We start from the raw sequence: 71,497 nt of genomic DNA, 5'->3' as shown, positions 1-71,497 counted from the left end.
TGCCGCTGCTGTCCGTCAGGGATCGGGTTCTCTTCCCTCATCCAAAGCCGCCACCCACCTGCTGCTAGCTCACGTCACGTAGCTAGCTTTCTTCCTCCTGCCACTCCCGGCCCCGGTCCAACAAGATCCATCTAGCTCAAGAAACCAGGCTGAGCGAGCCATGTGCTGCAGCGAGTGCGGCTGCTACGACGCATTCTGCGACCGCTGCTGCCCCTGCGTCTCCTACGACGCGCGCGAGGCCATCCTCTGCTGCGCCGCCTGCCTCGCCGTCCTCGCCGGCGCCGTCCTCCTGGCCGTGCTCCTCGCCGCCTACGGCTTCATCCGCCACGCCGAAGTCATCGTCCGGGACGCCTCCCTCACGCGCCTCGCGCTCGCCGTCTCCCCGGCCACCGCGTTCGCCTACAACCTCTCGCTCACGCTCACCGTCCGGAACAAGAACTGGGCCATGAGCGTCAAGAACACCAAGCAGCTCGAGGCCCGCTACAGCTTCGACGGCCAGCTCTTCGAGCGGATCAGGCTCGCCGAGGCGGGGTCCACGCAGCACGCCGGCGACACCCAGGTGTACCACCTCGTCTCCGGCGACGACGGCGGCTACGTCGCGCTCGGCAACGCCGGCGTGGCCGAGTTCAAGGCGGAGAACGCGACGGGGATGTTCAAGGTGGAGGTGGCGGTGTCGGGCGAGGTCAGGTACCAGGCGCACTACACCAAGTGCAAGTTCGAGGCCAAATGCCCGCTGGTGCTGCAGCTCGCGCCGCCGGGCACGCCGGCCGTCGTGTTCCAGGAGGTCAAGTGCAAGCCCGTCACAGCCGACAAGAACTGCTAGTGAATTTAGGAGTGACTGATTGATTGATTGCTTCGTCGTTTTCAGTAGTAAAAAGAGTTACTGTATTTCGCTTTTTTGTTTCGAAATGTTTCGTAGATTGTCCCCACTTTGTGCGTGCTTTTCCACTTAGATCATTAGGGGGTTGCTTTTCACTGTCGCATAAACTTTATTATCTACATATAGTTGTGGATGACAAATTTCTACTATTAAAGGAGAGTTGGTGTATCACGTCCGCCTTCTCGTTGACTTTTTCCTTCCCATGCCCCTTCATTCTTTGATTTATTTGTTATTTTTCTAGTAATCTCACCCGATGGTGCAAAAAATAATAATACAAATAGAGTAACTTGGAATAATCTAAATCAAATTGGTACTTCCCCAAAACCATGCCATGCATTGACTCAATGAAATCAAATCTTATCAAAATCTCAGTCAAATCGAAAAGCTCTTGCCTTTCACTACCCATACCCAAATCAAATCAAATCTCACCAAAAACTCAACTGAATCAAAACTTTTTTGACTTCTCCTATCCATGCTCAATAAAATTAAATCTTACCCAAATCCATAATGTGGTGGATGTCTATATTATTAAATCTATATTGTCTTTACTAAAAGGCGTGGCCGGCCCTCCAATCAAGCATGGTAGGGGCCTTAGTAAAGTGGGCCCCCCTCTCTCCCCTTCTATTCGTCATTGCAATAGATCCCCTTCAACATCTTCTTGACTTGGAAACTATAAGGGGGCCTTCTCCGCAAGATTCGATGTCGTGGTACCTTGATTCGAACCTCCCTATACGTGGACGGTGTGGCGGTTTTCATGGCACCCATCAAGTGTGATATTAACAACCTCTCCGGTATCCTATAATGTTTCGGCGATACCACGAGCCTCGCTACCAACTTTCAAAGAGCTCGGTCGTCCCAATTTGTTGTGGCTACCTCAATCTTGGGTGAATCCTTCAAAATCTTCCTGCCGCAAAGAACCTCCTTCCCGATGAGACACTTAGGGCTTCCCCTCTCGGTTTGGCTTTCAGTACCTTGAAGACAAAGTGGCATCCAAGCTCATTCCTTGGGATGGGGGCAACATCACCACCATTGGGTGTGTCACCTTACTACATCACCCACCCTCATCATCCATCTGAGTACCCTCCACAATAATAACAAGATCGAGCGTGCGTTCCTTTGGTCCAGTTCGAACAAAACCACCAGGGCGAAATGCAAAGTGAATTGGGGCTTGGTATACCGTCCTTTTGAAAGAACGGAACTAGGAGTGCCGAACACCGGAAAATTCGCACGCCCCCTAAGGTTGTGATGAGGAAGGCCTTGATCTCTTATATGCCTCCACCATAATCACCGTACGCAGTGGTGCTAGGACACCCATTTGGGAGGCGCCATGGGTGCACGACCAGAAGCCCAAAGAGACCGCCCCTCTCATCTACGAGGCATCCACTAGGAGATGCTAGAGGGAAAAACGGAAAGTGGGTGGGGGGCTATCCATGGAGATGCTTGGGTATCAAAAATAAGATCGGGGCCAACTTCTCCAAAGATCACATGCAACAAATTATTGATCATTGGACACTCCTATGAGATTTCCAGTTTGATGAGCATGCGGAGGATGACATAGTTTGGAAGCAAACGGAAATTGGGCTATACTTGGCGCCTTCCGCTTATTTGGCGCAATACATGGGAAATTTCTACTTGCCTATAGAGCAGACGGTTTTGGAAGGCTTATGCCCCTCACAAGGTCAAGCTTTTTGCTTGGTTGGCTATCCAGGATAGGATTTGGACCGCCGATCAGTTGGTCAAGCGAGGTTGGCCAAATTGTAGTCTTTGCCGCCTTTGCAAAAGAGAACAATAATCCGGGATGCATCTTTTCTTCAAGTGCCACTTTACCCTTTGCCTTTGAAACTTTGCAAATGAGACTACACCTTGGGAACATTGACATTGTTGGGGAACGTAGTAATTTCAAAAAAATTCCTACGCACACGCAAGATCATGGTGATGCATAGCAACGAGAGGGGAGAGTGTTGTCCACGTACCCTCGTAGACCGAAAGCGGAAGCGTTAGCACAACGCGGTTGATGTAGTCGTATGTCTTCACGATCCGACCGATCAAGTACCGAACGCACGGCACCTCCGAGTTCAGCACACGTTCAGCCCGATGACGTCCCTCGAACTCCGATCCAGCCGAGTGTTGAGGGAGAGTTTCGTCAGCACGACGGCGTGGTGACGATGATGATGTTCTACCGACGCAGGGCTTCGCCTAAGCACCGCTACAGTATTATCGAGCTGGACTATGGTGGAGGGGGCACCGCACACGGCTAAAAGATCAAATCAATTGTTGTGTCTTTGGGGTGCCCCTTGCCCCCGTATATAAAGGAGCAAGGGGGGAGGTGCGGCCGGCCAGGAGGAGTCCTACTCCCACCGGGAGTAGGACTCCCTCCCTTTTCCTTGTTGGGTTAGGAGAGGAGAGGGAAGGAAAGAGGGGGAAAGGAAAGGGGGGGCGCCGCCTCCCTTCCTTGTCCAATTCGGACTTGGGGGGGGAGGGGCGCACGGCTGCCCCTTGGCCGCCTCTCCTCTTCCACCAATTGGGCCCATGAGGCCCAATAGCCTCCGGGGGGGTTCCGGTAACCCCACGGTACTCCCGTATATATCCGATAACCCTCGGAACCATTCCGGTGTCCGGATATAGTCAACCAATATATCAATCTTCATGTCTCGACCATTTCGAGACTCCTCGTTATGTCCGTGATCACATCCGGGACTCCAAACAACCTTCGGTACATCAAAACTCATAAACTCATAATATAACTGTCATCGAAACTTTAAGCGTGCGGACCCTACGGGTTCGAGAACTATGTAGACATGACCGAGACACGTCTCCGGTCAATAACCAATAGCGGAACCTGGATGCTCATATTGGCTCCCACATATTCTACGAAGATCTTTATCGGTCAGACCGCATAACAACAAACGTTGTTCCTTTTGTCATCAGTATGTTACTTGCCCGAGATTCGATCGTCGGTATCTCAATACCTAGTTCAATCTCGTTACCGGCAAGTCTCTTTACTCGTTCCGTAATACATCATCCCGCAACTATCTCATTAGTTGCAATTCTTGCAAGGCTTAAGTGATGTGCATTACCGAGTGGACCCAGAGATACCTCTCCGACAATCGGAGTGACAAATCCTAATCTCGAAATACGCCAACCCAACAAGTACCTTCGGAGACACTTGTAGAGCACCTTTATAATCACCCAGTTACGTTGTGACATTTGGTAGCACACAAAGTGTTCCTCCGGTAAACGGGAGTTGCATAATCGCATAGTCATAGGAACATGTATAAGTCATGAAGAAAGCAATAGCAACATACTAAACGATCGAGTGCTAAGCTAACGGAATGGGTCAAGTCAATCACATCATTCTCCTAATGACGTGATCCCGTTAATCAAATGACAACTCATGTCTATGGCTAGGAAACATAACCATCTTTGATCAACGAGCTAGTCAAGTAGAGGCATACTAGTGACACTTTGTTTGTCTATGTATTCACACAAGTATTATGTTTCCGGTTAATACAATTCTAGCATGAATAATAAACATTTATCATGATATAAGGAAATAAATAATAACTTTATTATTGCCTCTAGGGCATATTTCCTTCAGTCTCCCACTTGCACTAGAGTCAATAATCTAGACTACACAGTAATGATTCTAACACCCATGGAGCCTTGGTGCTGATCATGTTTTGCTCGTGGAAGAGGCTTAGTCAACGGGTCTGCAACATTCAGATCCGTATGTATCTTGCAAATTTCTATGTCTCCCACCTGGACTAAATCCGGGATGGAATTGAAGCGTCTCTTGATGTGCTTGGTTCTCTTGTGAAATCTGGATTCCTTCGCCAAGGCAATTGCACCAGTATTGTCACAAAAGATTTTCATTGGACCCGATGCACTAGGTATGACACCTAGATCGGATATGAACTCCTTCATCCAGACTCCTTCATTTGCTGCTTCCGAAGCAGCTATGTACTCCGCTTCACACGTAGATCCTGCCACGACGATTTGTTTAGAACTGCACCAACTGACAGCTCCACCGTTCAATGTAAACACGTATCCGGTTTGCGATTTAGAATCGTCCGGATCAGTGTCAAAGCTTGCATCGACGTAACCATTTACGACTAGCTCTTTGTCACCCCCATAAACGAGAAACATATCCTTAGTCCTTTTCAGGTATTTCAGGATGTTCTTGACCGCTGTCCAGTGATCCACTCCTGGATTACTTTGGTACCTCCCTGCCGAACTTATAGCAAGGCACATATCAGGTCTGGTACACAGCATTGCATACATGATAGAGCCTATGGCTGAAGCATAGGGAACATCTTTCATCTTCTCTCTATCTTCTGCAGTGGTCGGGCATTGAGTCTTACTCAACTTCACACCTTGTAGCACAGGCAAGAACCCTTTCTTTGCTTGATCCATTTTGAACTTCTTCAAAACTTTGTCAAGGTATGTGCTTTGTGAAAGTCCAATTAAGCGTCTTGATCTATCTCTATAGATCTTGATGCCTAATATATAAGCAGCTTCACCGAGGTCTTTCATTGAAAAACTCTTATTCAAGTATCCCTTTATGCTATCCAGAAATTCTATATCATTTCCAATTAACAATATGTCATCCACATATAATATCAGAAATGCTACAGAGCTCCCACTCACTTTCTTGTAAATACAGACTTCTCCAAAAGTCTGTACAAAACCAAATGCTTTGATCACACTATCAAAGTGTTTATTCACACTATCAAAGTGTTTATTCCAACTCCGAGAGGCTTGCACCAGTCCATAAATGGATCGCTGGAGCTTGCACACTTTGTTAGCTCCCTTTGGATCGACAAAACCTTCCGGTTGCATCATATACAACTCTTCTTCCAGAAATCCATTCAGGAATGCAGTTTTTACATCCATTTGCCAAATTTCATAATCATAAAATGCGGCAATTGCTAACATGATTTGGACAGACTTAAGCATCGCTACGGGTGAGAAGGTCTCATCGTAGTCAATCCCTTGAACTTGTCGAAAACCTTTCGCAACAAGTCGAGCTTTATAGACAATAACATTACCGTCAGCGTCAGTCTTCTTCTTGAAGATCCATTTATTCTCAATGGCTTGCCGATCATCGGGCAAGTCAATCAAAGTCCACACTTTGTTCTCATAAATGGATCCCATCTCAGATTTCATGGCCTCAAGCCATTTTGCGGAATCTAGGCTCACCATCGCTTCTTCATAGTTCGTAGGTTCGTCATGGTCAAGTAACATAACCTCCAGAACAGGATTACCATACCACTCTGGTGCAGATCTTACTCTGGTTGGCCTGCGAGGTTCAGTAACAACTTGATCTGAAGTTTCATGATCATCATCATTAACTTCCTCATTATTTGGTGTAGGCGTCACAGGAACCGGTTTCTGTGATGAACTACTTTCCAATAAGGGAGCAGGTACAGTTACCTCATCAAGTTCCACTTTCCTCCCACTCACTTCTTTCGAGAGAAACTCCTTCTCTAGAAAGGATCCATTCTTAGCAACGAATGTCTTGCCTTCGGATCTGTGATAGAAGGTGTACCCAACAGTCTCCTTTGAGTATCCTATGAAGACACATTTCTCTGATTTGGTTTCGAGCTTATCAGGTTGAAGCTTTTTCACATAAGCATCGCAGCCCCAAACTTTAAGAAACGACAACTTTGGTTTCTTGCCAAACCACAGTTCATAAGGCGTCGTCTCAACGGATTTTGATGGTGCCCTATTTAACGTGAATGCAGCCGTCTCTAAAGCATAACCCCAAAATGATAGCGGTAAATCAGTAAGAGACATCATAGATCGCACCATATCTAGTAAAGTACGATTACGACGTTCGGACACACCATTACGCTGTGGTGTTCCGGGTGGCGTGAGTTGCGAAACTATTCCGCATTGTTTCAAATGTAGACCAAACTCGTAACTCAAATATTCTCCTCCACGATCAGATCGCAGAAACTTTATTTTCTTGTTACGATGATTTTCAACTTCACTCTGAAATTCTTTGAACTTTTCAAATGTTTCAGACTTATGTTTCATTAAGTAGATATACCCATATCTGCTTAAATCATCTGTGAAGGTGAGAAAATAACGATACCCGCCGCGAGCCTCAACATTCATCGGACCACATACATCTATATGTATGATTTCCAACAAATCTGTTGCTCGCTCCATAGTTCTGGAGAACGGCGTTTTAGTCATCTTGCCCATGAGGCGCGGTCCGCAAGTACCAAGTGATTCATAATCAAGTGGTTCCAAAAGTCCATCAGTATGGAGTTTCTTCATGCGCTTTACACCGATATGACCTAAATGGCAGTGCCACAAATAAGTTGCACTATCATTATCAACTCGAGATTCATCAAAAATAGACCACTCTTTAAGGGTGCATGACCATAAAAGATATTACTCATATAAATAGAACAACCATTATTCTCTGATTTAAATGAATAACCGTCTCGCATCAAACAAGATCCAGATATAATGTTCATGCTCAACGTTGGCACCAAATAACAATTATTTAGGTCTAATACTAATCCCGAAGGTAGATGTAGAGGTAGCGTGCCGACGGCGATCACATCGACTTTGGAACCGTTTCCCACGCGCATCGTCACCTCGTCCTTGGCCAGTGTTCGCTTAATCCGTAGTCCCTGTTTTGAGTTGCAAATATTAGCAACAGAACCAATATCAAATACCCAGGTGCTACTGCGAGCTCTGGTAAGGTACACATCAACAACATGTATATCACATATACCTTTGTTCACCTTGCCATCCTTCTTATCCGCCAAATACTTGGGGCAGTTCCGCTTCCAGTGACCAGTCTGCTTGCAGTAGAAGCACTCAGTCTCAGGCTTAGGTCCAGACTTGGGTTTCTTCTCTTGAGCAGCAACTTGCTTGCTGTTCTTCTTGAAGTTCCCCTTCTTCTTCCCTTTGCCCTTTTTCTTGAAACTGGTGGTCTTGTTAACCATCAACACTTGATGCTCCTTCTTGATTTCTACCTCCGCAGCTTTTAGCATTGCGAAGAGCTCGGGAATCGTCTTATCCATCCCTTGCATCTTATAGTTCATCACGAAGCTCTTGTAGCTTGGTGGCAGTGATTGAAGAATTTTGTCAATGACGCTATCATCCGGAAGATTAACTCCCAGTTGAATCAAGTGATTGTTATACCCAGACATTCTGAGTATATGCTCACTGACAGAACTATTCTCCTCCATCTTGCAGCTGTAGAACTTATTGGAGACTTCATATCTCTCAATCCGGGCATTTGCTTGAAATATTAACTTCAACTCCTGGAACATCCCATATGCTCCATGACGTTCAAAACGTCGTTGAAGTCCCGGTTCTAAGCCGTAAAGCATGGCACACTGAACTATCGAGTAGTCATCAGCTTTGCTCTGCCAGACGTTCATAACATCTGGTGTTGCTCCTGCAGCAGGTTTGGCACCTAGCGGTGCTTCCAGGACGTAATTCTTCTGTGCAGCAATGAGGAGACTCCTCAAGTTACGGACCCAGTCTGTGTAATTGCTACCATCATCTTCCAACTTTGCTTTCTCAAGGAACGCATTAAAATTCAATGGAACAACAGCATGGGCCATCTATCTACAATCAACATAGACAAGCAAGATACTATCAGGTACTAAGTTCATGATAAATTTAAGTTCAATTAATCATATTACTTAAGAACTCCCGCTTAGATAGACATCCCTCTAATCCTCTAAGTGATCACGTGATCCATATCAACTAAACCATAACCGATCATCACGTGAAATGGAGTAACTTTCAATGGTGAACATCATTATGTTGATCATATCTACTATATGATTCACGCTCGACCTTTCGGTCTCAGTGTTCCGAGGCCATATCTGCATATGCTAGGCTCGTCAAGTTTAACCTGAGTATTCTGCGTGTGCAAAACTGGCTTGCACCCGTTGTAGATGGACGTAGAGCTTATCACACCCGATCATCACGTGGTGTCTGGGAACGACGAACTTTGGCAACGGTGCATACTCAGGGAGAATACTTTTATCTTGAAATTTAGTGAGAGCTCATCTTATAATGCTACCGTCAATCAAAGCAAGATAAGATGCATAAAAGATAAACATCACATGCAATCAATATAAGTGATATGATATGGCCATCATCATCTTGTGCTTGTGATCTCCATCTCCGAAGCACCGTCATGATCACCATCGTCGCGCGACACCTTGATCTCCATCGTAGCATCGTTGTCGTCTTGCCAATCTTATGCTTCTACGACTATCGCTACCGCTTAGTGATAAAGTAAAGCATTACAGGGCGATTGCATTGCATACAATAAAGCGACAACCATATGGCTCCTGCCAGTTGCCGATAACTCGGTTACAAAACATGATCATCTCATACAATAAAATTTAGCATCATGCTTTGACCATATCACATCACAACATGCCCTGCAAAAACAAGTTAAACGTCCTCTACTTTGTTGTTGCAAGTTTTACGTGGCTGCTACAGGCTGAGCAAGAACCGTTCTTACCTACGCATCAAAATCTTACCTACGCATCAAAACCACAACAATAGTTTGTCAAGTTGGTGCTGTTTTAACCTTCGCAAGGACCGGGCGTAGCCACACTCGGTTCAACTAAAGTTGGAGAAACTGACACCCGCCAGCCACCTGTGTGCAAAGCACGTCGGTAGAACCAGTCTCGCGTAAGCGTACGCGTAATGTCGGTCCGGGCCACTTCATCCAACAATACCGCCGAACCAAAGTATGACATGCTGGTAAGCAGTATGACTTATATCGCCCACAACTCACTTGTGTTCTACTCGTGCATATGACATGTATGCATAAAACCTGGCTCGGATGCCACTGTTGGGGAACGTAGTAATTTCAAAAAAATTCCTACGCACACGCAAGATCATGGTGATGCATAGCAACGAGAGGGGAGAGTGTTGTCCACATACCCTCGTAGACCGAAAGCGGAAGCGTTAGCACAACGCGGTTGATGTAGTCGTATGTCTTCACGATCCGACCGATCAAGTACCGAACGCACGGCACCTCTGAGTTCAGCACACGTTCAGCCCGATGACGTCCCTCGAACTCCGATCTAGCCGAGTGTTGAGGGAGAGTTTCGTCAGCACGACGGCGTGGTGACGATGATGATGTTCTACCGACGCAGGGCTTCGCCTAAGCACCTTTACAGTATTATCGAGGTGGACTATGGTGGAGGGGGGCACCGCACACGGCTAAAAGATCAAATCAATTGGTGTGTCTTTGGGGTGCCCCCCTGCCCCCGTATATAAAGGAGCAAGGGGGGAGGTGCGGCCAGCCAGGAGCAGGCGCGCCAGGAGGAGTCCTACTCCCACCGGGAGTAGGACTCCCTCCCTTTTCCTTGTTGGATTAGGAGAGGAGAGGGAAAGAGAGAGGGGGAAAGGAAAGGGGGGGCGCCGCCCCCCCCCCCTCCTTGTCCAATTCGGACTTGGGGGGAGGGGCGCGCGGCTGCCCCTTGGCCGCCTCTCCTCTTCCACTAACTGGGCCCATGAGGCCCAATAGCCTCCGGGGGGTTCCGGTAACCCCCGGTACTCCGGTATAAATCCGATAACCCCCGGAACCATTCCGGTGTCCGAATATAGTCATCCAATATATCAATCTTCATGTCTCGATCATTTCGAGACTCCTGGTTATGTCCGTGATCACATCCGGGACTCCGAACAACCTTCGGTACATCAAAACTCATAAACTCATAATATAACTGTCATCGAAACTTTAAGCGTGCGGACCCTACGGGTTCGAGAACTATGTAGACATGACCGAGAAACGTCTCCGGTCAATAACCAATAGCGGAGCTTGGATGCTCATATTGGCTCCCACATATTCTACGAAGATCTTTATCGGTCAGACCGCATAATGATACGTCTCCAACGTATCTATAATTTTTGATTGTTCCATGCTATTATATTATCCATCTTGGATGTTTTATGGGCTTTAATATGCACTTTTATAATATTTTTGGGACTAACCTATTGACCCAGAGCCCAGTGCCAGTTCCTGTTTTTCCCTTGTTTCAGTGTTTCGAAGAAAAGGAATATCAAACGGAGTCGAAACGGAATGAAATCTTCTGAAGAAGTTATTTTTGGAAGGAAAGCAACCCGGGAGACTTGGAGTCCACGTCAAGAAAGCAACGAGGGAGGCACGAGGCAGGGGGCGCGCCCACCCCCCTGGGCGCGCCCTCCACCCTCGTGGGCCCCTCGTGGCTCCTCTGACGTACTTCTTTCACCTATATATACCCATATACCCTAAAACGATCGGGGAACAGAATAGATCGGGAGTTCCGCCGCCGCAAGCCTCTGTAGCCACCAAAAACCAATCGGGACCCTGTTTCGGCACCCTGCCGGAGGGGGGAACCCTCACCGGTGGCCATCTTCATCATCCCGGCGCTCTCCATGACGAGGAGGGAGTAGTTCACCCTCGGGGCTGAGGGTATGTACCAGTAGCTATGTGTTTGATCTCTCTCTCTCGTGTTCTTGATTTGGCACGATCTTGATGTATCGCGAGCTTTGCTATTATAGTTGGATCTTATGATGTTTCTCCCCCTCTACTCTCTTGTAATGGGTTGAGTTTTCCCTTTGAATTTATCTTATCGGATTGAGTCTTTAAGGATTTGAGAACACTTGATGTATGTCTTGCCGTGCTTATCTGTGGTGACAATGGGATATCACGTGATCCACTTGATGTATGTTTTGGTGATCAACTTGCGGGTTTCGCCCATGAACCTATGCATAGGGGTTGGCACACATTTTCATCTTGACTCTCCGGTAGAAACTTTGGGGCACTCTTTGAAGTTCTTTGTGTTGGTTGAATAGATGAATCTGAGATTGTGTGATGCATATCGTATAATCATGCCCGCGCATACTTGAGGTGACATTGGAGTATCTAGGTGACATTAGGGTTTTGGTTGATTTGTATCTTAAGGTGTTGTTCTATTATGAACTCTATGATAGATCGAACAGAAAGAATAGCTTCGTGTTATTTTACTACGGACTCTTGAATCGATTAGAAAGGATAACTTTGAGGTGGTTTCATACCCTACAATAATCTCTTCGTTTGTTCTCCACTATTAGTGACTTTGGAGTGACTCTTTGTTGCATGTTGAGGGATAGTTATATGATCCAGTTATGTTATTATTGTTGAGAGAACTTGCACTAGTGAAAGTATGAACCCTAGGCCTTGTTTCCTAGCATTGCAATACCGTTTACGCTCACTTTTATCGCTTGCTACCTTGCTGTTTTTATATTTTCAGATTACAAAAACCTATATCTACCATCCATATTGCACTTGTATCACCATCTCTTCGCCGAACTAGTGCACCTATACAATTTACCATTGTATTGGGTGTGTTGGGGACACAAGAGACTCTTTGTTATTTGGTTGCAGGGTTGCTTGAGAGAGACCATCTTCAACCTACGCCTCTCACGGATTGATAACCCTTAGGTCATCCACTTGAGGGAAATTTGCTACTGTCCTACAAACCTCTGCACTTGGAGGCCGAACAACGTCTACAAGAAGAATACAGTAGGTTTAACACCAATATAAATAAAGAATCTATGGCTAGTAAAATATTTTTAACACCAATATAGTAAAATAGTTTAACACCAATATTCTATGTGTTGTTTGCTTATTTTGATGAATCTATGGCTAGTAAAATAGTTTATAAACCATAGAGAAGTTGGAATACAGTAGGTTTAACACCAATATAAATAAAGAATGAGTTCAGTACAGTGCCTTGAAGTGGTGTTTTGTTTTCTTTCGCTAACGGAGCTTACGAGTTTTCTGTTAAGTTTTGTGTTGTGAAGTTTTCAAGTTTTGGGTAAAGATTCGATGGACTACGGAATAAGGAGTGGCAAGAGGCTAAGCTTGGGGATGCCCAAGGCACCCCAAGGTAATATTCAAGGATAACCAAGAGCCTAAGCTTGGGGATGCCCCGGATGGCATCCCCTCTTTCGTCTCCGTTCATCGGTAACTTTACTTGGAGCTATATTTTTATTCACCACATGATATGTGTTTTGCTTGGAGCGTCATTTTATTTTCTTTTGTTTTGCTTGCTGTTTGAATAAAATACCAAGACCTGAGATTCTTAAATGTTAGAGAGTCTTTACATAGTTGCATAATTATTCGACTACTCATTGATCTTCACTTATATCTTTCAAAGTAGTTTGTTGTTTGCTCTAGTGCTTCACTTATATCTTTTAGAGCACGGTGGTGGTTTTGTTTTATAGAAACTATTATTCTCTCATGCTTCACTTATATTATTTTGAGAGTCTTAAACAACATGGTAATGTGCTTAATCCTAATATGCTAGGTATTCAAGACTAGTAAAAACTTTCTTATGAGTGTGTTGAATACTAAGAGAAGTTTGATGCTTGATGATTGTTTTGAGATATGGAGGTAGTGATATTAAAGTTGTGCTAGTTGAGTAGTTGTGAATTTGAGAAATACTTGTGTTGAAGTTTGCAAGTCCCGTAGCATGCACGTATGGTAAACGTTATGTAACAAAATTGAAACATGAGGTGTTCTTTGATTGTCCTCCTTATGAGTGGCGGTCGGGGACGAGCGATGGTCTTTTCCTACCAATCTATCCCCCTAGGAGCATGCGCGTAGTGCTTGGTTTTTGATGACTTGTAGATTTTTGCAATAAGTATGTGAGTTCTTTATGACTAATGTTGAGTCCATGGATTATACGCACTCTTGCCCTTCCATCATTGCTAGCCTCTTCGGTACCGTGCATTACCCTTTCTCACATTGAGAGTTGGTGCAAACTTCGCCGGTGCATCCAAACCCCGTGATATGATACGCTCTTTCACACATAAACCTCCTTATATCTTCCTCAAAACAGCCACCATACCTACCTATTATGGCATTTCCATAGCCATTCCGAGATATATTGCCATGCAACTTTCCACCATCCCGTTTATCATGACACGTTCATCATTGTCATATTGCTTTACATGATCATGTAGTTGACATAGTATTTGTGGCAAAGCTACCGATCATAATTCTTTCATACATGTCACTCTTGATTCATTGCACATCCCGGTACACCGCCGGAGGCATTCATATAGAGTCATATTTTGTTCTAAGAATCGAGTTGTAAGTAAATAAAAGTGTGATGATCATCATTATTAGAGCATTGTCCCAGTGAGGAAAGGATGATGGAGACTATGATTCCCCCACAAGTCGGGATGAGACTCCGGACTATTAAAAAAAAGAGGCCATAAAAAAAAGAGAAAAGGCCCAGATAAAAAAATAAAAAAATGAGAGAAAAAGAGAGAAGGGACAATGTTACTATCCTTTTACCACACTTGTGCTTCAAAGTAGCACCATGATCTTCATGATAGAGAGTCTCTCATTTTCTCACTTTCATATACTAGTGGGAATTTTTCATTATAGAACTTGGCTTGTATATTCCAATGATGGGCTTCCTCAAAATGCCCTAGGTCTTCCTGAGCAAGCGAGTTGGATGCACACCCACTTAGTTTCTTTTGTTGAGCTTTCATATACTTATAGCTCTAGTGCATCCGTTGCATGGCAATCCCTACTCACTCACATTGATATCTATTGATGGGAATCTCCATAGCCCGTTGATACGCCTAGTTGATGTGAGACTATCTTCTCCCTTTTTGTCTTCTCCACAACCACCATTCTATTCCACGGATAGTGCTATGTCCATGGCTCACGCTCATGTATTGCGTGAAGATTGAAAAAGTTTGAGAATGTCAAAAGTATGAAACAATTGCTTGGCTTGTCATCGGGGTTGTGCATGATTTAAATATTTTGTGTGGTGAAGACAGAGCATAGCCAGACTATATGATTTTGTAGGGATAACTTTCTTTGGCCATGTTATTTTGAGAAGACATGATTGCTTTGTTAGTATGCTTGAAGTATTATTATTTTTATGTCAATATTAAACTTTTGTCTTGAATCTTTTGTATCTGAATATTCATACCACAATTAAGAAGAATTACATTAAAATTATGCCAAGTAGCATCCCACATCAAAAAATTTGTTTTTATCATTTACCTACTCGAGGACGAGCAGGAATTAAGCTTGGGGATGCTGATACGTCTCCAACGTATCTATAATTTTTGATTGTTCCATGCTATTATATTATCCATCTTGGATGTTTTATGGGCTTTACTATGCACTTTTATAATATTTTTGGGACTAACCTATTGACCCAGAGCCCAGTGCCAGTTCCTGTTTTTTTCCTTGTTTCGGTGTTTCGAAGAAAAGGAATATCAAACGGAGTCGAAACGGAATGAAATCTTCTGGAGAAGTTATTTTTGGAAGGAAGGCAACCCGGGAGACTTGGAGTCCACGTCAAGAAAGCAACGAGGGAGGCACGAGGCAGGGGGGCGCGCCCACCCCCCCTGGGCGCGCCCTCCACCCTCGTGGCTCCTCTGACGTACTTCTTTCACCTATATATACCCATATACCCTAAAACGATCGGGGAACAGAATAGATCGGGAGTTCCGCCGCCGCAAGCCTCTGTAGCCACCAAAAACCAATCGGGACCCTGTTCCGGCACCCTGCCGGAGAGGGGAACCCTCACCAGTGGCCATCTTCATCATCCCGGCGCTCTCCATGACGAGGAGGGAGTAGTTCACCATCGGGGCTGAGGGTATGTACCAGTAGCTATGTGTTTGATCTCTCTCTCTCTCTCTCGTGTTCTTGATTTAGCACGATCTTGATGTGTCGCGAGCGTTGCTATTATAGTTGGATCTTATGATGTTTCTCCCCCTCTACTCTCTTGTAATGGATTGAGTTTTCCCTTTGAAGTTATCTTATCGGATTGAGTCTTTAAGGATTTGAGAACACTTGATGTATGTCTTGCCGTGCTTATCTGTGGTGACAATGGGATATCACGTGATCCACTTGATGTATGTTTTGGTGATCAACTTGCGGGTTCCGCCCATGAACCTATGCATAGGGGTTGGCACACGTTTTCGTCTTGACTCTCTGGTAGAAACTTTGGGGCACTCTTTGAAGTTCTTTGTGTTGGTTGAATAGATGAATCTGAGATTGTGTGATGCATATCGTATAATCATGCCCGCGCATACTTGAGGTGACATTGGAGTATCTAGGTGGCATTAGGGTTTTGGTTGATTTGTATCTTAAGGTGTTGTTCTAGTATGAACTCTATGATAGATCGAACGGAAAGAATAGCTTCGTGTTATTTTACTATGGACTCTTGAATAGATCGATTAGAAAGGATAACTTTGAGGTGGTTTCGTACCCTACAATAATCTCTTCGTTTGTTCTCCACTATTAGTGACTTTGGAGTGACTCTTTGTTGCATGTTGAGGGATAGTTATATGATCCAGTTATGTTATTATTGTTGAGAGAACTTGCACTAGTGAAAGTATGAACCCTAGGCCTTGTTTCCTAGCATTGCAATACCGTTTACGCTCACTTTTATCGCTTGCAACCTTGCTGTTTTTATATTTTCAGATTACAAAAACCTATATCTACCATCCATATTGCACTTGTATCACCATCTCTTCGCCGAACGAGTGCACCTAGACAATTTACCATTGTATTGGGTGTGTTGGGGACACAAGAGACTCTTTGTTATTTGGTTGCAGGGTTGCTTGAGAGAGACCATCTTCAACCTACGCCTCTCACGGATTGATAAACCTTAGGTCATCCACTTGAGGGAAATTTGCTACTGTCCTACAAACCTCTACACTTGGAGGCCCAACAACGTCTACAAGAAGAAGGTTGCGTAGTAGACATCACATAACAACATACGTTGTTCCCTTTGTCGTCGGTATGTTACTTGCCCGAGATTCGAACGTCGGTATCTCAATACCTAGTTCAATCTCGTTACCGGCAAGTCTCTTTACTCGTTCCGTAATACATCATCCCGCAACTAACTCATTAGTTGCAATGCTTGCAAGGCTTAAGTGATGTGCATTACCGAGTGGGCCCAGAGATACCTCTCCGACAATCAGAGTGACAAATCCTAATCTCGAAATACGCCAACCCAACAAGTACCTTCGGAGACACCTGTAGAGCATCTTTATAATCACCCAGTTACGTCGTGACGTTTGGTAGCACACAAAGTGTTCCTCCGGTAAACGGGAGTTGCATAATCGCATAGTCATAGGAACATGTATAAGTCATGAAGAAAGCAATAGCAACATACTAAACGATCGAGTGCTAAGCTAACGAAATGGGTCAAGTCAATCACATCATTCTCCTAATGATGTGATCCCGTTAATCAAATGACAACTCATGTCTATGGCTAGGAAACATAACCATCTTTGATCAACGAGCTAGTCAAGTAGAGGTATACTAGTGACACTCTGTTTGTCTATGTATTCACACAAGTATTATGTTTCCGGTTAATACAATTCTAGCATGAATAATAAACATTTATCATGATATAAGGAAATAAATAATAACTTTATTATTGTCTCTAGGGCATATTTCCTTCAGACACATCTTCTTGGCACTCCGGGCTATCTTATAGAAGATGTTGGACCAACCTATCCGACAAATGTGTCCCGAATAGGAAAGCTATGACCTCTCTCAACACTGCTTATTAGCTGGACTAATTGGAATGAAAGAAATGCATGTGTCTTCCGACACAACTGCGCTCCGCCGCCAATCCTACTGAATTAAATCAAATGTGAGGCTAAGCTTTGGGTTACCACAGGTTCAAAGAAGTTGGAGTTGATAATACCGGGAGAGCGATCCTTTATGTATTGAGGGCTTATGAGCCTTGTAAAACAAACTCTATTTTCTTCTTAATTCATAGATGAGGCAAATTTTTTGTCTCCATTTAAAAAAAACACAGAAAGAAGCTCATAACGACATGAATGCACACTGGCTTTGGAAAGAATCCTTGCCTGCTTTTTTTAGATGAAAGGCATCAGCCCGACTTTATAAATAAAATCACCAGGTTGTGTTCAGCGGATAAGCAAACGAGTAGCCATAACACAAAGGGAGTACGAGAATAGCATCAGTAACGGTACATGGCTCCCAAGCCAATACATAACACGCAGCCAGAAAAAGAAAAGCACACCAACACTGAGGACCGCCAAGTTCCACTAGCCTCCGGGTTGATGTTGCAAGATAGAAGAAGCAGTAGCCCGAATCTTTGAGGTCATCAGATCAAAAGCCTCACGGTCTATCTCCTTAGTCAATGATCTCCACTGCTGCAAGAACAAGCAAGTTTTAAATAAGCAGCCAGCAGTGTTGAGTATAATGTTTATTAGGAGGTATAGGATAGACTAGGATTTGCTCCTACCTTGACTTGTACTCCAAGATGAGCATGTACTCCTATATATATGCCTACAACGCTCAAGCAATATAACGAACGATTCCACCAATCCTCTCTCTCCCTTCTAACATGGTATCATCCTTATCTCGATCCTAAACCCTAGCGCACCCGCACCCCCCCCCCCCCCCCCCGGGGCGGTCGGCCTCCATGACCGCCGCCAGGGGCCACGCTGTTGGCGCCGCCTCCTCGCAGCGCCTTCTTCTTCTTCTTGGCTGTCTCTCACAGCTCAACCTTCTCTCTTGTGGTTTCTCTCAAACACACACCATGGAAGAAATTCTCAGAAAACACACACACACCCACGCATGGACCAAGGAAGAAGGAGGCAATAGCTTTGCCAAGAGACACCTTCCTCTTGGTCAGCCGTGGCTACATCTTTTTCTCAGCCCTCACGGCTTCGCTTTCTCATTGACTCAAAGTAGCACATATATACAGGAGATCAGCCTCATGCCCGCACTAACTAGCCGGACCTCTCGGCCACTAACACCACGACTCTAACTAGCCATTAACTCAAGCACGCCCATGCACAGCGTGTGCACCTATCCCTCAACGGCCACACACGACTTGGCCACCAGCTAGCATGCAGCTAATAACAAACCGATGCATGCACTAACTAACTCGCCCAATTCTCTTGGTCATCCAGCCGGCCGTTTCTAGCTTCTTGTGCGCCTCGCCGCATCGCACGACGATGCCGTATCACACGGCGCCAGCATCACGCCTACCACATCGCATCTCACGGTCATCGGGCATCTCGCTTCCTTGCACGCTACAGCTAAGACTTCGCCGGAGTACAACTCGCTAAGCTAAGCTACATGCAGAACGAAAATAACACATGCAGATACATGAATCAAGATTAAACCTAACACACGCCGCCCATACCTAGTGTTCATCTGCCGGTCGTGTTGACCGGCTGCCCTAGAGAGTGTTTTTCCCGATCCTTGATCCGAATTTTTTCTCTCAGGCCGGTCGTCTTAATCGGCGCTTTTTTTTTATTCTCCGATCTATAGATCAGCTTGCGTCGTCCGTCGCCGTCCGTGGTCAAAAACCTGCGTGTACTTCATCATTGGCGTCAACTCCGCCGACTTCTTCGTCATGGCTGCTACGGCTGCTCGCGTTGTCCTGTGTTGGCCAGTACTGTGCCGCGTGGCCCGAGGACACTCATGGCGTCCCATGCGGGCATTGTTTGCTCGCCCATGCGCTGCGCTGGTGCTGCCGGTTGCTCACGCGGGTTCATCAACGTAATGCCCGTGAGTGCATCCGGTGCCGGCGTGCTTGCATGCTTGTACGTCCATATGCACGGTGCGTACGTGTTTCCGTCCGGCCGCACGAATTTTCGAAGGTCGTCTCTGATTACAACACGCCCCTCCGATCGAGCAATGGGCCACACCTGCGTCGTTCTTCGGATCGCAGCGTCACGCCCCGTGGTTTTTCCATGGCTGAACCGTGTGCTGCCGCTGTGTCGCCCCTTGAGACCGTAATGCCACGGCCAACGGTCAAACACTGTTCCGAGACCGTCCGCTCCAGTCCGTCTTCGTGGCTGCACCAATCCTCGCGCTGCCGCTGCGTCGCCCCGTTGGGCCGTACCGAGCGTGGCACGCGGTCCCTGTCGCCGCCCGCCGTGGCTTACCCTGTGGTTGCACCGATCCGCGCGTTGCCGCTGCGTCGCCCCTTCAGACCGTAGTGTCGCGGCCCGCGGTCCATCGCTGCCCCGAGGGCGTCCGCTCCAGGCCGTCCCCGTGGCTGCACCGACCCTCGCGCTGCCTCTGCGTCACCCATCGGGTCGTAGCGAGCGTGGCACGCGGTCCGTGCCGCCGCCCTGAGGTCTTCCCCGCCGTCGCTCTGATCAACGCGTTGTTGCTGCGTCGCCCCTTCGGGCCGTAGCACCGCGGCACGCCATCCACTTCGCCGTCCACGCGCGTCGACTTTTATGTGGTATGCGCCGCGCCGCCTTCCTAGGCACGGGAATGCCACCGTCCGCGCCGGTCTTCGTCATGCTGTCAGGTTCTTCCTCGTCTACTTCGAGCACCGGCGTCGCGTTCTTGACCTAGCCGCCGCCGCCTCCTCAGGCCGCCGCCGCTCTTCTTCCTAGTCCACGGCGACTACATCGACACCGGCCACCCCGACTCGACCTCGACCACGGTGTCCATTGCACAGCTACCTCGACCACGGCTACACCATCCTACGCTCTCGGCTACATCAACATCGGCACAAAGGGCTACCGCCTTGCTTGAGCAACCTCGACGGTTTCACTCCAGCCACGACTTCCGCGATGCATCGACCGTTATGACTGTGTGTTTTTGTGTGTGTGTGCGTGGGGGGGGGGGGGGTCCGTCGGTTTGCCTTCGGATTCTTCTCCAGTCTCACCGTCTGCGTCGCTACCGTTGTGACTGCAGGGGGATGTTGAGTATAATGTTTATTAGGAAGTATAGGATAGACTAGGATTTGCTCCTATCTTGACTTGTACTTCAAGATGAGCATGTACTCCTATATATATGCCCACGAACGATTCCACCAATCCTTTCTCTCCCTTCTAACAAGCAGGTTTAGCCGGGAAGGAGTGTTCAATAGTAAACTTGTTTCTAGTATTCCAGAACGACCAGCAAATGGCAGCAAACCCCACTCAGAAAACCCGTCTAGAGGTCCCAGATAAACCATTGGGGCTCTGCTTGCTGCTTGATGTTGTCCATACTTCAGCCCCGTCACAAAAGCTCTGCAGTAAATACCAGCGACGAATCCATCACTGTATATCATAACTTGGACTAAGTATATCAGCAAATTACAAACTACAGACTATGACAACTGGGCCGCGACCTTTGCAAGTTCACAACTTCACATCGTACTATGCGGTGGCCAAATTACCAACTGTATGTCCATCTCAGCAACTTTATAAGATTGAAGAAAGTCAGAACCAAGGAACGCTGCATGTCCGCAGCTTCGTGCGACACAAAAACCATGCCCTTAGAGTGACTCCGTGCAGTATGATATCTGCCCTCTATCGAACAGAAATCTGCATGAACTGAGGTGAAAAAGAAATGAGTCAAAACTGCATAAATTTGGTGTGAGTGTGATACGATCAGATGAACCGTATGCTCAGGTCATGTGAATGAGGCGTGGTTGTTCCCTCCAGGAGTCCTGGTTATATAAGACCAGGCAAACTGCCCTAGTTTTACAGCCCTGGTCAGCCGAGCCATCTTCCGAGACAAGTGAGATGTGCCTGTACATCATACTATTGTCTGTGGGTTGAGATACTGGAGTAAACCAAGCGGCCGTAGGAACAGTTCTATTTCAGTTATTTACAAACAAATTTGTACATTCCATGGGTACATGGACTATTTCTTAGGCTGCGTTTTTTTATATGCCCCATTCACTTCCATCCATTTGCTTCTTCCAAGTTACTGCTTCATCTTCTTTGCCCATATAGAACAACCGTCCATTTGCTTCTTCCAAGTTACTGCTTCATCTTCTTTGCCCTTATAAAACAACTCTTTGGATGCTTTGCTGACATAGCACAAAGGAGAAGCAATTTTGTTACATATTCTAAATATTGAGTAAGAATAATTCCGCTGTTTATTAATTAATTAATTACTTTTTCTTATGCTGTCCATCAGTCGTGGAATTCTCTTTGTATTCACCGGCTTTATCTGTTTGGGGAGGTGACTGAAAAAACTGTAAGAACACAAGGTCAGATAGTATGAAGAGAACATAAAACAAGCCAAAACCAGGGTATAGTGGTCTGCGCTTGTCAGAAACCCCTCTTGCATTCCTGCGGTTACATTCTGTAACATAGATGAAGCAAACATCAGATAGAAGTACTAGGGCCAGATAACCCATGGCTAACTTACTTATCTACAACCCCATATCTCATTATACTCGACATAACAAAAAGTTGATGCTGAAGAAATATATACTGGCATTCTGAAGAAAGAATCCATGGTTACTCCTACGGTTATAGTAGAAGATAAGTAATTACCTTTCGGCTCAGAAGGTGATGCCCCCTTTTCACCTCCCACATTAGCAGGAACACCGACAACGGGCAGTGGTGGTGGTGCGCCGGTAACTTGCTTTTCTACTTTAACTACTGGCAGTGGCAAACTGGCAATGAATCTACACTAGGGAAGTCTTCATCTGACATCTGAGGAGATATGCTGATCTACAAATTTTGAGTTAGCTACTACAGAAATTTGAGAAAAACGAGAAAAAGGATAAGCATGCTGCAAAAAAAAGAGATAAATAGGTTTGTAGCTTTAAATGACCTGGATGAGTCAAAACCAATGAATATGGATGGATATTTTCAGTATTGTAGTATGTTCCTTCCTCCCATTTCCAGAGAATTCTAAATATGCCAAACCCAGCTAGGATTCTTTTTCTGGGGTTTTTGAGTTTTTTTGACAGCCAAAACCTGGTCAATCAGGGTGCAACACGATAATTAGTGGGGATCTGGGAGGGTATGTTTTTTGGTGGATCTAGCCATTCCGTAGGAGATATGCAACACTCTTTTTTTTACTTTAACTACTTGAAGTGGCAAACTAGCAATGAATCTACACTTGGGAAGTCTTCATATGACATCTGAGGACATATGCTGATCTACAAACTTTGAGTTAGCTACAGAAATTTGAGAAAGATGAGAAAAAAGATAAGCATGTTGTGAAAAAAGAAGATAAATAGGTCTATAGGCTTAAAATGACCTGGATGTCAAAACCAATGAATCTCGATGGATATTTTCGGTATTGTACTCCCTCTGTTCCATAATGTAGCGCATATAGATTTTTAAAAAAGTCAAACCTCACAAATTTTGACTAAGTCTGTGGATAAAAACATTTGCATCTCAAATGCCAAACATGTGTTGTTAAATTCATCATAAGATGTAGTTTCATATTTTATATATTTGGTATTGTAGACATAAATAGTTTTCTCTACAACCTTGAGTTTGATTTTTCAAAATATCTATAAGCACTACATTATGAAACGAAGGGAGTAGTATGTTCCTACCTCCCATTTCCAGATAATAAACAACATGAAGAAAGCAAGAAGGACGAGTTTAAGCTCCTTGCACTACAGTAGATTTATGCTCCTCAATCTCATCCTTTATTGGTGTTTAGGAACAATCCATGTTTAATTAGGATAGCTTATGATTGTAGAAACCTGCTGCCACTTAAGAAAAGAGGTAAAATTAACATCTACGGCATCAATTATAATACATATCTCATCCTAAAATAAGTGTCGTGGCTTTAGTACAAATTTAATATCCTGAGACTCGGTCAAACTTAATGAAGTCTTGATCAAACTTAGTGAAGTTTGATTAAGGATAATCCCAGAACTTCAATTATTTTGAAACGGATGGAATGAGAAGTTTCAACTGTTCCTTTTTTATTCCATTTCCTTGTAAGAAGTTTCATTTATGTTTGTTTTCATTTTCATATCTCCCTTTTGTCTCCGGATTTTTCACAGCAATCCAGAGTTTTTTCGCTCCGTTTTTTAACATGTTAATAGGAGAACTGCCAAATCCATTGAATAGAGAAGGGTATTACCAGAACACCTTCAAAGGAAGAATGCATCGCATAAGACGAGTGCCCAAAACGAAGAAATGTAAAATGGCCGCTCGGTTTATTGAGGAAAACCGAACAAAAAACTACACATCACTTAGCTAGACTAGGCCTAAAGCACCACAATACATACAAAACGCCAAAAGACCAACACCCCACAACACACCCGGTCAAAAACTCAAGTGCCTTCACCTCTACCAGAATGCACACCGGAAACCATTGTGTTAGTCCGAATTGCCACGAGCATATTCCACAAAACCTCGAAGGCACCAGAGAGGAAGGATACGTCCGATAGAGCGATCCTATGCCACTTTGATCCCACGATGCATATCCACGAAACCTCGAAGACACTAGAGAGGAACGACACATTCGATAGAGCGATCCTATGCCACTCTGATCCTAGGAGGATGACTGACATAACTCACCTGATGCACCTTAGGTGCTCCTGGTACTCACCACCGTTGACCAAGCGACCAGACCTGAACAGATGCATCACCAACGACTCCATGCTCCCAAATTGCTGCCCGCTACTGATCACCCACACCGCCAATGACCCCTTGCTCCTAACACAAGTCTTAGACTCCAAGGCCATCCTTCAAACAAAGTAATGACAACAATACTCCAAATGTAAGGGCATCTTCAAAGTCGACCCTCAAACTGACGTGTTGTGCCATCCAACGCGGCCCTGTATCGGTCCGCCAACTGGTTTGGACGCACTTTTTTCAGCAAACCCGAGACAAACTAGGGGGCTTTGCAGGAGTCCGGATAGTAGACACGTAGGACTCCGACATCCCCAGCCCATTCAAAACCTCTCCTGGTCCCCGCGCCTCCATTTTCTATTCTTCCCTTTTTCTGTCACGCCTTCATCGCCGCTCCGCCGCCTTGGCCGCCTCGGCACACCCCTGTCGGTACTCAACGAGTCCCTCACGTCCAATGGTACACACGGATCCAAGCCGGTTCTCCTCCGCCACCATTCCACACCTCTCCTCCGACCGCCGCGCAGGTACCATCAGCTCCTACATTACTCACCATGCCCGACAACTGTTCGGTGAAATGCTTGTGCTACATTTTTTTGTCCCTTCTTCTTTGAAGCAATGAAAATTTGGATATGGAGTACATATATGAGCACTATGTTGAGTTGTCGACCAGCTCATCCGACAAAGAGGACTACACGGATGAGACGACGATGATGCAGGTGGTCCTTGCAGACGTGGAGCGTGTGAAAGAGCATGTTCTCATTTCAATGGATCGATCAAGGCTCATTGAGTGCTCATCCACAACAGGGCACGTGGCCATTTGACACTGATGTCCGACTACTTTGCCCCCGATGGCCTCTTCGCTAACAATTTTCGGTGGCGGTTTCAGATGCGCAAAATGTGTTCGATCGTCTCGACCATGGGGGTCCGGTCCTTTGATGACTACTTCATCTTGAAGAAGGACGTCGTGAGAAGGATTGGGTTCTCTAGGTTACCAGAAGTGGACGGCCACACTGCAGATGCTTGCACATGGCACGGATATCTGAGAGCACGCGCGGAGATGCCATGGTCAAGTTTGCAACTGTCGTGGTTTCCATGTTTGGACCTCAATACCTGACATAACTGTGGCAGACACCGAGAGGCTCTTGGAAATCTCGGAAGCAAGAGGGTGGCCAGGTTTGCTCGAATCACTTGACTGCATGCATTGGAAATGGAAGAACTGCCCAAAAGCTTTGGAAAAGCAATATCAGGGTCATGTTAAGAAGCCCACCGTCATTCTTGATGTAGTTGCATCACATGATCTTTGGATTTCACACGTTTTTTGTATGCCCGGGCCTCACAATGACATCAATGTGTTGCAGCAATTATCATTGTTTGCTAAGCTGACTGAACGGAAAGCTCTTCCTTGCCACTATACTGTCAATGGACATGAGTATAACATGAGTTACTATCTGATTGACGATATCTATCCTCCGTGGGCTACCTTTGTCAACACCATCTCTAACCCAGTTGTCCAGAAAATGTCTCACTTTGCCCAAAGACAAGAAACATCTAGGCGTTGTTTGGATAGTGAAGATTAGCGATAGAATTATAGAAAATGAGTTTTTAGCCGATTTCTAGGAAAACCCGTTTTACGTCAGTTTTTACGAATAACCAGTTTATAAATAACTACGTTTGGTATGGAAATTTGGAAAACTGGTCGGCCCAGTTCCTTGTTTGGATGCCCACGGCTACTAGCTGCTCCTATTCCTATTCTCCTCCCGTGAGTGACTCACTTTCCCCAAATCGCACACCATGGCCTCATCCATCCAAGCTCGTTGAGCTGCTGCTGCCCTCCGATTCCTCCTCCGCTCGCTCACACCGCTGCTCCCTCGTCTCGCCCGTGGAAGAATCCGCGCGCGGACGCCGGGTACGGCGCGCCTCCGCCGTCCTGGACACCGGTTGCTGCTGGACTCCTAGGTCGCCAGGTACACGCCGCCACGCGCGGACGCCTACTACTGCGCGCCTCCGTCCCCAGGCGTACTCCGTTTCGTCGGCCGTCGACCCCGCACAAGCTGTACCTAGCGAGCGGTCCTGCTTCAGGTCAACGCACAGGCCTGCCTCCCCTCAACGCCGGCCGTGCAGGCTGCACCGACATCAGCCTGTATCGGCGGCGCCGGGGGCAGCAGGCAGCTGTAGCGGATGGGGATTCCAAGCTAGCGGATGGGGATTCAGAGGAGCAGGTATGTTTGATTATTATTTTCAAGTTTTGTACTAGTAAATTAACATGAACTACATCATGCACTTGACGAGAGAAGCTACAGTTATCTCCCTTTTTGGTTTCTTAGCATGTTTTCATGGTCTACATCACGCACTTGCGGAGAGTATACTACTTCATAACTGACAGGACTTAGCAATTAGCTACATATCTACTTGGTCCATTGAAGAACCTGGTGCGTAGGTACAAGGGGAACACTTGAATGTCACATAAAAATGCACCAATTTGAAGTAGTTTATTGGTTGCTTTACTTGCTGAAAAGATTGGTAGACAATAACATTTCATCTTGTAGCTCCAGATAGAGAGGGAGAGGCAGAGGGTGAGAGAGATAGAGAGATAGAGCATATAAGCCTATAAAAGAATGGGAAGTTCATGTCCATATAAAGAATTAAAAGTTGCAACAATAATTATGCAGATATATCTGCAATTGAAGATGGAAAACAAATATTACAGTATTTAATCATCTTCTGGTTGAGCACTACGTTGTTGATGTTTAGTCCACAACTCTCGGGCAATGGCAGCACGAACTCTCTCACCAGCAACTCTATCATCTTCTCTTGCTTGCCCATGAACTTGTTGATCACCATGGTCAGTATTTTGTTCTGTTTCCCCATGCTCATAAAGCTCGAATAACTCATCAGGATGATTAACCTTCCTTATGAAGTTGTGGATAATGCAACAAGCCATAACAATTTTCACTTGAGTTCTGTATGGATAAGGAATTCCTCCTTTCCTACTTAGAATTGGAAAACGAGCTTTTAGAACACCAAAAGTTCGTTCAACAACATTCCGCAACTGTGCATGTAGATGGTTGAACAAGTCCTTCTCACTAGTATATCGCCGATTACTTCCACGAAAAGAAGCAATATGATAGCGATCTCCACGATACGGGGCAATAAATCTTGGAGTATTTGCGTAGCTGAATCAACAAGGTAAAATTTACCTGCACATTAATTTCATATCAAACTCAGCATCTTTATATATATTGTAGATACACAAATAATTGTACTTTACCTTCAGGAACAACTAAACCCCCACTAGTCACAGCCCATCTTAGAACAGCTTGATCCTCTGCAGAACCCTCCCATCCAGCAGCGACATAAGTGAATGTCATGTCAAATGACACTACTGCCATTACATTTTGAGACGGATAACCATGTCTGTTTCTATAAGGAGTTTGCTTATCAAGCCTGACTTTTGCCTCAATGTGTCCCATCAATTGCTCCTAGGCAGTTCTGTTGGGATTTTTTGTTAGTCAAAAAATAAAGTTTAAATGGTGTCGACCTTCTATTTATGAAAATCATATGTAAAAGAGTATCTGCTTCTAATAGCAAACATACCTTGAAATATGGGTAGAATCTTGCGTCACCCAATATTTTTTATGGGACTTGATTGCTTGAATCTGTTATGCAAACATCACGCAAACCATTTATGGCGTCTAAAACTTTCTTGAAGTGTCGGCTGATTGGTTCGCCAGAATGCTGATATCTATCTTGGATGACACGGTTTCTAACATTGTGACCAATTGTATGTAGAAACATGAGTAGTTATTCGTCCACTGTCATTCGATTTGTATCCTTAAGTAACTTCCTCTGGCACAAAGCATCCCGCAACAAGTAGAATGTGTGCTTCTCAAGACGAAATTGTTCATAAAATCTAACTGGATGTCCCTCTAAAAACTCTATTGTTTTCTGAGCACCAGTTAATATAGAAGTGTTACGGGGCGTTCTGAATAACCTTGTGAACAACACATCGCGAAACAAGGACACTGCAGAAATGTTATTAATAAGCACTTGCTCGGAATCAGAAAGTTCATCATCTGGCACATCCGAAATGTTCATAGATCCCTGCACGATTTGCACAGTTGACCATATCATCTCTGGATAATTGTTTTAAAATGTAATAGTGCTGAACCGAACAATGAACAATACCAAACTGAAAACAATATTTATTACTTCACACAAACTGACAAAATATAAGTGAAATTGTTTTCTGAATCTTGTAAAGTGCGACAACGACTGAAATAAAATACTATGCTCAAAGGTGTATTACAAAAATTCTAAGGATCAAGAATCCAGAGCTTCCGCGTCTCTTCATCCATCTCAATGAAAATGGCCCGTTTATCACCATCTGTAAATGCCTTTACCGCTTTTAGTTTCTCATTGGGATCTAGATTACTCATACTATTTAGTATTGCCATACAAGATTTAACCGAGTAAGCTTCAGTTTGTTGTGCTACTGTTTTCTTTGCTTCAGCAATGCTAAGTGATGCATCTGCAAGGCGATCAATTGCTATTATGGCATCATCGGCTGTCCGTTTTTGTCCTCTTTCAGTTTCCTTGGATCCACTTCCAGGGGACTTCTTTTTTTCTGGCTCAATGGTAGTTGACTTCTTGGTGAAGACACCAGGGGAAGCATTGATATCATCAGAATCGATGTCATGTACTTCAACTTCCGTATTGAGATCAATTTGTGAAGATTTGGTCGTACATGCACCATCTTTTCCTTTGCTAGATACAGCACCAGCTCCAGATGCTTTTGAACTAGCACATATGGCTTGAAGATCTATCCAACTAGGCCACACCTTATCTCGATATTCTTGGATAGCCTTATCCTTCTGCAAGTTGTTTAATGTTTTTGTTAATAATAGGATATGGAAACTTTATATGAATTCTACTTGAACAAACTTACCTTAATTAGTTCTTCCCAAATATCTTCTGGAGCTTTTATCATTTTGTCATCGTCATCCCAACCAAATCCCGTGAGTTTTAGAAGTCTCTCCATGGTGCTGTAGCAACTCCTGTAGTACTTATGACGATTTTTCAGTTGTTGTAATTCAAGTTTTTCTACCCTTGAATCATTGAATTGTTCTAAGATATCACGCCATGCTTTCTTTGTGTAACCTGTTCCTTCTTTTCCTCCATGTAGGCTTTGATCTTTTAATATATTCAGCAGTATTTTGTCCTCTGAAGATTTCCATACATGGCGCTTAGCTTTATCTGTGTTTTCCTTCTTAATTTTTTTTCCTTCTCATCATCCATATTTTTCTACAGAGGGGATACAAGAAGCAATAATGGAAGATGAGTCATTTGGTTCAAAAGGAATAAATCTACGAAGTGGAAGAAAATGAGCATGCCACTAATCTTTTGTTCATGCTATGACTGGACACTTGAATTTTTGTCGCTTGTCTGTCTAACGGGATGTTCACATCCCTTATCAGTTATTTTCCTAGGTTGCTGCCAAGATCTTTAATTTGCTATTAAATCTGGTCTCGCTTGCCCCAAGTACTGCTATCAACATCAGATGACATCACAAGATATTCTAATCTTCATCTGCTTACTGCTTAGCTCTTACTGCACACTATATATTCTGGATAAATATGATTGATACTTATGGGAAATTATCCTTACAGTGTGCTTTAAACTGCATCCTTGTCATGAAAAATTAACTACTGCACTTGATATATATAGTCATCGATAATCTAATTGTGGTTCGGTGTTAGATCATTTTAGTATTTATATAGGCATTCATAGTGCAATCTGATTCTCTTATGTGCCACATGTTCATATTTACGATACTCCCTAATCAGAGTTGCCTCTAATTTTTCCTTCAACAGTACGTGTTATCATTTAGATTAACAGATTACCAGGTTGTTGGATCTACTATGTCCTAGGAATTGCCCATATGAAATTATCAGAGGTTTTATTCAAAATAGGGTTCAGTACCAAATAGATTAATTCAATCAACAGTACCATCAAAATATTTACAAATACAAATTCGTACTGCTGTGTAGGATGGTGAAGGCATGGAACCTGATTGAAGATGGGAAGACTGATTGAAGGTGGGAAGACGATGCACGGAAAGCCTGAAGGAGATGTGGAGCCTTATTGAGGATGACCAACTTCAGATCCAAGGTCAACGTCTCCCATCCAGTGCCTGTCACGGGGATCACAGCCAGCCCTTTGCGATCTGGGTGTATAACATGCGGGAAACAAAGTCTGTCTTTTATAGGCAGTGAAAAGGGCGCGAGGTGAGACGCAAAAAGCAGAATTGGCGCCATCTGAGGTTGTTGAGGAATAGGCGGGGGCGGAGAAAGGCAGTTGCATCTGTATATGCTAATCGCGTTTGTGGAAAAACGAGTAATACTAGTTTTCCCACAAACCCGGAATTATGGGTTTTTGGGAAACGAGTTTCCCCTATCCACGGGGTTGTTGGACGAGCCAAACAAGATTTTTTACGGTTAGGCAGACGTAGATTGCGTTCTCTATATTCCTCTTATCCAAACAACGCCCTAGAAAGGATGTTGAAAGGGCATTTGGAGTTCTGCAGACACGTTTTGCCGTTGTCAGTGGACCATCTAAACAATGGGTTGTGGAGACCTTGTGGGAGGTGATGACCTGTTGTGTGCTCATTCACAACATGATCGTGGAGGATGAGGTGATGATGTTGCCGCATGTCTTGAATTTGGGAACATTGTGATCCTATCGAACTTCCTGATCAGAATCCGGCCATATTTAAAGAGTTTATTCAAATGCATTAACAAATTCGACATCGAGCAACTCACGAACAACCGAAGAAAGATCTGATTGAGCATATGTGGACGGTTAAAGGGAACAACAATATTTCAGTGTAATATTTGAACTTATTTTATTTAAACTACTGTTGCATTTAAACATTTGAACTATTCTAGACTATATATGCAACTATTTAAATGTGCGGGCTTTAAAAAATAAAATAAGGCCCGGCAGTGTTGGTTGCCCGGCTTCCGCATCAGTGTTCGCGGGCTAGTTCATGATCTCGGATGGATGACTGAGCAAATTTGCAGGTCAATGTTAGAGATGCCTTGCTTTTCCCCGACAGTACATCCCACAATACAAGGTTTGTTCAACACAAGTGTTTCTCTTTCTCTCTGTGGAAAAGAAAGCAAGTGCTTAAAATTCCCCTTACAAAAGAGTACAGGTATAAAATTGGTATCTCCGTTGCTAAAAAGCCAAAAGAAGAACGTGGACTAGTGCTAGTGTCCCATTTCTTCTCAGATTCGTTCGACCTCACGCGTCCTCCATCCCTTCCCTACCTTACCCTCAACGTCTCGCCGCCGACGCCGCCCAGCTCCTCCCGCCGAGGAATTTCCGCGGCGCCGATCTGACCGGCCCGGCCCCCTCCGTCGCGGGCGCCTCCCCATCTCGTGCCTCCCCCGCCGCTCCTCCCCGCCACACGCGAGGAGGGCGGCGCCGCTGCCCCTGCCCCGCCGCTTGTCCCCCATCTTCTCCGCGCGGATCCGCCTCCGAGGTAACCCCTCCCATGGATTATCTGGCCGCAATCCTTCCGTCAAACATAATTAATCGAAAGCTCGATTCATCACGTCCATTTCTGGAGGCAAATTAGCCATGCGCAACCACCTCCCCTGGAAAAATTCACATCAGTTCGAGAGGCAATCAAACGATGGATACGATCCAGCATTTAGCACTTTTTTCTTCTGATCTCTACCAAAGGACTAGGCTTATGCTTGTAGTGTGTATGATGATGACCAACTGGTGGTAGTTACAACCTTACATTTTGTAGTATTTCAGATGCATAGATAGATTCTTCGATGCTTCCTAGGCCAATAGCTGTTATGCTTTGCTGGAATCTCTCGAGTTTGTAATGTTGCTGTTGGGTGCTAATTTGTCTTATCTGCATTAGCCTGGATAACTATTTCCCAAGACACAGGCCCGGATGCTATGTATTAGTGTGGGTAACTATTTCTCAAGCTACATACAGTCCTAAGTAATTATGTCACCTAGTTAGTGTTGGTGTAGTCTACCTTCGTTCGCATCTTTTGGTCTAACATATCTGCAGTATTACTGTGTTAGTATCCACAGTACTGGGTATGCATGATACCTCGCTGCTTTGTTGTCCTGACATTTCTGCATGTTTGGGTAATCACAGTGATAAGGAAAATTAATCATCGATGGAAATGTATGCAAGTACATAGGGCATCATTACATCAAGATTTGGCCTTACACTTCATTTCTGAAACTTTGAACTTCCATCCACACACTTCCCCCTTTCGCTTACTTCAGTGTTAGACCTGGATTTCTCCACAACCTTCTGTTCAGACCATGGCACATGGTGCTCTCATAAAGTAGCTAGGTAAGTGTATCATACTTGAGTTTTCCTCATGTAGTTGTCAATCAGCACATGCGTTTCTGCATCACCTGTAATTATGATATGCTTCTCTTTGACACTTGAGCATCTTTTCATTTAATGTATAGTTGTGCATTTATTAGTCTAAAAACCTTGGCTCAACTTGCCCTCCAGTCTTGGATATATTAGAAATTGACTACATTAGGATATGAAACCGCAGACAAGTTGGTGAGAGTGTTAGTACGATGCAAATTCATGGGTTTATTGATTGTGTATATGTATATAGTTGAAGGTTCAATAGCTAGCAACCATGATAGTAGCTAGTCATTTCCATGAGCAGGCTAAATTCGCATCACCTTAATCTCCTTTAATATAAATTGGGTCAAGTAGGCTTCCGGCATGAAGGCTTCTTGTTCAATGATAAGATATATTTAGAGCAATTAATCACTTGATGGTTTTGTGAGATGAGGCTACCGTTATTGCTTGTTGAATAATTTGTAGTTGGTGTGGGTTGTTTTGTTGCGTTTGTACTTGAGAATGGCTTGATCTTCTGCTAGGTGCTCATAATGTTGGTTGTCTGAATATATTGGGACAAAATTGTTTGTTTGTTCTGGTAGATGTTTCAGTCCAAATATGTGTCAGTTCAATGGTTTGATCTGCTAATGTGTGCTGTTTCTTTATCCTGGTAGATGCTTCAGTCCAAATATGTGTCACGTATGATGTGCTTTTTTTTAGGGGGGCACATACGATGTGCTTGCAATTGAATTTCTGTGTATGTCCCCAGGACTGAGGCTTATATCTTCATGGAAACCTTGACAAGTGTTTTGAGTTGTGATCATGCCCCCAATGTGAAGTCATACCTTCATCCACTTGATTAAGAAGGTCACTGGTTATAGCATTTCCCCATTTTTTTAACAGACTTAGAATATGATTTTGTACTTAAACCTTCATCCACTTGATTAAGAAGGTCACTGGTTATAGCATTTTCCCATTTTTTTAACAGACTTAGAATATGATTTTGTACTTAACACTTTAACAGGTCAGGGGACAGACTTGAGAGACGCTTTTCAAATATTGATGATTGATATATTAATAACAACTTAAATGATGAGTGCAACAACTGGTCGTGTTACTGCTAATCTTTTGTTTGCACGGAACTTATAAATTTTAATAATTTGCTAAAATGTTATATACTATGAGATATAATATCACGTACTTATTTTTACCTCTTTTCTTACATGCCAACAGGTTTCGACAATCATAAGCCGTCCTACTTTTATATGGATTTTTCGTAAACATCAATAAAGGATGAGATTGAGGAGCATAAATGGACTGCGGTGCAAGCAGCTTAAACTCGTCCTTCTTGCTTTCTTCGTGATGTTTATTCTCTGGAAATGGGAGGAAGGAACATACTACAATACTGAAGATATTCATCCAGATTCATTGGTTGTGTCCCATCCAGGTCATTTAGCATATAGACATATTTCTCTTTCTTTTTTGCATTATTCTTATCTTTATTCTCATTTTTCTTCGAATTTCTGTAGCTAACTCAAAGTTTGTAGATCAGCATACATCCTCAGATGAAGACTTCCCAAGTGTAGATTCGTTGCCACAGCCAGTAGTTAAAGTACAAAAACAAGTTACCGGCGCACCACCACCACTGCCCGTTGTCGGTGTTCCTGCTAATGTGGGAGGTGAACAGGGGGCATCACCTTCTGAGCCGAAAGGTAATTACTTATCTTCTATGACCGTAGGAGGAACCATGGATTCTTTCTTGAGAATGCTAATATGCATTTCTTCAGCGCCACCTTTTGGTTATGTCTTGAATACTGAATTTCCGTGTTGTACATAAGTTAGTCAGGGGTTATCTGGCCCTAATATTTCTATCTTGTGTTTGCTTCCTCTATCTTCAGAATGTAATCATAGAAATGGAAGATGGGTTCCTGACAAGCGCAGACCACTCTACTCTGGTTTTGGCTGTAAACAGTGGCTCTCTGAGAGCTGGTCCTGCAGATTGACTCAGCGCACTGATTTTGATTACGAACAATTTAGATGGCAACCTGAAGCTTGTGATATGCTAGAGTTTGAGGCCTCTCAGTTCTTGATGAGGTACATGTCCATAGCATGTCTGATATGAATGTGGGGTTGATAATATACTGCATTCTTTGGCCCTATTATTGTTATTGCTCGAGTCATTCAGGAAAAAAAAACTAATTTGGTTATATTTCAGAGTGCAGGACAAAACTATTGCTTATGTGGGCGATTCTTTAGGGAGGCAGATGTTTCAGTCCATGATGTGTATGGCTACTGCTGGAGAAGAGCGGACAGACGTGGAAGATGTCGGTGCGGAGTATGGACTTGCCTTGGCACCAGGCGCTAAAAGACCAGATGGCTGGGCTTACCGGTTCCCGAGCACCAACACGACCATTCTATACCATTGGTCGTCGACGCTATGTGATCTGGAGCCTCTGAATCCATCAGATCCAGCCACCAGCTACGCCATGCACCTCGACCGCCCACCTGCTTTCGTGCGGGACAACCTCCACAGGATCCACGTTCTGGTCCTCAACACCGGCCACCACTGGAACCGGGGCAAGCTGAGGGCAAACAAGTGGGAGATGTACGTCGGCGGATCCCCGAACCACAACAAGAACATCGCCGCCATCTGGAAGGCCAAGAACTTCACCATCCACAGCGTCGTCAAGTGGCTGGACGCGCAGCTCCCCCGCCACCCCCACCTGAAGGCCTTCTACCGATCCATATCGCCCCGGCATTTCTTCAACGGGGACTGGGACACCGGCGGCCGCTGCGACAGCACGAGCCCTCTGGCCAAGGGCAGCGGCATCTCCCAGAACCGCTCCGAGGATGCCGACGCCGAGGGTGCTGTGACGGGAACGAGGGTGAAGCTGCTGGATGTCACCGCTCTGTCGCGCCTGAGGGACGAAGGGCACATATCGCGGTACAGCATCAAGGCTACACAGGGGATCCAGGACTGCCTGCACTGGTGCCTCCCTGGCGTGCCGGACACGTGGAACGAGATCCTCGCAGCCCAGTTGTTATAGTCTGTATGTAGTTGGATGGAAAATGAGCTAATTGTTGCTGATCAACTTACTCCAAGTTATGATATGTATACTGTGATTATTGCTGGTATTTACTGCAGAGCTTCTGTGGTGGGGATGAAGCATGGGGACAGCTGCAGGAAGCAAGCAGCAAGGGATTCTTTCTGTAATGTAACTTGTACCTAGGAATTGTTGCAACTTGCAACAGGGGATTTAGCTTGTCAAAATCATCTTTTGTCCTAGTATACTCAAGTCTTACAGTTCTTTTGAAGAACTTCTGAGGAAAAAGTCTAACATCATTTGCAGTGAAATAAAAAAAAAGGGAGCCGGAAGCTGGGCTTCCATATCCATCGATACAGGAGAATGTGATGTGGAATATTGTCTTTTTTTAGGGTAATTTGTTGGGAATATTGAAAATTTTGAATTTTGTCGAATTTCATATTTTCTACTCCCTCCGTCTCAAAATATAACGTTTTTGACACTATATTGGGACGGAGGGAGTACATTTCAAAAAATTATGAAAAAAAACACACATATACATGAAGGCATAACACATATGTGTGTAATTTTTCAGGGCAAAATAAGTTGAAATGAGGGCTGTGCAAAAAAGACAAATCTGAGGTTTTTTAACACATGATACTATTCATCCTCTCAGGCCAATGAATTTGTCTTTTTTGTACAGGTCACATTTCAACGTTTTTCATTCTGAAATTTTACGCACATAGACATGACATACTTGTTTACTTGCACAATTTTTTTCAGATTTCTTTGAAACCGAGAAGCTTGAATTTTGATTTGTATTCAAAAAAAGGTTTCCATGGCACCCGGGAGCCAAACGTCTGCTCTTTGTTTGTTGCCCCTGTCTATGAGTACTTTCTCCGTCCTGGTTTATTAACCCTTTTTTGTATTTTGTGTCAAATTTTGATCATATATTTAATAACAAAATGTTAATGCATATGACAAAAAATTATATTGTTGGCGTCGAGAGGGCTGCTTGAGCCTCCTTCTTCATCTTCTTCCTTCGCTTCATCACAAGTAGAACAACAACTCCGGTGATGATAGCGACGATGCCGACGACGATTGCAACGGCGCCGACTATGAAGACAATAAGAGCCTTCCCTGAATGCAATGCACACACACATACATATTCAGCTTAGTCACCAACTTTTAATTTGCAAGAAGGGAATTTAATGGGTGGCCGAGCTCACGTACGGATCCTTGCTTCCACTCCCGCGGGCAGCAGGTCTGGAGCGGATATCTCGAACCGGAGGTTGCACCTGTAGCGGTGCACCGAGGCCACGCCTGGCCGAGCGCCGTCGTGGCTCTTGAGGATCTCCGGGAAGTCCTGCACCGACCTGCCCAGGGTGCGTGGGCGGCGGACGCGGATTTTTCGAACACCTGCACCGGGGCCGCGCTATCGTAGCGGTCGAAGCGTCGCTCTTTCCCTCGAGATGCCCATCGCAGGATAGCTATTTAGTGCACGTATTACCGTGTCAGACTTCTGTCATGGTTCTTGTCGTCGTAGAGTAACAGCTCCATCGTACCCTCTGCATTTTTTTTGTCTCCACCCGCCCCCTTGCATACCGACGCGGCCCGTGAGCACGGCTGTAATGGATTGGGTGCAAGGAGGCGATTCAATGGCGCCGACGCTCGCCGCAACGGGAACCTCCCCGGCGGCCGGCTGCAGGTACGTATCAAGACTGGATACTGGTGTACTAATCGCATCACTTGTCCGGGATGCCTTATAGTCGATTTCTTAAAATTCCCCAAGTGAGATTCTGAATCCCCTCTCCTTCTTGGTTCTGAGCCGAAGCACAGATCCAACCAAGCCGCCGGCGACCCATCCTCCGCAGTCAGACCGAACGATGGAGGGTGGTCGGGGTCGGATCTATCATGGCGTCCAGCCATCCAGGATATTGCGCGAGTCCCAGACGAAACGCCATACTCCAAGTGCCCGATGCCGCCCGGCGCTGGATTTCCCCGGCAGCCCGCCCGTCCCGGTGCCTCCTCGCGACACCAGAACCTCCTGCGTCTCGCTCAGGATCTGGTTCCCTCGGCCGCTCTGCTTCTGCTGAATCCCCCTCCCCCGTCGGCTAGCCTGCTCCTAGAGATACAAGGGGGGTCGCATATAGACCAGAGTCACGGGCCGTGTCCCATAGCTGTTTGTCTCGTTTCTAGCTGATGAACAGTACCCTACGCTATGTAATAGGCGAGATCACGGACGAAGGACCTGCTAACCCGATCGATATAACCTAACCGTGGCCTGGCGATCTTACGGTAGCAGCTGGCACATATCGCGAGGTGTATGTACGCACCAGATAAGCGGGCCGGGGCGCACCTGCTCAAAATATATTTTCGCCTGCCCAGGCACAGGGCGCACTCCGCCGCCGTGACGTTCCACGGGGGGCACTGGGCCACCGCGCGCACCGTGCTGTTCGCCTGCAGTGCCGCGCTCGCCGCCGCCAGCATGCCCGCCGTGGCGTTCGCCGCGGCGCGGGGCACCAGGGACCGCGCCTGGCCGGCCAGCGTCTCCACGTCGTAGAACCGGGGGTAGACGGTGGAGTCGTGGGCCGTGAAGCTCATCCAGCGCCGCTCGTCGCCGTCCTCCTCGGTGGTGTTGGCGTCGGAGTATGCCAGGAAGCACCCGTCATTCCAGAAGGCGCCACGCCGGTGCGGGTCACCCTCGCAGATGCCGATCCTCTCGATGGCGGTGGCCAGGCACTCGCGGCAGTCTCCCCGCGCCGGGGACTCGCCGAAGCAGATGCCTCGGGCGAACGCCGTGCCGTTGCCGCCGCTGGAGGACCGGAGGGAGGCGAAGCCCGTCGGCGCGGCGGCTGACGGGAGGGCGGCCAGGAGCGGCCTCAGGCTGGCGCCGAACGCGGTGCCTTTGATCGTGGGCCGCCGTGGATCCGGGTCGCAGTCGTACAGGAGGTAGCCCCCCCGTGACGTCCTTGGAGGCGCCGGCCACCCCGAACGCCATCACGGTCACGGCGGTGACAAGGAGGAGAAGGCAGCATTGACGCGCCATGGCGTTGACAATTGTGTTAACAGGCTCGTAGTCGCAGAGCGCTTAGCTAGCAGCTACGGGAAGGGGGTTGAGGCGTTTTTAGTAGTCTAGTCTAGTGAGTAGTGAGTCCGCAATGGATGGCACATTCCCATGTGACGTGATCGGGAGGAGCAGATTATGCCAATCGATAATGAAGGATTGAAGATGAAATGACTCTGAAGTAGTACACGTAGTAATGTAGGGCCCGTCTCAGAAAAGAAGATTTATAAATTTTGTTTGAACTCAAATAAATGATGCATAGTTTGATCTTTTGTACTCCCTTTGTTCACTTTTTATAAGATGTTGTAGACATTTCAAACAGCGTCCAAAATAGTTCAATGTCAGCTGTCTGCAACGTCTAATAAAAAAGAACGGAGGGGGTAGAAAAAATGATCAACAACCACAATACTCCTAAATAGAGATAATACCAAAATATGTAGTATTGGATCCCATAAAGCCCTACTGGCAAAGTATTAACACCAAAAGGTCAGATACAGATATGAACAACTGATCAGTTGAATGATCCTGTGACCGGAGAGGCTGCGATGAATAGTTGTTGCGGTCAATATTTTGGCCTATTAATGTGCACCACATTTTCACGACTCCGTTGAGCCAGAATAGCATGGCGGCTTTGTCACATGGCGTTTCATCAAGAAGGGTATGTTCTGTGTTCGTTGTACGTATCATATGGAGTAGGAATCGTTTAAGTCAGTAGGAAGAATCAGGGCTGGCAAACTTGAGATCAAATGGGATGAGCTATGCAGACTTCAAGCGAAGATCAAAATTTCCGCGTGTAAGTGTTTTGCATGGTTTCAATGCGTGGAATGTTGAGTAAATAGGCAATTTCTCGATTAAATTAATCCACGAATAAATCACTAGCATGGCATTGACACATATAATCGCATACTGATATTCAGTCAAACTAGCACATACTATGCTAATTGCAGAAAGATCTACGTATAACGCTAGCATGGTTAAAACAGAAAAAAATAGGAGCGGGATAAACGACTTATACCCTCCAGTAGGCCATGCAGAGGCCGCGGCTTTGATGGCAGCAGCGGCGTCCTCGGCGGCCTTCTTGTCAGCTTCAGCTTTCTCGGCGGCGGCGCGTTCGGCGTCGGTGGACATGGTGATGATGAAGGCGACGCAGACGTAGAGGAAGTAGACGATCGGAAGTGAGCAGTCGCGTAATCGCTGCCCAAAAACCTATTCGCCCCTCACCCCGTACAGGAACCAGAAGGGCGTGGTTTCGGAGACCTGCTCTCCCGTCGACCGTGTACGCGGCGGACGGGATGAAGTCACCGGCGGCAGCAGCAGCAAGGGAACGACGGTGGGCGTGCGCGTGGAGCAGATGTGATCTGTTCGTGGCGGCTAGGGTTAGGAGACACCGTACACTTATATAGGCGCAGCCACGTGGAGAGACGTGGCTCGACCCACGTCCGAATCCGTGATAGCCCACGATCCGACGTCTCAGATCGTGGCCCAGCTGTCAGAGAACTCTCCGTTAGCGACTGGCAAAAATAAGCGCGTAGGTGTGAGCTCGGCTCGGCTCAATCCCGCAACCCGCAGCGCGTCGTGACGAGGCGTGGCGGGCGGTGGAGGAGGAGTGCGCGAGGGCCTCTTCTCTTCTCAAGCTCCAATAGCATGTAGAAGAGAAACCCTTATAAGGAGGTCCAACTCCTCTTCCACTTCCGGGGTGGGACTAAACTTCCCACTACATCTAGTGCCATATAACCCACATGGGCCCTTAGAGATTTTTCAGAAATTGCTATATGGGCCTAGAGCCCATCTCAAATTTCAGCAATCCCCCACCAGATCTCAAGGGCCCATTGTGTCCTCTGTTCCAATTACTGTTTCGATATACCAATGTTTCAGTGAAGACCTGTTAAGGTTGAGCTTCACCTAGAGCAAGTAGCTACACTCCTTCACAACTGAACAATGGACTATGCCTTGAATTGTCAGTTTGGCGTAAAGAAGTTTCATCACATGTCTCACTAGTACTGGGCTGCCGAAGGCTGACCCCTCGGGTGGAGCATATAAGTCACACTCCTGGCCTGTTCATGAGCTTACTAGAGATCACCCCAATCTCATAGACTATGACCAGCAGTCGGACTCATATAGGTGTGTTCCTCCAAAGATCGCTCCGTAGGATAGCATCTTGCTTATATAAGCTTCGGAACACATTAAGACAGTAGTCATCGTACCATACAGTATCGAGAGTATTACATCTCCAACGGAGTGGGTTAGTATAGTTACTCTCCTCAGTTCACCACTGGCTTGTTTTCCCAGGTCCTAATTCACGGGATCTCCGATCACATAGGTTGGGTTACTACCATGGCAACTCATGTGGGTCTCATACCCATCTCCCTCGATGCATTATCTATCACAACACGTGATAGCTCTTTCGTAAAGGGATCTGCCAGATTCTTAGCCGTATGGACATAGTCCAACGCTATCACTCCGGAGTTTCTTAATTTCCTGACAGCTTTTAATCTCATTCTTATGTGTTTGGTGGACTTCATGTTGTCCTTTGAACTATTCACCTTGGTGATGACAGTCTGATTGTCACAGTTCATAAGGATAGCCGGAACCGGTTTATCAACCAATGGCAAGTCCATCAAAAGATCTCGAAGCCATCTCGCTTCAACACCAGATGTGTCTAATGCCGTTAATTCTTCTTCCATTTTTGATCTCGTTAAGATTGTTTGCTTGCAAGACTTCCAGGAAACAGCGCCACCTCCAAGAGTAAACATATACCCAGTTGTGGCCTTCATCTCATCAGCATCAAAGATCCAATTTTCATCACTATACCCTTCAAGTACCGACGGGTCTCCGGTATAGTGAAGTCCATAGTTCTAGTACCTTTCAGATAGCGCATAACTCGTTCAACAGCATGCCAATGTACATCACCCGGTTTGGAAACAAACCGGCTCAGTTTGCTCACAGCAAACGCGATGTCGGGCCTCGTTGCGCTCGCTAGGTACATCAGTGAACCAATGATTTGAGAGTATCTCAACTGATCTATAGCCGTGCCTTTGGACTTTCGAATCAACACGCTAGGATCATATGGTGTTTGAGATGGTGTGCAATCCGAATATCCAAAACGACTCAACACCTTCTCAACATAGTGGGATTGCAGAAGTGTAATCCCACCCTCATTATCTCTCAGTAGCTTGATGTTCAAGATAACATCAGCCACACCAAGGTCTTTCATCTCAAAGCTCTGAGACAATAACGACTTGACCTCCTCAATGACTTTGAGGTTGGTTCCGAATATCAGTATGTCATCAACATACAAGCACAGTATAACTCCTTCGCCCCCACCATGGCGATAGTATACACATTTGTCAGCCTCATTAACAACGAAACCAACAGATGTCAGAGTTGTATTAAACTTATCATGCCATTGCTTAGGTGCTTGCTTCAGGCCATATAAAGATTTCAGCAACCTACACACCTTTCTTTCCTGACCATCTATCACAAAGCCATCTGGCTGTTGCATGTAGATTTCCTCGTTTAGCTCTCCATTCAGAAAAGCCGTCTTAACATCCATCTGGTGGACGAGAAGACCATGCGAGGCTGCCAACGAGAGTAATACTCGAATGGTGGTCAGTCTAGCCACAGGTGAATAAGTGTCGAAGAAATCTTCCTCTTCTTTCTGGTCATAGCCCTTGGCCACAAGCCTAGCCTTGTACTTTTCAATCGTACCATCGGGCCTAAGCTTCTTCTTGAACACCTACTTACATCCTAATGGTTTGCAACCATAGGGACGTTCAGTGATCTCCCATGTCCCGTTAGCCATGATGGAATCCATCTCATTACGGACCGCATCCTTCCAGTAGTCAGCTTCTGAAGAGGCATACGCTTCTGAAATAGAAGTGGGAGTATCATCCACGAGGTACACGAAGAAATCATCACCAAAGGTCTTTGCAGTCCTTTGTCTCTTGCCCCTACCAAGGGTTTCCTCGTCATCCTCCTCAGGATTTTCATCATGTGTTTGTTCATAATATTCCATAGGGATGGCAGGTTCAGGAGTCTCCTCAGATTCCTGTCTAGAAGTGCTTTGCATATCTCTCATAGGAAAAATATCCTCGAAGAATGTAGCATCCTTAGACTCCATAATTGTACCGACCTTCTGGTCAGGTACCTCAGATTTCACTACTAGAAATCTATAGCCAACGCTGTTCTTAGCGTAGCCCAAATTAACGCAGTCCACAGTCTTGGGTCCAAGCTTACGCTTTTTGGGGATCGGCACATTGACTTTCGCCAGACAGCCCCAAGTGCGCAAGTACGAGAGTGTTGTCCTTCTCTTTGCCCATTTCTCATAGGGAGTGATCTCATTATCCTTTGTCGGAACTTTATTCAGGACATGACATGCCGTCAATATAGCCTCCCCCCACCATGCCTTGCATAAACCCGATGTATCTAACATGGCGTTAACCAAATCAGTTAGAGTACGGTTTTTCCGCTCGGCAACCCCGTTTGACTGGGGTGAATAGGGAGGCGTCCTCTCATGAATAATGCCGTGTTCCGCACAGAAGGAATCAAACTCACTCGAGAAGTACTCTCCACCACGATCTGACTGGACTCGTTTAATTTTCTTTTCAAGTTGATTCTCAACTTCTGCCTTATAGATTTTAAAGTAGTGTAGAGCCTCATCTTTAGTATTTAACAGGTACACATAGCAATATCTAGTGGAATCATCTATCAATGTCATGAAGTATTTCTTTCCACCTTTAGTCAACACACCATTCATCTCACAAAGATCAGAATGTATGAGTTATAATGGTGCCAAGTGTCTCTCCTCCGCGGCCTTGTGAGGCTTGCGAGGTTGCTTAGCTTGCACACATGAAAGGCACTTAAAGCCTTTGGCTAAAGTAAAACTCGGGATTAAATCCAACTTGGCTAGCCGCGTCATAACACCGAAACTAATGTGACAAAGACGTGAATGCCAAACTTCAGATTCATTAACATTCGAATGAACATGGTTCACGACTTTATTACAAAAATCTGCGAGGGAAAGGCGGAACATCCCTCCGCTCTCATAACCTTTTCCAACAAAGAGTCCATATTTGGTAACAACTAATTTATTAGACTCGAAAACCAACTTAAACCCTTCTCTACATAGAAGGGAGCCACTAACGAGGTTCTTCTTGATGGCGGGGACATGCTGCACGTTCTTCAGCTGCACGATCCTTCCCGAAGTAAACCTCAGATCGACCGTGCCAACACCATGAACAGAAGCACTCGCGCCATTCCCCATCAATACGGACCCGTGGCCTGTGACCTGGTAAGAAGTGAACAATGACATGTCAGCACACACATGTACACCTGCACCTGTGTCCACCCACCAATCGGTGGGCTGAAACACTGAAAAAACAGTAAATAAATTACCGTACCCAGGTGCACCATTCTCATTGTTGTCCACAATCATGTTGACGGACTTGGAGTCCTGTCCTGACTTCTTGTACTTGTTTGGGCACTTGTTGGCCCAATGTTCAACCGAACCACAAGTAAAGCAGCCCTCGTCCTTCTTGTTCTTCTTGAAGGTCTTCTTACCCTTCTTCTTAAAGTCGGTATTGTGTTGGACACCGTTCTTTCCCTTGGGCTTGTGGGAGTTGAAGTTCTTCTGGTTCACCATGTTGGCGACAGAAGTCCCTTCGGCCCCTTTTCCGTGCGAGTCCTTTGCCCTTGAATTCTGCTCAACACTCAAATGGCCAATGGCATCCTCCACAGAGAATTCACGCCTCTGATGTTTCAGAGTGGTGGCAATGTTCCTCCAGGAATTAGGGAGCTTAGCGATTATGCAGCCCGCGACAAACTTGCCCGGTAACTCGCACTTAAGAAGTTCAAGCTCCTTAACAATGCATATTATCTCATGAGCCTGCTCCAATACAGGACGGTTTTCAACCATCTTGTAATCGTGGAACTGCTCTATAATATACATCTCGCTTCCGGCATCGGCTGCCCCGAACTTAGATTCGAGCGCCTCCCACAAGTCCTTGGCGACATGCACATGTAAATATGCGTCGACCAGTTTATCTCCGATCACGCTAAGAACTGCTCCGAGAAACACAACGGTTGCCTCCTTGAACGCCTTCTCCTGTTCAGGAGCAATCGTTCCCGTGGAGACACCGGTGACCCAGAACACGTTCATAGCCGTGAGCCATAACGTGGTCTTAGTCTGCCAACGCTTAAAGTATGTACCGGTAAACTTATCCGGTTTCAGTGCAGCGGCAAAGCCACTTGCCGAAAAATTCCTACACATAATAGGTTTTTGGATTGTTGAGTAAATAGGCAATTTCTCGATTAAATTAATCCACGAGTAAATCACTAGCATGGCATTGACACATATAATCGCATACTGATATTCAGTCAAACTAGCGCATACTACGCTAATTGCAAAAAGATCTACGTATAACGCTAGCATGGCTAAAACAGAAAAAAATAGGAGCGGGATAAACGAGTTATACCCTCCAGTAGGCCATGCAGAGGCCGCGGCTTTGGTGGCAGCAGCGGCGTCCTCGGCGGCCTTCTTGTCAGCTTCAGCTTTCTCGGCGGCGGCGCGTTCGGCGTCGGTGGACATGGTGATGATGAAGGCGACGCGGACGTAGAGGAAGTAGACGATCGGAAGTGAGCAGTCGCGTAATCGCTGCCCAAAAACCTATTCGCCCCTCACCCCGTACAGGAACCAGAAGGGCGTGGTTTCGGAGACCTGCTCTCCCGTCGACCGTGTACGCGGTGGACGGGATGGAGTCACCGGCGGCAGCAGCAGCAAGGGAACGACGGTGGCCGTGCGCGTGGAGCAGATGTGATCTGTTCGTGGCGGCTAGGGTTAGAAGACACCGCACACTTATATAGGCGCAGCCGCGTGGAGAGACGTGGGCTCGACCCACGTCCGAATCCGTGACAGCCCACGATCCGACGTCTCAGATCGTGACCCAGCTGTCAGAGAACTCTCCGTTAGTGACTGGCAAAAATAAGCGCGTAGGTGTGAGCTCGGCTCGGCTCAATCCCGCAACCCGCAGCGCGTCGTGACGAGGCGTGGCGGGCGGTGAAGGAAGAGTGCGCGAGGGCCTCTTCTCTTCTCAAGCTCCAATAGCATGTAGAAGAGAAACCCTTATAAGGAGGTCCAACTCCTCTTCCACTTTCGGGGTGGGACTAAACTTCCCACTACATCTAGTGCCATATAACCCACATGGGCCCTTAGAGATTTTTCAGAAATTGCTATATGGGCCTAGAGCCCATCTCAAATTTCAGCATGGAAGCCTGGGAGGTCTGGAGGGAACATTGGTTTGAGGGAAGTGCAATTGTACTGACAATGCAATTCTTGATTACATGTAATTTATCAAGACCGGTTGTGAGACCATCTGCCTGCGAGAAGTTATCCTCACTATGGATGGTGCACTTGACCAATGAGGCGACAAAAGAGTTGATGGTGAAAAAGTTTAGTTCATACCATAGGTGGTTATCTCTATTCTCTATCTAGGTGCTTAGTAGTGAATTTTGTGAGAGCCACATATAAAAAAAGAAAGAGCAAATGGATCGAAGCAACAGTGGGCTTTGTCACCCCAAATATGAATGTTAGATTTGATCCCGATAGCGGTAGCGGGGCGAGAGACGTAATCCGAGATGATTGGGGCAAATTTATTGTTGTTAGCAAACACATACTGGAGCTGGCTTTGAACATTGCAACCACCGTGGAAAACTTCGTCAGTGCTTGATGGTCCCTACCTTGTCGATGGATTGCCAAAGGCTATCCATTCGACCGGATTGCAAGGAGGTCATCAATCAAATACTTTGAAGGACAATGGATTTTCGGCAGCTGTGAATGCTCCAATCTCTGACGACATTTGCATAAAAGCTTCTTTTTTTGGGAGAGTACCTTATCATTTTTGCCTTAGGGTTACTAGTTCATACTCTAGCTAAGGTGTATGATCCTCGATCAGATGTTTTGGGCTGATGAACCGCTGAGTTGTATTGTTGCTATGTAATTGGTGAGTGTAAGTGTTATTTGAGTGATAAAGCTCGCCAAAATGGCATTCCTAAAAAAAATTAAAAGCAACTAAGATAATAATATTAAAAGCAACTAAAAAAATACTATTAAAAGCATTATAAGTTCAGTTTGGTAGTAAGCTACCAACAAACAATTGCAAAAAGAAAAGTTCAGTTTTATCCATACATTCACTTTTGTTTGTTTGTGTACGGCGGGTCCCATGTGCAGCCTCACTTGCCACGCACCACCCCTGGGCTGGGCTACTAGTATGCACAGCCCATCCCTCCCAGTCCATACCCATAGTCGTCTTCTTCCAGCTGGGCGAGAGGCACGAGATCCGATCCGATCCGATCCACCCCGGAGCCGGAACCCTAGCCAGGTCCACCGCTATGGCGACGACGCGCCCGCTCCTCCTCTGTGCCGCCCTCCTCCTCGCCGCCCTCTCCTGCACCTTCGCCGCCGACGCGCCCTTCCTCGTCGCGCACAAGAAGGTGGCCCTCTCCCGCCCCAAGCCCGGCGTCGAGCGCCTCGCCGTCTCCCTCGACCTCTACAACCAGGGATCCGCGTGAGTGCTCCCATGTCTTACCCTACCTGCCTGCTATCCGTCCCCGGGTTCCTCCTCACTTCGCGACGACGATGGGGCTTGCTCTCTCCGCCGGATCGATGGGATCTGCGGCGGCCTCGGCCGGCAGCTGAGGGGATCGGCTCGGTTAATTATGGTTTTAGCTCCTAAAGTTCACAATTCGGCGGTGAAATTCGGCACCATCTCGTGGATCCTGACTAGTAACTGCTAGATCTAGAGTTTATAGATTTTTATCCGTACAAAATGGCGACCCGATCCTTCGTTCTATTGCCTGACCATGCGCCTGATTTAATTTGTCTAGGCAAACAGCTAGGAAGGTAGAGTAGCCGCAGCCAATTGGTGAGCTTTTACTAGAGCTTCCAGGCGTCCCGTTGTTATTGAGCAAATCTGTCAATAATAACGCTGGGTTTTGCATTTGGGAAGTTGAAGCATCTGTGTGGTGTTTAATAGTCATCATCCGTCTGTGATGTCATAAAATGTTCTTAGTTGATTACCTAGAATATAATTTTATCTTTCTTATTTTGATGCATCTTGTAATCTCATGGTTTTACTGCTCTTACTGGTTAGAACTAGTATATGCCAAGCACTTTTACAGATAGATTGGTTCCAGCTTGTTAGATGTTGCATCATGTACAGTAATAAAGTTCTAAAAACTTACCAGATCGGTCCTTGACGTTCTAAACTGAGCTATGGTAATATCTTGTTTGCTCCTCAAAGTGCACATCCTATTTGCATGGACAAAAGTTTGATTCCTTTTTCTTGTTCGCCTTACATACCTGTTTGTATCATGTGAAAGCCAGTGAATATCCATGTATTTTGAATAGTCATATGTAATAAGGTATTTTGTTTTTCTGCAGAACTGCATATGATGTGGCCATTAATGATGACTCGTGGCCAAAGGAAGCATTTGAACTTGTCTCTGGAGAGGTCTCAAAGACTTTGGAAAGGCTTGAACCGTGAGTACATTTTCATTTTGTAATGCATCTCTCTGCTTTTGGTGACTCCACTCCACTATGGTGTTATAGAAAAATAAACTTTTATCATTTGCACTTTTAGTGGCGCCACTGCTTCGCACGCGTTTGTATTGGAGAGCAAAACACAGGGCAGGTTCCAAGCTTCACCTGCTGTTATCAAGTACCGTGTTGCCACAAAGGCTGCACTGCAGGTATGATCCTCAACCCGTTCTGTATATTATTCACTAGTGCCTCAAATGATATACATTCGCTTGTTTGCTCATTCATTCACCAGTGTCAACTCCTCTTGCTAAACTGATAATTTTGTACGCCGTAGGAGGCCTACTCAACTCCCATCCTCCCCCTGGACATTCTTGCTGAAAGACCTCCAGTGAAGAAGTTTGAATGGGTAAGTGATTGTGTGCATTTTCATTCTGGTATATCTCCTTGGTGATTCTAATTTTTTCCATGCTATTTTGTGGGGCTGATACTCTTGCTCTGGAATTCTGGATTCACTCTCATTCGTTGTTCAGGCTAAGGTAATTTCATTTCATTTCTCCTCCATATAAATAAGCTGCCATGATATTCCCTGGTGTGAGATTCTAAGAAACTGTCCATGTGCAGAAACTTATTGCAAAGTACGGAGCACTGGTGTCTGTCGTTTCCTTCGTTCTGGGGTTCATCTACCTGGTCGCGAGCCCATCGAAATCTGCCGGCTCAAAGTCTGGCAAGAAGAGGCGCTGATCTATCATCCATGGTTCACCGTTTTTGTAGCTGGCCGTTTGCCTGGAGAGAGACTCTTGGTAGCAGAGGAAGAGAATCTCTGAAGTTACAACACCCCATGGACTGTAATGTAATGGAGCGACTAGCAGCAAAGTGACACTATAATTTTGGTTATTTCCATTTTGTGTTGTCAGCGACTTAACCCGGAGGAGTAGATTTGGTGAAACATAGAAACCCTTTTGATTCTGTACTGTGTGGAGGACCATGTGGTTGTGCATCCAATCTTAGCCCCTGGTATCGTATCGTTGTCGCCCCAAATGAAACCGTAAATCAGATTTCCGAGGTGTTTCGGATACATTGATGCAAATGTAAACTGAGCCAGTAGAGCACGTCTTGGCTACATTGATGCAACTCCTGGGTGTACCAAACAGCAACTCAGCAAGAACATTGTGTTTTTGAATGATAAACCTGCTATAACTAACATCAAAACAAATACCTGAAATTTTGACGATTTTCGAATTTGCAAACGTGGATATTGCAAGACAAAGTTGCACTGCCATGTCCGTACACGATCGAGCAGGGTTGATTTGAAAACAGAGTAGTAAAGTCAACATTTCTTTCCGCGTAATTCAAATACAGTTTTGCTAAAGCACATTTAGATGTGCCGTAAGTATTGCACATCTAAGTCTTATGTCATTGATCTTACGCGAAAATTAGTGTGCGAATTTCTTTTTTGCTTTTTCTTTTTTTCCCATACTTGATTGTGTCACTTAGATTTAGATGTGCAATAACTAATGTGCCCTCCAACAAACAGTCTGGGAAGCAACCGGTTAAGCTAAATGCAAGAACCGCCCCAAACAAATAATGAAATTAACCAAAGAATCGTCTCTCTAGCAGATCAATCGATCTCTCAGCTCAGTCTAATCCTGTCAACGTAATCAAGCACCCTTCTTCAACCGCGAGCTCATCAGGCTGCTGCGACGCCTGTGGCCCGAGACCACCACGAACACTCCCCGGCGGCAGCAGCGCGGCGACGGCGTCGAAGCACTCAGCCGGCACGGTGGCTCGGGCAGGCCTCTCGCTCCCAGCCGGCACGCCGTCGTCCCCGTAGACTGCCCTCAGCTCCTCCTCGCTGGCGCGCCGCGACAGGTAGAGCCTGTAGAGCGCGTACGCGCCCTTCTTCTTGCCCTTGTCGCTGGTGAGCTCCTGCACGCGCCACGGCGTCCTCCCCTTCTTGGACGGGCCGGAGTAGAAGGCGAAGCAGTTCCCGGCGTCGCCCTGCTCCTCCTTGCTGCGCTCCTCCGGCCGCCAGTGCCCGCCGGTGTCGACCCTGCGGTCGGCGCGCTTGGCGCCCCCGCCCGCGCTCGTGATCTGGGGCTTGGTCTCGCAGCATCCTCGTACGCCGGGACAATCTATATCGTACTCAAGGCAGGAACATGAGTCAATCTTAGCCTGCTCAGATAAACATCAACAACATGTAAACATGGTTTGGCAGCCCATTACTGTGATAGTATCAGTGGTAATAGCTTCACCGTACTACGGTGGAGAAAGTACAGCTGATCATTACCACACATCACCACGACAAAATACTACACACTAACCCAAAATCAGAAAAAAATGGCTTGCTAAAGCACATCTAGATGTGCCATAAGTATTGCACATCTAAGTCCTATGTCATTGATCTTACGTTGAGATCCGCGTGAATATTTTGTTTTTTTTCTCTTCCTCTTTATGCTTAATTCACTCACTTAGGTGTGCAATAACTAGAGCACATCTAGATGTGCCCTAGACACAAAAAAAAGGATTTCTCTCCACGCCATATCAAAACAACAACAAAAAACAGACCACCAATCCATGCACACAACCAAAGGTTGCCTACAAGCGATGGAAGTTATTGAGACCATGCAGAAGGAAGGAAACTCACTTGGTCCGACTGCGGCAATATATGAAGAATGCTCGTTTTTAGCTCATAATTTTATTTTCATATATTTTTCTCATTGTCCTAGGGAGGCCAATATGGCGGCATATTTGTTGGCTAGAAATTCGAAGGTCTCTAGAACCATTGTCTGGAAACCGGAGCCTCCGGTTTTTCTAGTAGATGTTTTGACAAACGATGTATCGATGTTTGCGCATGAAATATAAACGGCCATGATGGCATTTCCCTCAAAAAGGTTGCCTACAAGCGAACAGCCGTCATAACAGCAAGCATCGATGTTTCACGATGAGAAAAAACACCCAACAACCAATTAAAAAAAACGCCCAACATCAGTTGAGGTCAAACTCGTGAAGCTTGTCGACAACAAGCCACTCTATTGTGCCAGCACACTCTAAAGCAACAACTAATAACAACCATACAATCAAATGCAGGAGGAAGGCAACACGGAAAATCTAGATACTCAAAGGAAGTGAGTAGAACACGCAACCCCATGCAGGGGCGAATCTACTAGACATGCTTCCCAGCCCTCCAACTAGGGTAATTTCCCTTTTTTTTTTACTACCAACGATCAGGCCCAGCGCAACAACTCGGCTGCTTCGCAGCCCATCTCAATGATACAATTAGAATTTGGGCCTACCCTCCATTTACCCCATAGATTCGCCACTGACCCCGTGGGAAGACAGGAACAAAGGAAAGGAAGCGATACCAGTCCCAAGAGGTCTGAACCACCGAACACCCAACGAGAAAAGACCACTCCCAGCTGGCGAGGTTGCAACCGTCGAATGTCCAGTCGCCAAATGACCTGCTGGGAAAGGCGTTGCTCCTAGCCGCGTGCTCACAGCTGTCGGGTGCCCAACCGGGAAAGATGTCGACCTTAGGCCGCCTACTCCCAGCCATCGAGATCTTGTCAAGCCACCTTTGCGCACAAACCACCTCTAATTTTCCCCACTTCGTCTCCGTGCGGTGTTCTCTATGTCCACACAGCCAACGCGATAGTAAAAGAACCTCATTCCCCTAGAGATGCAACACGATGGGAACACATGGTGCGGTTGACGACACCTAGACCGAGGCATGCGAGACATGGTCAACACCGTCTGACTACTGGGGAAAGAATCAAAACAAACTTCGGATTGTTGTGGGCCCTCAAAATTGTTGCCCTGAATTGACTCATATCGCTCCACAACACATCCACTTACCAATGGGCCCACCCATCAGCAGATCACTCCAAAAAACACAACACGTTGACCAAGTCAAAATCATAGACCAAATATCAAATTGGAGACCTCCGTTGATTGAGAGAGCTTACACCCCGAGGGAGCTTAGTGACTTGAAGGACTAGTCGCCCATGCATTGCAACGGGGGCATGCACAGTCTAGTGGTTCAACACTAATCATGTCTAACATATGCCTTAGACCCACTATATTATATATTTTGGTAAGTATGATTTGATTTGTGTATGTGTAGGGGAAGGCAAACAAAGTTTTGATTTATTTGAAGTTTTATTAAGATTTGGTTCGATTTGGGTATGGTTAGGGAAGGCAAGGAAAGTTTTGATTTAGTTGAGGTTTTGGTAAAATTGAATTTGATTTGATTGAGTTAATGCGAAACATGGTTTTGGGTGGGTAGGCCCACCAACCCCTCTTTAAATATTACTAGTTTAAGCAGCTAGAGATTAATTATTTCGGGCTTCAGGTTTTTCATCGGCCAGACAACATTTTTGGGCTTTGGGATAGGCTCGGCTGTAATTAGAGTGTGTTTGGTAGCGAAAGAAGTCCACATACCCCCCTAAACTGTCAGATTTCGAGCAGATCACCCCCCCAACCGCAAAAACCAGATTCTTAATCCCCTAGACTAACATATACCGGACAAATCACCCCCTGAGGCCATTTTGGTGGGTTTGTGAGGCCGGTTTTGCCCAAGTGGCGGGGGTTTCGCCAGATAGGATTGACTGAGCCGCCTACTTCGCGCGGGAATCAGCTATGTGGGTTCCTGTTTTGCGCGGGAATCATCTCCAGTCCCCATTCCCTCCTCTTCTCTTCTCTGCTCATATGTAGATGGATTTTGTCTGAATTTTTAAGCTCTCAATATATGTCTGAAACTGACAACATCAGCTCTGAATATATGTGAGTTTCATGAAAAGCAACAGCTGAAATTCAAACAACAATATCACTCTAAAAACAAAGTCAGCTTCATGTAAATGAACAACACAGTACAGGATATGCACTCTAAATGAACAACACAGTAACAAACACAACAATATGCACCAGAATTTGACCATAGAATTTGGCAATTTCATTCATCATCCAGCAGAATAAAGTTTAACAAGACAAAAGGCACAAAATGTAGTAGTTTTGCACTGTCATTCGTCATCTAGCAGACTTAAGTTTGACATGACCAAAAGCACATAATGTAAAATGATGTTTTACATCAATAAAAGCTCAGGCTTAGCACTGATGCTGCACATCACCATTGATCATAAGGTCATAAGCTTAACAAGACTATCCCCTCTTTCCTGTTAGAAGCCACTCGAACCTCCCATCACCATAAGCTGGAACTTGTGATGAAGATGTGTTTGGCTGAGAGTTTGAAGCCCTTGGTGCCCTAAATGGCTTTGGTATTGTTGATGCCCTTGGAGCCCTTGGAACTGGCTGCGAACTTTGTGTTGGCTGGGATAGGCCTGGCTGTGAACTTGATGCTGTCTGAGAGCATGGCCCTTCTTGATGAGATGTTTTATTGCCTTTTTTGCTTGATTTCCTGATTGTTTTTGCTGGTTTGTCCTACATAACAACAACAACAGTGCAATAGTACTTTGAGTGAAATATTTCCATAGTGCAAGATGCTTTCCTGAGCACACCATACTAAAATTGTACTTTGAGTGGAATCTAGGATTATAAAATTGTACCTACAAAATTACCTGAGCCATGCTTGCAGCTTGTATTCTTTCTCTGCTTCTCTTTGCTGCCTTTAAAATTGTACTTTAAATCGTAGCCGCCGGTCGAGTTGTTCAGTACATGCCGACGATCGTCGCCTGCACCGCCGTGGTTGCCCAAATCACCGCCGCCGTGTCGTCAGAGAGAAGAGAGGGGAGCGGGAGATGAAAAGGTGAAGCAGAGCGGTCGAGGCAGGGCGAGGGGGTGTACTAGACCGTCACCACCCAACTATTGCCGACGTGGCAGCCCATTCGATTAAAATGCTCAACCACCCCCGCCACTTGGGCAAAACCGGCCTCACAAACCCACCAAAACGGCCTTACACTCTTTTCTTTCGAAAGAAAAGGGGGTGATTTGTCTGGTATATGTTAGTCTAGGGGATTAAGAATCCGGTTTTGCGGTTGGGGGGGGGGGGGGGGTGATCTGCTCGAAATCTGACAGTTCAAGGGGGTATGTGGACTTCTTTCGTTTGGTAGCCTTCATGCCTCTACCATGTTGTTCTCAAGATCCCATGTGCTGCTAACAAGAGTGGAGTGGAAGGAGTGAACTCACGTCATTTCAAAGTTTATAAGTAGAAAAAAATCGTGATCATCAAAGTTTGTCCTTGTAACATAATTTGGAAAACAACCTAACCTGTTTTTCGTTTAAAAATATATGAAAGATTCTGCTTGTGATTTGTATAATATTGACACATAACTACAACATGCCGGCACACACAACTGCAACGAGACTATAATCAGGGTGGAAGGAGGATTGTCGGCCAATTGCACCTTTATATTTAATATTTTTATGATATGTTTTTTCATTTCCATCTTTTTTATAAAAATCCTTGAACATTTTATTAAAATTATGATTCTTTAAGAAATCATGATTTTTCCAAATTCGCGTTTTGTTTTTTTATAAAAAATTATGACTTTTTCTAATTAATGGACATTTTTTAAAATTTCACAAGCATTTTCTGTATTCCTTTAATTTTTTTAATTCATAATTTTCCCCCTTCGAATTTGCTAATTCCTTTCTAATTCATGAACTTTTAAAATTTTGCAAACAATATTTTATTTCACCAAAAAAATACAAAATTAACAAGAAAACAATTTTTACCGAGACAATAGACAAATATCAGTAAAAGACAAGGGAGGAAAAACCAAATGAACTAAAGTGAGCAGCGTGTGGCCGACCGAGCTGAATATATAGGAGCGTCGGAAGCAACAACCTGCGAAATCCTTCTCAAAAATAAAAATAAATAACAACCTGCGAAACAAGTGGACACACTAATCCAGATGGCGCTGGTGACCAAATCTTGATAAATGACGTCAGAGGGCAATCCAACGCACTAACGGATTTTTTTTCTAACCAGACAAAGGTTTGATAGATGAACAAGGACAATTGGCTTGTTTTTTAAAATAGAAAAAACCGCATGAAGTCAGTGGGCTTATTCTGAAATGAGGTGGTGGTAATGTTATATTTAGATGTAACATAGTTATGTCATATTGAGATAAGTTTCTTTCTTTCTATTTTTTTCTTTTTTTGCAGGGAGATAAGCCTTTAGACACACTCAAAGAAAAAAAAGGAACGATGTAAGCAGTGACACTAGCTCTGTGCGGAGACGATGAACACTGGAATTTAATTTGCGCCGTTGCTCTTTCTTCCTTTTATTCAAACAAACACAGATCATACAAAACAAATTAACAGGCTTGCTACAGGACAGTAGCATGCATGCCGAGTTGCCGATGCGTACAAAGCGGACGAAATTAATTAGCATGGAAAACACAGCAGCCAGCGGAAGCAAGCCAGAGACGGATCCCGCTAGCTAGCTACGTACTTGGTGGCCTCGACGCCGGCGAACCCGGCGCCCCTGGCGAGCTTCTCGAAGTCCCTCAGATATCTCTGCCGCCGACGCTGTAGGCGAGCATGCTCACGTCGACGCTGATGACCTCCTGCGCGCTGTGCGTCGCGTCCGGGTGCACCGGCAGGGCGTCGTAGCAGTTCTTGAGCAGCGTCGCGCACTGCTGGTCGCTCAGGCCGTTGAGGACCCACTTGATGACGATGGCGTCGCCGGAGGGCACCTTCTCGAACATGTCGCCGGCCACGTGCTGCACGCCGGGGTAGTCCGGCGCGTGTGCGATGACGAAGGGGAGGTCGAAGTTGATCCCCCTGATGCTCGGGTACTTGGAGACGATGGCGTGCATGAGGGTGCCGACGCTGCCGCCGACGTCGACGAGGGTGCCGATGCCATCAAAACCCGTGTACAGCTCGAGGAACTTGTTGGTGATGATGCCGGAGTGGTGCGTCATGGCCTCGTTGAAGACGCGGTTCAGGCGCATGTCCTTGACGTTGCACTCACGCGCCGTCATGCCGAAGGCCTTGACGAACGGGTTGCCTCCGTCAAGGACCGCGTCCTTCATGTAGCACCTGCATGCAAATTATTATTATAATTTCAGATCGAGAGTATTTCACCACTACTCTTGTTGGATTTGGTAATCTCAAGGAAGAAGATGAACAGTGTAGGCTGGCCAGAGTAGTATCAAAGTAAACGCTCACCATGACTCCATGAGCATCTCGTCCGTTGCAAGGAGCGCGAACGGGGCCAGAGAGGCGCCGTCCTCGCTGATGGTAAGCCACTTGCACACCGGCGCGCCGCCGTACAGACGGGAGAGGCTGCCGTCCTCGCCCTCCTCCACCACGCACGACACGGCATTGTACGAGGCCAGCAGCCGCAGGATGCGATCCACCATGGACGCCGCGTCCGGGTTGGCGGACGGCAGCTTCGTACGTACGTAGGACTGAGGAAGCTCGTTGTAGTACTGATAAGCGATCAACCGTCAAAGCATTGGTTCTCTAGATAATTGACAAACAGTCTAACCGGAAGACAGCCCTTGAAAGTTGAAAATCCTTCCTCGACTTTGAAAGCCATCAACTGTTGAACTGAACCCCTTGCAAGATCGATGCATCGGCCACCTTAACTTATCCCTGTACTGTACCATCAGATCTCTAGAGCATGGCTTCTTTTCTCATTTAGCGGCTAGCTAGCAGCCAGTGTCCTCTGCGTGGAGCACGGTTTCCTATTTTTTATGTAGTTAAATAAAATCGGAGGAATTTTTTCTAAAAAAAAACTCGCAGGGTACATGAAACGTATGTGAATGTGAGACGTATCACAGGACAGATTCGTCAAGTTTAAGGATCGTACTAAAACGGTATTTTCAAGTTCTGGGATCGTATTGAAGCAATTTATGAGTTTAAGGACCATTGTGGACATCGTCACCAAGTTTAAGGACCATGCATGCATTTTACTCCAACCTTCCAAGATCTGCTCGATCAGCATTTCGCAGGAAAAAAATCCTATGCGACTAGGTCGTATACTTCTGATCTGGAGACCCATTTGGTTTAGCAACACGTGACGGCGCGAATCTCGGCGCAACAATTTACCTTGTTTCCTGATTTCCTTTGCCAAATCTCGATTCCATGCCCGGTGTGCTCGTTCCTGACGACGACGGCATCGCGGCAAGACGGTGGTGACACGGCAAGACGGAGGCAGCCAGCCAGCCAACTCCATTGCCGTAAGTCTGCCCGAGTAGATGGATTTTCTTAGACTGCTCTAGTGCCGAGACAACCAAGAGGGCTCACGACAGCGGCAAGCATTGGAGTTACGCCGGCGGCAAACAGCAGACTTGCCCGACGTCAAGGAATCTGGCCTCGACTGGCGGGGGCGAGCAAGATGATTGTGCCGGTGTCGAGGAGTTTGGCCACGACCGACGGGGCAAACAGCCTGGACAGACGTTGTTAGCGGGGGAAATCGCGCCGACGGCAAGAAGTGTGGCTCCGCCGGTCGTCGGTGGTGGAGCACCAGCGGCAGGTCTGAGATCTGAACCATAAAGAGAACGACAACAGTGGTTGGTTCCATGGAGGGAATTGGAGAAGAAGGTAGCTCGTTGCGTTGAGATGCGCACTGCCAGATGTCGCTCGATTAAGTGGGCCTACCGAATAGAACTATACGACCCGGTCGTATAGGATTTTCCGTCAAAGGTCAAGCTTGTGGGTCCCGCCAAGTCCGGCCTCGCGTTGAGATGGGTGAACGCGACGAGCGCCGTAAAAGCCCAAGGATCTACAAGGTTGAGTTTGATCCGATAGAGCTCCAAGATTTCGGAAACGGGACCGAGAGCCGCAACGAAGGAAACCCTCGAATGCCACCATGTAGTGCCGAGTCCCCCCCCCCCCCACACCCCCACACCAAAAAGGATTAAGATCTATAATAAACATTCATCGGAGGTATCTCTAACACGGTAGAGATTACTTTTCGTTAATAAAAGTGCCCTTTATAAAAAAAACATAATAAAAATTACATCAAGGTCTCTAGGCCACCGAATGATCACTATCGACGTCGGAACGACGCGCCGTTGTCCTCACTCCCCTATCAAAGCCGGCTTGCTCTTCTCGATGACAACCAAAAGTCATCTTGCACGTGTCCCGAAAGACCAATGCCCTGGAGACGCAGTCGTCGCCGTTAAACCCTTGAATACATCTGAAACACCAAACACCAAATCTCGTCATCGTGCATGCACGACGAGACCCTAACCTCACCATCTCAAGGAGATGACACGAAATCTACGTCAAGACTCCGTCGACTATGTCCAAAGGGACAAACTCGAGGAGGATCAAAGTTCGAAGGGCAAACTCGAAGAAGACACGCCGCTATCCAAGCGCCACACCCGCGAGCACTAAAAAATTCTAACCTAAACTACTAGCCGATGTGGAGGCACCGCCTCCCGCCATTGGCCGGCGAAGCGGTAGATAGAGGGGAGGCGAATCCATGGGCTCAATGGCGAAGCCTAGAAGGGAGAGTTTGTCCTAGCCGCTAAGGGGATGGGAGGGAAACACTTGGAGAAAAAGTTTCGAATAGGCGTAGTCGACACCTTGCATGAAAAATGAATAGGCATAGTTGGTAGAGTTTTTTTGGGGGGGGGGGGGGGGGGGGTAGTATAGGGGTTTCTTGAATTAATGTTTTGCTCTAAGTTGATTTTAAATCCAGTTTAAGTCTATTTCTTCACGAAAGCATGCACAATGGCAGAAGTGGTGGAAAGTGCAAACTTTTATTTTTGGAACATTGCTCTAATTTCACTTTCTCGACGTGTTAATGGGATACACTAATTTTTTTGAGCTGTATCTGATACAAATTACAAGTGGCATCTCTCTTTTTCTTACTAAAATCATGTCTAAAATCTAGGTGAGGTTGTTTTGCAAATTTACAATGATCAACTTTTAGGCTTATGATTTTCTTTCCTCTTCTTTTGTACTTCCAATTTTTTTGAGTTGGTGATAAGTTCACTTCTCCCACTCATGTCTTATTAGCATCGATACACGGTCGTCAATGATTACAACTTACAAGGACTGAAGGACCTATGCTGGTGAAGCTTAAGGGATCGACCCTGCGGCCCTGTTTCAGATCAAGTTATATCGTCGAGGAAAGACAAGCTCGGTCGGCAGAATCGGCACTTAGCAGCATGGCAGTCGTCCGTGCCATCGGCCGGCGGGCGCGGCGAGCGGTGGCGTTTCTTTGACGATTTACCGCGTCGCAAGCTCGCAGCAAGCCGTGCTCGAGTGGCATCTCGTCGTCTTGCTGCGGCGCGCCGAGATGGTGAGGCGAGAGTAGGCTGGGGCGGTAGCCCCCGTAGACGTTCCACCGGCGGCCGTCGACGGCGGACGGCAACCGGAGCCGGTGGTCCCACACCTTGTTGCTCTCCGGGAAGGACGCGTACTGCCGCCGGCGCGTGGTGTCGTACATGTACAGGCGGTCGCCGATCACGTAGCACAGCACCCCGGCGTCGTCGAGCCATGCGCCCCTCGGCAGCTCGCCGCTGTAGTGCTCCAGATTCGGTTGGTCGCTGGTTCCGTCGTCGTCTCCAGAGCCGACGTAGTCCATATCGAAGCTGTAGCGCAGCTCCCAGCAGCCTTCGCCGCTGTCGTCGAGTACCCAGAAGCGGAGCTTGCGGCGGGGCGGGTCGAGCTCGTGCAGGGCGACGCACAGCCGGCCACGCAGGTCCAACACGTCCACCAGCGCGTCCTGTGCTTTGTGCTTCGGGAGGTTGTACGCTTCGAGCGCCTCGCCGGCCACGTCGATCGCCAGGAGCGCGTCGGGCTTCCGGGCACGCTGCCCCGACTTTGTCAGCGTGTACAGCTTGCCGTCGACGAGCGCCGCCGCCAGCGGCTGCAGGTCCATTGCGTGGTACGGCCGGGACATGCGGGTGCACCAGCCCCGCCACCCGCCGCCGGCGCCCAGAGTGTACACGTCCAGATAGTAGTTGTCCACCCATTCCGGGTCGCGCGGGAAGGAGAGGCGAAAGAGCTTGTACTCCTGGGTGGACGGGCTGAACCCCATGGCGAACATGCGCCAGTCGTTGAGGCGCTCGTCGATCTCGGGCGGCGGCGGAAGCCGCAGCATCTCTCCGGTGGCGGAGTATTTACAAAAAACTACCACAATTCGTGAAACCGTGCCTACAAACTACCACTTTATAAATTTATGCGAAAAACTACCATTTTTGTTCTAATCTTTGCCTAAAAACTATCAAGTCAGAAATGTGGCCGATTCGACTCGTTTAAGCGTGATTATGACAGGGCTGGCCCACATGTAAGCATTGACATGATAATAATAGTCAACCCCGCTAGGTCGACCGTTATGTTGACCGTTATGACAGATGGGACCCATGTGTTCACTGGGACATTTCTACAAACACTTTGTATGCGTAGTGTCGCCGGGCCGGCTGTGGGCGAGCTGCCGCCGCACCGCCGAGCAAGCGAGCCGCCGCGGCGAGCTCGCCGGCGACCGCCGCGCTCGAAGCTGGCCTCCGCGCGAGCTTCCATTCCGGGTGAGCTGGCCATGGCTACGCGCTGGCCTCCGCGACCTGGCCATGGCTGCCGCCGTGCTCGAAGCTGGCATTCGCGCCTCCGGCCAAGCTGTCCTGGGTCGTGGCGGCGGACGGGTCCGTGGTCATCTGCGACGACCGCGCCATGGCCAAGGCCGGGAGTTCTGCGGCTGGTCCTTCCGCCCTTCCCGCCCGGCTGCATGTTCGGCCGCGATTTTACATCGAGGAAATTGGAGCTAGCTAGCTCGATTCGTCCGAAGCAAAATTCGATTGGAGCCTGGCTATTAGAGCTAGCTAGCTCAATTCGTCTGCCATTGAAAGTCACCGGAGATCTCCATGGGGAATTTTAGAGGAAGATAGTGAATTTTAGAGGAAGAAGAAAGAACTGACATGTGGGCCCACATGCTAACGGTCAAAGTAACGGGGTTGACTTTTTCAGCCCGACGGGTGGGCCCAGCATGTTATAATTACGCTTAAACAATCTGAATCGGCCACTTTTCTGACTTGGTAGCTTTTAGGCAAAGATTAAAACAAAAGTGATAGTTTTCCGCATAAATTTGTAAAGTGGTAGTTTTTAGGCACGGTTTCACGAATTGTGGTAGTTTTTTGTTAAATACTCCCGGTGGCGGGGTTGCACACGATGACCGGCGCGTCACATCGCCAGGCGATGGACGCCGCGACACAGAGGAAGCCGTTGCAGGCATTGGTGGGGAGGTAGGCTCCCGCGGCGAGGTCGGCGAAGCGGTGCATGGGCGTCGTCGTCGACGAGGACACGCCGAACACCACGGTCTCGAGGTTTCTGCCCGGCGCGCGGTTCTCCGAGACGAGCAGCGCCTCCGATGCGCCGGAGACGACGTGGGCGTGGAGGGCGAGGAAGGAGGGGTCGCGGCGATGCCGCGCCATAGCCTGCAGACGCAGCGGCAGCGGGCGACGTCCGTCGTTCGCAGCTTCAGCAGAATCTCACGCACGATCTCCTCCGCCACGGATTCCATCGTCGAGCAGAAAAATCGCATCGCGTAGCCGTCGCGTGTGCTTATTATAACCTGAAACCCTCCGAGACCTGACTGAGACTGAAACTTAACCTGAATCGGACTCGGTATACTGAATACATTTACGTCGCATCTCCGTTGTGTTTTCCTTTCATGGCCTACGTCGAAGTAAGAACCGGCGTTCGGTCTTTTCGGTTTGCTTGGTCCCGTCTTTTTGGTGTTCTATGAAGGGACTGGCTACAAGTACTGGAAAACAAGATTTGGGTCAGTCGACTGACCCAAACATGTTTCAGTGAAGCGTGCCTCTAAGTGTAAGGTGCATGCTTCATTATGTTAATGCTCTTTTTTTTCTTTATCTTTTCCATGCTTTACTCAAATTGAATTTTTAAGTTGCGGGTGCAAGCGTACAGACCATTCATGCATGCACATACACTTGTGAACTGCTGCCTTCATACATAAATATAAGGCATACATAAACATAAGACTATTTGAATATTTCAATAGGACTATGTACAGACTAGAATGAATGAAACAGTAAAACACTTGTGGCATTGATATTACACTTTCAGACAAAAAATCTGAAACAAAATCAAAATAATGAAATTTTCCGAGAAAGAATGAAACCCTTTAAGAAGAAAGAAAAAGAAAAAGAAAAAGAAAAGGTTTAAAAAAATTAAACTAGTGAAATTTCACGAAAAAAAAGTCCTAAGTAGGAATGAATTAGAGGCATTCATATTACCCTTAAAGAATAAATAAAATGAAATAAAACTTAAACAAAATTAAAATAGTGAAGTTTTCTAAGAAACAATGAATTAGTGTCATTGGTTTCCCGTTAAGAAGAGAGGAACTGGAAATAATAAAACAAATAATGAAATATTTTGCAAACAATTTGCACAAAAGTTACGCATTTTTAGTATATGCAGAAATAAGAATATAATAGTGTAATTTTCACAAAAAGGAAGTTTCAGTGAAAATATTCTTAAATAGGAAAGAAAATGATATAGAGAACTAAAACAAAATAATGACAAAATTTGCACACAATCTGCACATAAATTGCACTTTGTTATAATATGCAAGAATAAACACATAATAGTGAATTTTTCACAAAAAGGAAATTTTCTAAAGAACGAATGAACTAGTGGCATTGGTATTTGAAACATGGTGTCTCTACTTCTCCGGATCAAAATAATGAATTAGTGGTATCGGTATTACCATTTAAGAAGAAATAAAAGTAAAAAAAATAACAATAATTACAAAATTTGCACACGGTTTGAATAGAAAAATGCATTTTTTATAAAAATGCAAGACCAAGCACAAATAGTGAAATTTCACAAAAAAATCCTAAGTAGGATTGAATTAGAGGTATTGGTATTACCATTAAAGAATAAATAAAATGTAATAAAGATTAAACAAAATTAAAATAGTGAAGTTTTTTAAGAAACAATGAATTAGTGTCATTGGTTTCCCGTTAAGAAGAAAGTAACCGAAAACAATAAATCAAATAATGAAATATTTTGCAAACAATTTGCACAGAATTTGCACATTTTTACTGTGCATATATATAATCATGAATTTTTGGCACATATTATATAGTATTTATTTGCGTATAATTGCACTCAACCAAAAACCGACAAAAAACAAAAATAACCAATAAATGGAAGAAAAAAGGTAAATATAAAAACCCATAGTAATAGAAAACAGAAATAAAAGTGAAGCAAAAATACCCTTAAATAAGAAAGAAATTGATATAAAAACTAAAACAAAATAATGACAAAATTTGCTCACAATCTGCACATAAATTGCGCTTTGTTATAATAAGCAAAAATAGACACATAATAGTGGTTTTTTAGCAAAAAGGAAATTTTCTAAAGAAAGAATGAATTAGTGGTATTGGTATTTGATCCATGGTGTCTCTACTTCTCCGGATCAAAGTAATAAATTAGTAGTACCGGTATTATCGTTTAAGAAGAAAGAAAAGTAAAAAAAACACAATAATGACAAAATTTGCACGCGGTTTACAAACTGCGCTTTTTTATAATATGCAAGAATAAGCACAAATAGTGAAATTTCAAAAAAAATAATTTCCTAAGTAGGAATGAATTAGAGGTATTGGTATTACCCTTAAAGAATAGAGAAAATGAAATAAAAACTTAAAAAATTAAAATAGTGAAGGTTTCTAGGAAACAATGAGTTAGTGTTGTTGGTTTACGGTTAAGAAGAAAGGAGCTGAAAATAATAAAACAAATAATGAAATATTTTGCAAACAATTTGCGCAGAAGTTGTGCATTTTTATAATATGCAGAAATAAGAATATAATAGTGTAATTTTCACAAAAAGGAAGTTTCCTGAGAAGAAATGCGGCATTGGTATTATCATTAAAGAATAAAGGAAATACAATAATACTAAAAACCAAAATAGCAAAGTTTTCAAGAAAGAATGAATAGTGGCTTACGTATTACTCTTTAAGAAAAAATAAAATGAAATAAAAACTAGAACACAATCAAAATAATGAGGTATTCTAAGGAAGAGTGAATTATTAACATTGGTGTTACCCTTCAAGAAGAATATAATAAAATAGTAAGTAAAACAAAATCAAAATACTAAGTTTTTTTAATAAAGAATAAATTAGTGTCATTCGTATTACTCCCTCCGTCCGAAAATTCTTGTCTTAGATTTGTCTAGATATGGATGTATCTAATACTAAAACGTGACTCGATACATCCGTATTTAGACAAATCGAAGACAAGAATTTTGGGACGAGGGAGTACCTTTTAACAAGAAACAAAATTAAATTAAAATAATGAATAATGAATTAGTAGCATTATTATTACCCATTAAAAATAAGAAAAAAAGTTTGCAAAAGTTGCACACAACTTCGCTCTTAAATCGAACATTTTTAGTACGCAAACAATAATCATATAGCAGTGTAATTTTCGCACATATTGCAAATTATTTATTCGTTTACATTACACTCACCCAACATCCCAAAAAGAATCCACAAAATAAAAATAAAACCAACTAACAAAGAAAAACAAAAAAACAAAAAAAGATCAAAAAAAGTAGGGAGAGAGAGGAGGGCTGGATCACACATATATGGGATTCGGCCCAGAAGGAAATCGACTGGCCCAAATAACGGGTTAGTCAATAAAAAGCCCACACAACAAACAACACAGATCAGGGAAAAGACGTAACATGAATCTCAAAGAAAAATCCAATGGCCACAAAATGGACTAACCCATAAGTGAAATTTCAGCTGAATGAAATGTAGCTAAAGTGTTATATAACTGATTGACAATTGAAATTATTCGATCTTCTAGGTTGTCCATTATTCTATTCGGTCTTTGGTGTTCATAGGATGGTGTTCGGTCCAGATCCAAACAAAATTTCATCCTGCAACCCAGATACATGTACGTTACGGTATAAATTTATGTAAACTTTGTGTGATCGCTACGTCAAGCCAGGTCCCATATGTGAGAGCACCAAAAAAACTGGCTTTCTTCGTTATTCCGTTTCTCTGCAAATACGCCTGCCCGATGTTCGTCTTGCAGTTCAGCTCCAGTTGGGCTACCTAGTTAAAGTTGCACCGACCAGCCTGGTTTTAGCATAACTATAAATACATTAAACTTTAATCCTAAATGCTATTGTATTGATATTAGAAACTACGCGGCTCGCAACGAACGTCCTCTACGCCATTGGATCCTCTGCATGAATCCCAAAGTGTTCGCTTCCAGACACCCCTCCGAGCGAACTATGAGTTCGCGGTAGTACACGGTTCGCTCTGCACGGCAATCTGAGCGAACACTTTTCGGGATGACAAATTATGTTCTTGGGATATGACAATCGTCACATTTTACGTTGATGTGGCATGGCAATTTCCTCCAACAACATGACAAATCCTGAGCATGGCAATTCTCACCATTTTCCTTTTTTAGGCTGGCATTTTTCATGCTACTCATGGCAAATCCCCGAAAATGCATCGCAAGTACACCGTTGCAGGATGAACAATTTCTAACAGTCTTTTATACAACATGACAAGTTTTACTTTAGAACATGGCAAATCCATCACAACAACATGGCAAAATTCATCTGTTTTCGCATGGCAAATCTAGAAAATTCGTTGGATGGTTTCTTTTTTGGCAAACCAAAGCGTTTGTTTAATTCTACCTGGTTAGGGTAAGGAAACTTGCACTAGGAGATCTCCCAGATCAAAAATTTCCTTTTTCTTTTTTTTAAGCTGTCAATTCTTCATGCTATAATCATGGCAAATTGATGGAATACGCAGGGCAAGTACTCTGCTGCAGCATCACAATTTTCTGACATTTTTTAATACAACATGATAAATTTTACTTTAAAACATGGTAAATCCATATAAAAGATCATGATAAATTTGTCTATTTTTGCATGGCAATTTTGAAGCATTCACTAAGAGTTGTTTTTTGAGCGAATGAAAATGTTCATTCATTCTTGCCTTGTTGGAAGATCGATAGTTCGCCCGGCTGATCTTCCTAAGAAAATGTCGGTGCATTATTGGGGTCCATATGTAATGGTGGTCAAAAATGATAAATGGACCAACTGTGTGGATTGACATTATATGAGCACATAACATGTCATACGTGTACTGCCAAATAACCATACATACACAACATGTCATACATGTATCGTCAAATAACCATACATACACATATTGTTTTCTCGTGATTTTTCTAGGTACAATGAAATATTTTTTCCTTTTCTTTTCACAGAACTAACCCGATGAATTGACTATAGGGAGGGCAAAGAGAGAGTCTTCTTCTCTCTCCCCAAATTCGGCTAGATGCTGTAAGTGCATCTAGTGCCACCCCTAGTTGGTTTTGGAGTATTGACGACAAACCTGGTTGAGGTTTGTGAGAATTGCAGGATAACACAGGTAGTAGTCCCTCATTGATTCGGTTTACCTACCGGATATGACCCCTAAAAATGTATGAAGACATTGAAGACAATGGTGGTATGTGAAGATATTCACATTGAAGACTATGACAAGAGAAGACATCGCGTGAATACTTTGGAGCGCGAAGACTTAGTTGTTTCGTTGCTTCCTTTTCTTCTTTGTTGAGTCATTGGAACCACCGTATTGTTAAGTGGGGTCCCAATGAACAAAGTCAGAGTGACTGAAGTGATGCTCAACCAAAACCTATGTCTTCGAGCGAAGACAATGAGAGCAAATCTTATCCAGAGTTGGATGAGTCAGTTTTACTTGTAGCCCAAGTCAAGCTGCCGCGTGTGTTTGAAATCTGACCGTTGGAACACGTGTCAGTTCCTTAATGACCCAGGGTCATTTCGGACAAATCAGGTCGGGTTGCCTAGTGGCTATAAATAGCCCACCCCTACACCATAAATTGGTGGCTGCTCAGAGTTAGTGCACGGAGCAACCCACCTCCGAAGCTTTTGAGAGAGAGAAATCCTTGCGAGGACAAAGCCCAAACACCTAGAGCCAAAGAGTGTTATGCATCACTGAAGTCTTTCTGTCCGCGTGACCTGAAGACTTGTTACACTTGAGGACTGTGAATCCTCCATCCGGTTAGGCGTCACGTTCTGAACATCCAAGAGTCATTGTGGATCGCCGGTGAACGAAGTCTGTAAAGGTTTGGAAGTCTACCTTGAAGACTTACCAGAGTGATTGGGCGAGGACTGGGTGTCCTTAGCTCAAAAGGAATAAGGTGAAGACACGGTCTTCTGAGTTAAATCTCAGCTTCCCTAACCAGACGTACAGTTGTCACAGCAACTGGAACCGATCCAACAAATCCTTGTCCTCATCAAGTGACTGGTTCCATCTTCTCCCTCTCTTTACTTACAGTTTGTCTTTGTGAAGTCATTGGCTGCCTGTGTTACCTGTTTTGACTTCACTGTGTGACTTCTATCGTTGATTGGCTTCATACTATATTCCATCCTGATCTTTACTACCTAGCTGCTATTAGTCTTCGTGCTTTCACTTCATTGAATACTTGACTATGGCTGGCCTAGTGTAGTCTACCTTCCGCTGCATGTCAATAGGTTCATTTCTATTGTTTTTCTTCGAAACTCCCATGTTTTGAAGACGTTCATAAAAATCGCCTATTCACCCCCCTCTAGTCGATAACTAGCACTTTCAGATGCGTCTGTTGAATCAATTCCACCGTTGTATCCCCTCCTCTTCCTCTTCCCAGACCCACCGATTTCATACACAATGCCGCTCCGCGTGTGCGCCTTAACCTGCCGCCGACGCCTCATCTTGACCGTTAGTACGATAATTGTCTTTGGCACGGCAATATCAAACACATGCCTATATACACCAGGATGCTTGCGCATATCCATAATTGATTGGTACTCACAGGGAAAAACAATAACTACAAAAAACATTATATTAAGTCTCACATAAAATTATATTATGTACCTAACTTTTGTAATAGTTGTACATGTTATGGTTTGTGTATGACAAAACAATACAAACGTTAAAGTCAGGTCTACAATTACCAACACGATCACACAATTAACAAGTTAAATTTGAATTTTCAGTGCAAAGTTTTGTTTTGAAGTAAGTGCAAAGGGTTTGAGCGTGAAGCAAGTGGCTTGAAAAAAAAAATTACAGGATCACTATCTATTTATACATATGCAACATAAAAAAAATAGTTGAGTTCCCTATGTATTAGCCATGAATTGTTTATGTTGTCATAATTTTCTTTGTGAAATGGCCGTTAAATTGCCTACTAATACACATATTATTGTTTCATGCAATTAGCATAGGATAAATCCACTCAGACTCCAAGGGCATCACACGCAAGTAACAACCAAATCTACTGTTTTACAATTGTCTCAACCAAGCAGAAGTTCACATCAATTTTCTCATAGCTCACGGCTCACTATACCTTTTTCAGAATCCACAACACAACCAAATACAAGATTTAACAAACCTCTTGATTATGTTTCAGATAGTTTGTGCACTCTGGTACGTGGATCTCGACCTGCGATTCGCTAATGATGTTCTTTTTTTGGGCACGCAACATGTTTGCGGAGCAGATAATATTCGACTAACATAGGGGTAGTCAAATCCTAAAGAAAGAAAGAAAGAAAAAACATAGGGGTAGTCAAGAAAACAATAAATAGACCAACTACGCAGATTTGACATTAGAGGACCGAATATAACGAGTCATACGTGTACAGCCTGATGACCGTACACACGCACGCGTCTCATTTTCTCAAGATTTTGTTGGGGTACATACAACAAAAGGTTTTATTCCTGCCCCAAAAGCCGAGCTGATGAACCGACTCGGGGAGAGGGAGAGAGGGTCTTCTGCTTCCTCCCCTCCGCCTCCGACTCCGACTCCTCCCCCAAATTCGGCCGCACTCATCCAATCCATCGATCCGCCGCCCCGTCCCCGTCCCCGTCCCCTCCTCTTCCTCTCCCCTGACCCACCAACCCGCGCCCAACGCCCCGCCCGCGCGCCCGTGCCCTAGACCCCTCGCCGCCGCCTCGGACCCCCCGCCTCCCGCCGGCGGCGCCGTTCCCCTTCCTCCCCGCCGCCGACTCTTCCCCCGCTGGGTTTGAGGTACGAGCTGGCCTGACATACGCGAGTTCTCGCTTTGCGTTCCCGGCACGCCGCCTAGATCCGCCTGAAGAAGAAGCCCTTTCTTTTCTTTTCTTTTGGGGTTCGAATTCAGCTGAACCCACCCACCAGGTTGGTTAACCCTCTTCCGTGCCCGCGCCTAGGTGAATTGATCGACAGCCAAGGCGGATTCTTCCGTACTGATTCACAATGGCGGAGGAGGACGACGACCAGCGCCTGCTGCACAGCCTCGGCGTCACCTCCGCCAACATCGACGACATCGAGAGGAAGATCCTGTCGCAGGCAAGAATCCATCCCTCATCCGTCCATCCATCCATTCCTTTTCTTCCCGTGCACAACAAAACCAGTAGCAGTTTCTCACAGGGAGAGCCTGTTCGTACGCCTTCTCATGCCTGCCGCGTTTCATTTTCTTTTGCAGGCGAAAACCGACCCGAAGAAGGGCGACGCCGAGACGCCGGGGCCGACCGCCACCGGTGACCAGGAGAGTAGCCTGACAACGCCTCAAGATGATGCTCAGGCCAAACTGCACCAGAAACTGCGCTCCGTGCAGCTTGAGATCGACGCTGTGGCTTCCACGCTCGGAGGGGCTAAACAAGCTGCTGGAAAGAAAAGCGGCGGCGGTGGCTCGGGTTGCGCTGATGCTGAGGATAAGAAGAAGAAGAAGAAGGAGAAGGTGAAGGAGGAGGAGAATGCTGATGAAGACGCCCCTCGTGGAGGAGCCCTCCAGCAGGCGCTTGCCGCTGAGCGGCTCAGGAGCCTCAAGAGGGCTAAGGTGCAGATTCAGCGAGAGATATTGCAGTCGGGACCTGGCCCGTCCGGGTCGGGCAACCAAAAAGACAAGATGCTGGCAATGCTGGTCGAAGACGAGCCGAGGCGGAAGAAGTCACTGAAGCCGCCTGGTGGGCCTAAGAAGAAGTCGCCGACGCGTCGGTTGAAAACCGTCACCTACGATGATGACGACGACTTCGACACAGTGCTCGATGGAGCTTCTGCGGGGTTCATGGAGACTGTGAGTTATTAGCCTAACTAGCACTAGGGGCTCTCATATTCTGTACTTATTGTTGTGTTACTCTGCCTCCTGATGCTACATTCTGTTTTGTAGGAAAGGGAAGAGCTGATAAGGAAGGGTTTGCTGACACCGTTTCACAAGTTGAAGGGCTTTGAGAAGCGCGTTGAGCGCCCTGGAACTTCTAGCAGGCAAAATGGCTCTGCAGAACAAGCCGAGGAAACCATGGAAGCTTCCAGCATTGCTAAAGTTGCTCAGGCAATGCAGAACATGGCACAAAGCCGCCCAACTACCAAATTGCTTGATGCGGAGTTCTTGCCTAAGCTGGAAGCACCGACTGCTCCGTTTCAAAGGCTTGGAGTACCTCTAAAACGCCATGGCCTTCCCAGTTCAGATGAGCGGAAAAACAAAAGGCTAAAGAGTAAGACCAAGAGACCGTTGCCTGGCAAGAAATGGATGAAAGCCAATTCAAAGAAGGAGACATTATTGGATGGTATGCCAAGGCCTCTTCAGCCTTCAGAGCTTTTTTGCTTTAGTGTTATTCTATGCACATGGAAAATGCAGTCAGGTTTCTTTATTTGCTACTACTTTGTACCAAGATACCTCAGTGAACTTACCATGTCTGGTTTCTGCAGTTGCAGATGAGGATGTGGGAGATGCAGCCGCATCAGCTTCTGTGTCTGAGAATGAAGATGAGGTAATAGAAGGTTCTGATGGGTTACCTCCAGTCATCCTTGAAGGTGGTTTAAGAATTCCTGGCTCAGTTTACACACAGCTGTTTGACTACCAAAAAGTGGGAGTGCAGTGGTTATGGGAGTTACATTGTCAAAGGGCTGGTGGAATAATTGGCGATGAAATGGGCTTAGGAAAGACCGTGCAGGTCTTATCATTTCTTGGTGCTTTGCATGACAGTGGTATGTACAAGCCTAGTATTGTTATCTGTCCTGTGACCCTTTTGCAACAGTGGCGAAGGGAGGCCAGTAAGTGGTATCCAAAATTCAAAGTTGAGATCTTACATGATTCTGCAAACAGTTCAAGTAAAAAGGGCAAGAGATACAGTGATTCTGAGAGTGATGTTTCTTGGGATAGCGACCAGGAAGAGGTTACACGTATGAAGCCTGCACAAAAGTGGGATGACTTGATTTCACGTGTTGTAAATTCAGGGTCAGGTTTGCTTCTGACTACATACGAGCAGCTAAGAATCATACGGGAGAAGTTGCTTGATGTAGAATGGGGATATGC

The 71,497-nt window shown here is 45.7% G+C and overlaps 4 protein-coding genes and 1 pseudogene across 8 annotated transcripts in view; 4 read left to right on the top strand and 1 right to left on the bottom strand.

The window, feature by feature from the left end:
• Positions 1-9: 9 nt before the first annotated feature.
• On the top strand, positions 10-837 carry LOC123074012 (uncharacterized). The gene has a single exon (XM_044496971.1). The coding sequence runs from the start codon at positions 161-163 to the stop codon at positions 821-823; it is 663 nt and encodes a 220-aa protein (XP_044352906.1). The 5' UTR covers positions 10-160; the 3' UTR covers positions 824-837.
• A 26,090-nt stretch (positions 838-26,927) lies between these two features.
• On the bottom strand, positions 26,928-29,512 carry LOC123074011 (uncharacterized; annotated as a pseudogene).
• A 1,943-nt stretch (positions 29,513-31,455) lies between these two features.
• LOC123077210 (protein trichome birefringence-like 16) lies at positions 31,456-36,012 on the top strand. Of its 5 annotated transcripts, none has more exons than XM_044499436.1 (6): positions 31,465-31,760; positions 33,382-33,479; positions 33,846-34,059; positions 34,160-34,324; positions 34,511-34,706; positions 34,828-36,012. In XM_044499436.1, exons 3-6 carry the CDS (start codon positions 33,906-33,908, stop codon positions 35,657-35,659), a joined length of 1,347 nt encoding a protein of 448 aa, XP_044355371.1. In that variant the 5' UTR covers positions 31,465-31,760; positions 33,382-33,479; positions 33,846-33,905; the 3' UTR covers positions 35,660-36,012. The 5 variants fall into 5 exon arrangements, with proteins under 5 accessions (XP_044355370.1, XP_044355368.1, XP_044355371.1 ...); XM_044499434.1 differs by having other exon boundaries at positions 34,142-34,324; XM_044499435.1 differs by lacking the exon at positions 33,382-33,479 and having other exon boundaries at positions 31,456-31,760.
• A 10,946-nt stretch (positions 36,013-46,958) lies between these two features.
• LOC123077209 (translocon-associated protein subunit beta) lies at positions 46,959-49,203 on the top strand. The gene is made up of 6 exons (XM_044499432.1): positions 46,959-47,263; positions 48,139-48,237; positions 48,338-48,446; positions 48,572-48,643; positions 48,768-48,773; positions 48,859-49,203. Exons 1-6 carry the CDS (start codon positions 47,088-47,090, stop codon positions 48,976-48,978), a joined length of 582 nt encoding a protein of 193 aa, XP_044355367.1. The 5' UTR covers positions 46,959-47,087; the 3' UTR covers positions 48,979-49,203.
• Positions 49,204-68,930: 19,727 nt separating this feature from the next.
• LOC123077208 (DNA excision repair protein CSB) overlaps positions 68,931-71,497 on the top strand; it is a 5,222-nt gene continuing 2,655 nt past the window's right edge. The window contains exons 1-4 of the mRNA XM_044499431.1: positions 68,931-69,531; positions 69,668-70,258; positions 70,352-70,748; positions 70,891-71,497. The exon at positions 70,891-71,497 is cut by the window's right edge and continues 868 nt beyond it. Of these exons, the coding sequence (XP_044355366.1) occupies positions 69,439-69,531; positions 69,668-70,258; positions 70,352-70,748; positions 70,891-71,497 (1,688 nt within the window). The 5' untranslated portion in view covers positions 68,931-69,438. The remainder of the gene's footprint in view (positions 69,532-69,667; positions 70,259-70,351; positions 70,749-70,890) is intronic.

Source organism: Triticum aestivum, chromosome 3D (genome assembly GCF_018294505.1).
Source record: "Triticum aestivum cultivar Chinese Spring chromosome 3D, IWGSC CS RefSeq v2.1, whole genome shotgun sequence".
Lineage (NCBI taxonomy): Eukaryota > Viridiplantae > Streptophyta > Magnoliopsida > Poales > Poaceae > Triticum > Triticum aestivum.
The sequence above is the reverse complement of the archived record's forward strand: the minus strand, read 5'-3'. Positions and strand labels throughout refer to the sequence as shown.

Coding starts and splice junctions, on each gene's coding strand:
- LOC123074012 (XM_044496971.1), top strand. CDS start 161: ATGTGCTGCAGCGAGTGCGGCTGCTACGACGCATTCTGCGACCGCTGC.
- LOC123077210 (XM_044499433.1), top strand. CDS start 33,906: ATGAGATTGAGGAGCATAAATGGACTGCGGTGCAAGCAGCTTAAACTC. Junction 34,060..34,141: donor ATTGGTTGTGTCCCATCCAG/GTCATTTAGCAT, acceptor GAATTTCTGTAG/CTAACTCAAAGTTTGTAGAT. Junction 34,707..34,827: donor GCCTCTCAGTTCTTGATGAG/GTACATGTCCAT, acceptor GTTATATTTCAG/AGTGCAGGACAAAACTATTG.
- LOC123077209 (XM_044499432.1), top strand. CDS start 47,088: ATGGCGACGACGCGCCCGCTCCTCCTCTGTGCCGCCCTCCTCCTCGCC. Junction 47,264..48,138: donor CTCTACAACCAGGGATCCGC/GTGAGTGCTCCC, acceptor GTTTTTCTGCAG/AACTGCATATGATGTGGCCA. Junction 48,238..48,337: donor ACTTTGGAAAGGCTTGAACC/GTGAGTACATTT, acceptor TTGCACTTTTAG/TGGCGCCACTGCTTCGCACG.